Here is a 72089-nt window from a genome sequence, read left to right on the forward strand (position 1 = left end):
ACAAGACAAATTAGAAAGTATGGACAATAAATATATGCTTGCACTTGATAATACTAGCTATCATGATTAGAAATAAGAGATGAAGTTGATGTTTCTTAGAGCTAATGTTTGGCATTCAGTTTGTAATGGTTATACTAATACTCCTCCATCAGAACAAGATATCTAGAAGAATAGATAGGAATTAAATGCAATCTTTAGTATGATATTTGACTTAGTATTAGAGAAAGTTATGCCTTATGAACCTGTAAAGGACGTATGGGATAATCTGCATACCATTCATGAAGAAAAGGAAAGCTAGTGGAAAAGGAAGTTTATTAATCAGATAAACTGGCAGGTAATCTTGTTTCTAAAGGTGTGTCAAAAGATGAGAGTGATTATGAAACAACCGTTGTTATATCAAATGGACTTACTAATTTAAAAGAATACAAGTTAGAAGAAGTACTTAATCTTAGAAGAAAACTTGCTTCTGCTTTGAAAAAGATTAATATTCTGGAGAATAAGTTGCAATAATAGAAGAATAGGGATCATGATAAATCAATAAATATTACAGCCGAATCTAAACAACTTAACGAAAGAGAAAAATATTGTGAAGGACTTGAACTTGAGATAGTTTCTCTAAGATCAGATCTTGAAAAGTCAAAAAAAAAAAATGAGATACTTCAAGTATTTGAAGAGCAAGAGAATGGACTTAAAGAAGAAATTATCAAGTTAAGAACACAACTAGAATAAGGAAGAAATATTGAAGAAGGAATGAGGAAGCAATATATGGAAAAGGAAGAACAATGTCAAAGACTAAGCATTCTAAAAGGTAAATTACAAGAAAAATATAAGCATTTGAGGTTTCAAGATAGCACTAAGATATTAGATAACATTCTTAGCAACCAAAGATCTCCCTCCATCAAACTAGGCCTTGGATTTCATGAAATATTAAGGGAGAATCTAGCTCACAAGCTTGTTCAAGCAATTTTAATGTTAACAAAGCAAACATCGAAAAACCAGGTATAAAATTAAGAAGTCAACCAACCCAACAAACCGAGGAAAATGAACTTTCAAAAAGGATAATTTGCTCCCAATAATAGAAACAATAATCGATTCTCACCTTTGAACAATGATATTGAATGTTTTATCTACCATAACTATGGACACATTGCAGCCAATTGCAGAAGCAGATTGTTCAGAATAATTATCTGCAGAAAGATCATCAACTCCCAGGTATTCAAGACTCTTTCAAGGATATTGTTTCACATGCAATGTTTTCGGTGACACAGTTATAGAGTGCAATAAGAGATATATGAAGCAAAAATATTATGATTCTCTTGCTCGCTTCTTTGGTCGTGTGAGATGTGATACTTGTAACAAGTTTGGGCATGTAATAAAAGAATGCAGGAACAAGAAAATGGATTCAAACAGAAAACAAGTAGATTCTTTCCAAAGCAAGCAACTAGACAAGGAATTTGTTATCAAAATCCATGAAAAAGATGGATCCACCAACACTCCTCATATTAAGAAGAAGGAAAAAGAACAAGTAAGGTGTGGTCTTTCTCTATGCTCATTTGAAGAAGAAGATGAATGGTACATAGACAGTGGATACTCTCATCACATGTCTAGATTTAAGAACAAATTTACCTCTCTCAAGAAAAATAAGGATGTTAAATTTATTCTTGGAAATAGTGCACTGAAAAAGGTTCTCGGAAAAGGTAATGCTAATATTAATAAGAATACAGGCACAAATGATGTATTATTAGTTCAAGGTCTAAAGCAGAATATTCTAAGTGTAGGCCAAATAGCTGATAAATGACACACAATTGTGTTTACATCAACTAAATGAAAATTTATAGAAGAAGACATTGGAAAGGTGATAGCAAAAGAATTCAGAAATGCAGACAAATTATATGTGCTATAGAATAATCCAGACAGAAATAACAGGTCTACCTCTTCTTCTTCAAATTCATATTAAAGGAAGACAATCCCCACTGTAGTCTATTGTACTTAACACATACTTCTAACAGGGACTATCAGGTCCATGGGATTAATGGTTTATCATCTCGGGGGGAGCTATGCATGTGTATCTTGATGATGATTCCCTATGTTGTTATGATATTATTTTGGTGATGTTTATATTATTGATGTTTCATCTAATGAAGTGACTGTGATCAGGAACAAACGTGACATGTTCACGGGGAGTTTATGCTAGGAGAAATCAACATTCATATTATGTACGTGTTTTCTCATATGCTTCCATCAGTACATTATTGACATTTCTAGTTTTGACATTGGTTTGCTACAGTCTATTGGTAGTACCCTTATGCAAATTTTAGAATGTATGAAAGAGTATTGGTTCATGATGTGTGATGAATTGTTGCAAAGTCTTATTATTGTTGTTGATAGATTGCTTTGTTATTCAAGTGAAGAATATAATGTGATCGAAATTGATGATGAAGAGTTGGTATAGGTTCAGGGGGAGCATCTTCTATGCTTCTAATGGTTCATTTTTGGCATTATGGTTTCTTGAGCACTTCTTGTTGCATGATGATGTCTATGATGACTTCATGGTTATTAATGTTGTCATCAGTCTTATTTCATTGCTCACTACTAAAAATATATGTGTTGTTGTCACTATGTCATGGGTTATCAATGATGCTTGGGTTGCATATGGTGAGGTTATGGATGGTGCCTTATTAATGCTGCTAAATCTTAATGCACTTGATGAGGAGGATGTGCATGTTATATTCATTATTGATGACATCGAAGAGATTGATGCTACATTGTATTATCTATATTTCTTCTTGATGATAAGGATGTTCATGTCGTTTTCATTAGGCCATTTATGTTGTTGACATGATGATTGGGTTGTAGATTCCTATATGGAGCATGGTGGTTATTGATGATTATCATGGTTTTGCTAGAGAGACTTATTGGATGAGATGTTGCATAGAGCATAGATTGTTGCTCATGGATGCCATATCATTGTATTGGGATGGCAATAAGGATATCACACTTATGTAAAATTCACGCATCATTGTTGTTCTATTTTGCTGATGTAATGGTCATGAACATACCCATGTTGTAATCATTGTAAAATTCAGTCATGTATGGGTTATTGGGATCAAGTCATGTTATGTATGTAATCCCATTATTTTGGGTGATTGATGTAAAATTTAGGTCAAATGTGTAACCCCATTATGTTGGGTGACTGATCATAGAGTCATTGATTATAAAGTCTTGTACTTTTATTTCATATGTTTAGAGGCTCCAGAATATGCTCAGGGAGAGCATGGTCAATATGCAGATTTCATGATCCATATCAACTGATCAGACTTATAGTAATGAACTCTACAAAGGGAAGTTATTCATTCAACCTAGTTCATCCCTTTTCCATTGATATCAAAGGGGGAGAGAAGTCTTGGTGTTTCCAGGTGGTTTCCAAACACCAAAGTGGTTGCCATCAAGTCTAAAGGGGGAGATTGTTGGAATTATGGAGAATGTGTTGTCCTTGATGGCAACCTGCTTATCAAATATGTCCTTGATGTCAACTCAATATAATATGATGATTATATATTTGTTACATATGGCATTATTGATGGTGTAGATGCTATAGAGGATATGGAAGATAATTGACAACCCATCACAGGATGCATGAAACATGTGATGTTTTGAAAAATATACGCAACCCCTATGAAGAAGAGTCACATACATATGCAGGTTATGTGAACAAAGGTTGCATACATAATATAAACCATGGAAAATAGGAAACCATGAGCTATTACCATGGTAATTTCCCATAGTATTGTGTCAGCAACGTCTATTTGATCCTGTCAAACGAATACCAACAACATTACCAAGGGTAACGAATTTTCTTGTGGTATTGGCAAGGAAAATAGTTATATAAGGAAAGGGAGATCAAGGAGTTAAGTGTGCAATGTAATGTGTGATTTGATTTGAAACAGGTGTGCACCAGGGAATAAGGAGAAGATTCAGATCTGAAAGTGCATTGAGAACTAATAGATATACTTGATTGATATATTTATGGATGTGACACATGAATCAATTGTTTCAAGAAAATCTCAACAATCGGCCCCTGCATGTGCTATCTCCTTTACAGTCCAACCTTGTCTACTCTGATCGGATTTCCTTGGTAAAAGCTCGAACACTAGTATTTCCCCTTTTTAATAGAACTACTCACGATTCTCCTTAGATTGCAACATAAATGATCAATGGTCCAGATTAAATCACATAATCGCAATCGCTATAGTTTCAGGGCCCTTTTCCTTTGGCAATGAAGTGTTGCGATGTGATGGATTGCAATCACATATCGCAGTGTTACCACAGCTGGGGTTCCGATAATACACAAGCCTTCTTGCGATGCGAGATTTCGCGATCGCACTTTGCAACTCCTTGAGATTGCGATTCGACCACACCCCACTATCTATTTGTAATGCAATATTACCTTGATCGCATATCGCAATTCTTCGAGGCTTGAGGTCCGCCCCTTGTGAACAAATATTTGCGATGCGATATAAGTGATCCAACGGTTGGTGAGGTTTCACACCGTTGGTTCAAACTTGGATCAATGGTTGAGATCTTAAGCACTCAAAACTGTTAATAATACAAAAGGCTGTGATTTCCATTAACTCTGTGTTTTATATCATAGAACATGAAAACAGAGAAATATTCAACTCCATCCCACACAAAACCAATTTATTAATACAACAAAACTTACAGAGTCTCGGCCCTCTGGCTTGATTACAACAATTTTAAAAGACCTCTGTTCAATATAGAAGTCCTCACTCTCTCTCGACTCTCACTTCACTCAATCCTCTCTGTCTCTGCCCATCCTTCTACATTACATTTTTCTTCTTTTTATCAATCCAATCCTGCCTAACAACTCAATCTCTATTTTTAACCATTCTAACATTCAATCTCTATTTTCAAGCTCTATCACACACCTATGCTAATAACTTGTCTTTGAATCTAAAATAAGACAATTTATACTTATTACAATAATTCAATACAACTCATTTCTTGAGAGATCCAACCCTCTCGGTAAAAACTGACTTTTGACCACTTAGGTCAGTGAAATTCAACTTGTTTAGCCACAACATGTGAACAGAATTTCACATTGCTGGCTAAGTCTAGATGCTCATGCATCAGACTCCTAGGGAAGAAAAGAATCATCCTTCAGACTTTCAGGGCTTACTCCATACTTCTGCAACTTGATTGTTGTTAACCAGCTAGCATCCTCCACTGGTTGTCCTTTCTATTTGACTAGATATTGAAAATAAATCTGTCCTCTGGTTCTTTTGGATAATTTTTCTCCAAAACAGCTTCAACTTCTTTCTTAACGGTCTTTGGCATTTTTTCTTCCCAGTTCAAGGTTTGAACTTCATCTTCTATAGTTTCCTCCTGTAGCTCTGTCTTTGTCCCTTTGTATGGATACAAATCTGCAATATTGAAAATAGGCAATATTCCAATCCATTTCGGCAATTCAATTTCATATGCATTAGCTAAAAAGTTTCTTATAATTCTACATGGTCCTATCTTTTTCATATTTAGTTTATTGTAAGTCTTAGCAGGAAATATTTCTTTTCTTAAATATACCATCACTAAATCTCCCACTTGAAATTATTTCTCTCTTCTTTTCATATCCACTCTCTGTTTGTATTTACCACTGCTTTTCTGCAATCTGCCTTTGACATCTTCTTGAAGTCTTTGCATCTGTTCTGCAAACTCTTCAGCTTTTGCACTTCTTGTCTCTTGTTTACCCAAATTTCTGAGCTCATACACACCTCTCGGATTCATTCCAAAATCAATCTAAAATGGACTCATTCCAGTACTTCAGTTTGGAGTGTCATTATAAGAAAATTCATCATGAGCTAGTGCTAAATCCCACTGTTTAGGATTTTGATACACTAAACTTCTCAATATGTTCCCCAAGCTCCTATTTACTACTTCGGTCTATCCATCTGTTTGAGGGTGGTATGCTGAACTGAAATTGAGGTTAGCTCCTAGTTTCTTCCAAAGAGTTCTCCAAAAATACCCTACCAACTTTTTATCCCTATCAGATACAATACTTATAGGCAATCCATGTAATCTTACAATTTCTGAAAAAAATAGATTAGCTATATGTGTTGCATCACTAGTCTTCTTACAAGCAATGAAATGTGCCATCTTGGAAAATCTATCTACCACAACATAAATGGAATCATTCCCTCTTTGAGTTTTAGGTAATCCCAAAACAAAATCCATGCTAACTGCATCCCACGGTTAGTCTGGTATTGGCAATGGCTGATACAATCCTGTATTCTGACTTCTCCCCTTAGCATGCTGACATATCCTACACTTCTCAACAAATCTCTTAACATCAGTTTGCATTTTTGGCCAATAATAAAAAGAATTCACCTGAGCAAAGGTTTTATCTTGTCCAAAGTGACTAGATAATCCTCCACTATGTTTCTCCTTTATTATGTTTTCCCTCATAGAACATTTGGGAATACACAACTTGTTGCCTTTAAACAATAAGCCTCCTTGGATGAGATAATCTAACCATTGAATTTTATTATGAACTATTGGATTTTGAACTGCTGTATAGATATCTTTGAAATCTGCATCATCTTTGTACATTTCAATCATTTCTTCAAATCCTACAACACCAAATTTGAATTCTTGCACAATAAAACTTACCCTGCTCAATGCATCAACGAATTTATTCAACTTACCACTTGTGTGCTTTATCACAAAAGTAAAGCTTTGCAAAAATTCTACCCACTTGGCATGTTTCTGGTTCAATTTCGGCTGGTTATTTATGAACTGTAATGCATGATTGTTCGAATACAATATGAATTCCTTTGGCAACAAATAATGTCTCCATTTTTTCAAGGCTTGCACAATAGCGTAAAACTCTTTATCGTAAGAAGAATACTTCTTCTTTGCTTCATTCAATTTCTCATTGAAGTACGTTATCGGTCTTTGTTCCTGACTCAGAACTGTGCCAACTGCAACTCTGCTAGCATTTGTTTCAACTTGAAATACTTTTTCAAAATCAGGCAAAGCTAAAATCGGTTCCTCTGTGATTTTTCTCTTCAACAATTTAAAATTCCTGTCTGCTGCTTCTGTCCACTTGAACGACTGATTGGTCTCCTTAATTGTTTCAAGAATTGGTGCACAAATCTGAATAAAACCTCTGATAAACTTTCTGTAAAAACTTGGAAGACCATGGAAGCTTCTTATCTCAAATATATTTAAGGGAATAGGTCAGTTCCAAATTGCGTGGACTTTCTCTAGAGCCATTTTCAACCCTTCTTTAGAAACTACAAATCCCAAGTAAATTAATTCTTCCTTCATAAAACTACATTTCTTCAGATTTATCAGTTGTTTCTCTTTCTGCAGAGTTTTTAAAACCAATTTAAGATGATCGAGATGTTCTTCCTTACTTTTAATAAAAACTAGAATATCATCAAGATAAACAATCACAAACTTGCCTGCATATTCCTTCAAGACTTCATTAATCAATCTCACGAACATTCTAGGTGCATTAGTGAGTCCAAAAGGCATCAATAACCACTCATACAACCCACTGTTCATTTTAAATGCAATCTTCCATTTATCTCCTTCTCTAAGTCTTATTTGATGATATCCACTCTTCAGATCTATTTTAGTAAAATACTTTGATCCACTCAAACAATCCATTAAATCATCCATGCGTGGCAAAGGAAATCTATACCTGATTGTGATCTTGTTTATGGCTCTAGAATTTGTGCACATATGCCATTCATCTCCTTTCTTTGGACTGAGTACTGTTGGTACATCACATGGACTAAGACTTTCTATGATTAGTCCCTTATCCATCAATTCTTGCACTTGTCTTCCAACTTCTGCATTCTCCTGAGGAGTTAATCTGTACGCTTCTTTATTTGGTAAACTCGCTCCTGGTATTAGATCAATATGATGACTAATACTCCTGATTGGTGGAATTGCATTTGGAAACTCATCCACAATAATATCAATGAAATCATTTAACAGAGTTTTGATTTCTTCAGGTAAATCATCTAAGTTTGTGGAAGTTAAAATTACCTTCGGTCTCCCTATGACAACAAAGTGCATTTCTTCACCTTTCCCAATCTCTTGCAATAACTCCTTTTTGCTCATCAGCATAACACTACTTCCAAGCGCTGCTTTGTCAGCGTCATCCTTCAATGGCAGCAATGTATGTTTAGTTCCATCCTTCTCCAGGGTATAAGTGTTTCTCCTCCCATCATGAATAGCTTTCCGATTCACTACCACGGTCTTTCCAAAAATACATGGCATACATCCATTGGCATTACACCACATAATATTACATCCTTATATGTACCAATCTATATTTCAACCTTTCATTCTTCTGTCACAATAATCTGATGTCCTTTCTGCAACCACGACACTTTGTAAGGAGTAGGGTGCACTGCCTTTGCTAATCCAAGCTTGTCCACCATCTCTGTAGAAACAAGGTTATCAGTGCTTCCACTGTCAATTATTACTTTACAACACTTACCTTTTGATTTACATGTAGTTCTGAATAAATTCTTCCTCTGCGCTGGTTCTTCAATCTCTTTCTCTGTCTTAAGCAATGTCCTTCTCAACAATAAGGATTCTCCTACTTAAGGAGATTCTTCCTTTTCCATAAGTCGAGGTGTTTCTGGCTTTGCCTCAGCTACATTCGCATTCCTCTGACTTGCTGGTTTATTATGAGGACAGTCCCATGAAACATGTCCCCATTCTGCACATGTGTAGCATCGAATATCTCTTCCTTAGCCTCTTCCTTTGGGCGCAAATATTCCTCTATTAAAATCCCCTCTCTATGATGGTCCACTACTTGAATTGCCTGCTTCATGCTGATGTTGTTGTCCCCTTGGTTTGGTAGTTCCTCTACTTTTTACTGTGCTTCTTCCTCTATTCCTCTGATTCTGTTTTCTCAACATCTTCTCCTCTGCCTTCAAACTTGCTTGATAGGCATCCTCAATAGTCTTCAGACTTAACAAGCTGATCTCGTCTTGTATGTCATATCATAAGCCATTGATATATTTGGCTACCTTCTCCATGTCATCCTCTGCATGTCCTGCTCTAATACTTAATAAATAAAATTCTTCTATGTACTCTTTAACAAACATTCCTTTTTGCCTTAAATTCTGCAACTGTTTAAAAAGATTTAACTGATAATCTTTAGGCATAAATTTGGCTTTCATCTTACTTACCATTTTGTCCCATTGCTTGATCTTGGACTTTCCTTTCCTCGTTCTGGATGTCTGTAGCTCATCCCACCAAATAGTTGCATGACTGTTCAATCTGGTAAATGCAAATTTCACTTTATTCTTGTCATCAACTTCCTCTTCATAGTCAAAATATTTGTCTAATGACCTGATCCAATCCATTAGCTCTTCTGCATTGAGACTCCCTTCATACGTAGGAATTTCCACCTTTGGTTTTCCTCCTACTTTCACCAACATCTTAACAACTCTGATAGTTTCATTTTCCTCTTCTTCTTCCTTAGAAGATTCTTCTTTAGCATTGTCATCCCCTTCATCAGGTATTCTTCTTTGAGCAGTCTCAATTGTTTCCATCCTCGTACACAAACTTCAGATCTCCTCCAACAGAATTGCATTTGCTTTCGGCCTTCCTTGACCAATGCTAGCTCCTCTCCTTGGCGGCATGTTTACTGCAATCAACTTTAATCTCTCTGTGCTCTGATACCACAAATGACGCAGGAATCAATTGTTTCAAGAAAATCTCAATAATCAGCCCCCGTGTTTGCTATCTCCTTTATAGTCCAACCTTGTCTGCTCTGATCGGATTTCCTTGGTAAAATACCAAACACTAGTATTTCCCATTTTTAATAGAACCACTCATGATTCTCCTTAGATCACAACATAAATGATCAACGGTCCAGATTAAATCGCATAATCGCAATCGCTATAGTTTCAGGCCCTTTTCCTTTGGCAGTGAAGTGTTGCGATGTGATGGATCGCAATCACATATCGCAGTGTTACCACAACTGGGGTTCCGATAATACACAAGCCTTCTTGCGATGCGAGATTTCACGATCGCACTTCGCAACTCCTTGAGATCGCGATTCGACCACACCCCACTGTCTATTTGTGATGTGATATTACGTTGATCGCATATCGCAATTCTTCGAGGCTTGAGGTCCGCCCCTTGTGAACAAATCTTTGTGATGCAATATAAGTGATCCAACGTCTGGTGAGGTTTCGCACCGTTGGTTCGAACTTGGATCAACAGTTGAGATCTTAAGCACTCAACACTGTTAATAATACAAAAGGCTGTGATTTCTATTAACTCTGTGTTTTATATCGTAGAACATGAAAACAGAGAAATATTCAACTCCGTCCCGAATACAAATAAACAGAAGTAAAACGAAAGTCCACACAATTATTTATATATCTATCTATATATATATATATATATATATATATCTATATATAGTCCCACACAACTTCAATTTATCAATACAACAACACTTACAGAGACTCGACCCTCTGGCACAATTACAACTATTTTAAAAGACCTCTGTTCAATATGGAAGTCCTCGCTCTTCTCTCGACTCTTACTTCACTCAATCCTCTTTCTCTCTGCCCATCCATCTACATTACATTTTTCCTCTTTTTATCAATCCAATCTTGCCTAACAGCTCAATCTCTATTTTAAACCATTCTAACAGTCAATCTCTATTTTCATGCTCTATCACACACCTATGCTAACAACTTATCTTTGAATCTAAAATAAGACAATTTCTACTTATTACAATAATGAAATACAACTCATTTCTTGAGAGATCCAACCCTCTCAGTAAAAACTGACTTTTGACCACTTAGGTCAGTGAAATTCAACTTGTTTTGCCACAACATGTGAACAGACTTTCACATTGCTAGTTAAGTCCAGATGCTCTTACATGAGACTGATTATTTAATGATGTAAGGTCTGTGGTGTCTATGATGTGTTTGCAAAGATCTATCATTTTGATAGATGCAGGGATTTATGTTTGACCTAAATTATGTGCTTAGAGAAGGGTTTGATGTGTTGAAATTTGTACAAGGATTGTCCTCCTTAGTGTCATGTACATACCCGTATCTGCTTCCGTATAGTTGCGTATAATTCTGAGATCATTTGCCTTTATATTTTTGCTTGATTTTGGTTGTTTAACAGTTGTTTTGATTTCGATTAATGCATGTGTTGAGGTTTTCCTTGAATAAACAAAATGATTTTCTATTATGTACATTGAAATTTGCATGCGAGTTTTATTCACAGGAAGCAAATATATATTTGGATCCCCTTAATAATTGTCACATATATATTCTGAGTTGAATTTGATCAGGGTTTGTAACGCTACTTGGTGATGACAATTGATGAATTCAATATTATTCATTGTCTTTTAATGATATCTTAATCAATATGGTTTGTATCTGTTTTGGATTGGTATATCTTTGCTTGTGCATTAATTTGAACTGGTTGCAGTAATTTAGTATTGGTATTCAATGACTTAGTATTGGTATTCAGTGGTTGGTTCAATATTCAATGATTCAATAGTTTAGAATTCAGTGTTTTATTTCAGAATGGTTAATTGGTATTGATCATATTGTTGGGTGTGGGTCTAGTTTGAAAATATGATGAAAGGTGGCCTATATGTTTTAATGGTATAAAAACCTCCAGGGTAAATGTGCATATAAAAAAAACATAATAGGAACAGAAATACAATAAACATATCAACCATCAAAATCCATATATACATCAGTACATTTGCACATGAAAATCAAGGGAATGAACTTTTTCATTAATAAATGCAATGAACCAACCGAAGATGGGACTACCACGTTCCACCCGACCATAGATTGGCTGAGCCAAGTCTCTCTTCAGCCAATCACCCCCGTGCCATATTCCAAGCATGAATGTGGGATATCATAGAATACATCAATCAAAACTCATCCAGGGCTTCCAGAGGCCACCCACCTCAACCCATCAAACAATGATTCCACCTCATGGTCGAACATCACCAAAAACCATCATCAGATTGGTCTCCATCCAAGCCTTCCAGGGCTTCCAAAGTATTTTTCCAACCAAGGCTTCCATAACTAGTAACTCAACCCATAGCTTATACAGGGCTTCCAGAGAATTTTTCCAACCAAGGCTTCCAGGACTAGAAACTCAACCCGCTAAGGGCTTCCAGAGAATTTTTCCAACCAGGGCTTCTAGGACTAGTAACTCAACCCAAGCTGTTATAGGGCTTCCAGAGCATTTTTTCAGCCATGGCTTCCAAGACTAGTAACTCAACCCAAGCTAAGGAAACATGAAAACCAACCAAAACAAAACAATGAAAGTAAACCCACAATCACCATGGCTATCCAGGAAATGGCAAGGCAAGGCAATCCACTATCGATCCAAGCAATCCTCCATGCCAATGATAGATCACAACCAAGAAACCACATGCATGTGCCATGCATGCTAAAACTAGTGAATAAATCATACATGCAACTCGATACCTACAAGAAAATTTGATGTAGTTGTTGATGCCGATGCCTTCTTGTGCTTTCTTGTTCTTCCTTTGCCTTCTTGGTCCAAGAATATAAGTATGCCACATCCTCCAAGAGTGTTCCAAGAAAACTCTAAGTCTCCAAGAGTATGAGAGAGAGAGAGAGAGAGAATAATGAGAGAGCTCCAAAGCTAAACTTACCAAGTCTTGCCCACTGATCCTCATAAGCCTTTTTATCAATGAGGCCCCTATTTTCTTCATTTTACATTATTTTCGTTCAATTTCCTCCTCACATGGAAAATGTGACCTTTCACCTTCATTTTCTCCTAATTTCCATTATTTTCATAAATAAATGTGCCAAAATACCTTTTTGCCTCTTTAATTCCTTAGCCATTGCCTTTGCCAATTTCCTTAGCCATAAACAACCAAATGAACACCCCCCAGGATGTCTTGCCCACCATTTAGCTTTGAATATGTGTCCCATAATCCGTGGTATTTATATATTTTTACATGGAATTTTCACTAGGGTTGTTACAGAACCCTCCCCGTTGGGGGAACACCGTCCTCAGTGTTCAATGACACCTATAACCAACAAAACTTCTGAAAACAAAACATACTTCCCATGGAGCTTTATAACATAGCTCGTTGCAGTATTTACAATGAAATATTTGCTCAAAATCAAAACATCATGGAAACATGACAACATACCACATAGTGGAGCTTTATAAAACAACTCATTGCGGTATTTACAATGATCATCCTTCTCAAGAAAACTCATATGACATCATAACATCATGATCATACAACCACATGATAGCATAATAACATAACACCCATACCGCATAGTGGAGCTTTATAACATAGCTCATTACGGTATTTACATCTATACACGGGGGTACATATAACAACATCATCAAAATATATATACCAAAACATATGCCAAATCATATACCAAACATATATCAATCATACACTAATCATCATATAACATTATCAAAACATCATAAGGCATATATCAAAACAGCATATAGCATGTATCAACCAACATAAAATCACATATCAAATCATCATAAAGCATATATCAATCACCATAAAGCATATACTAAACCAACATAAATAAAATACTAAACCATCATAAAGCAACTACCAAACCGCCATAAGAAAGCACAAAACCACCATATCAAGTTGCTAACTTTGTAGTTGATTTCAACTACCCAACCGAGCATGTTCATGATTCCTGTACCACACACATAACTTCCATCAGTTTTAAAATAAATTAAAATAAATTCACGTCATACCTCATTGGTAGCTCGTCAATACGGTACATTTGCAATCATGTTCACTCCCTGTCACAACAACTCAAACTAGCATATTTTACCAAGTCAATATGTATAAAAATATCACATCAGGTTAGCTCAAACATAACCATCAAAATCATAAATGACATGTAACCATCATAAATCAAAATCATAGATCACATGTAATCATCATGGGCCATAATCGTAAATCACATGCATACTAAAACTGAAATACAATACCGATACTTATCCTTCATCGATCCTCACTTCTACCTTGGTTCCTTCTGTAACACATTAGATTGGTTGCCACACACAAAAAATATCCAGTGCCTTCTCCTCAACCATGTGCACATATGCATAGTGTGCATCACACACATACAACCACATACTCCATGCAACACATGCATCTACACCTGACATACAACACATACACCTACACCCAGTGTACAACATAGTGCATCATCTATAACCGATGTGAAATACCACCCAATACATGTAACTACATAGAGCACAACACAATGAGTACGCACGCCATAATACCATGACTACATGATGCACATACATAATATCGCATGCCCATAACACAACATCGATGACATGCACACAATACCACATGTACACCAGTACCATACGTACAACATGTACACAGTACCACCGGTACACTGCACCACCTGCACAACGTGTGCACAACATCACATGTACATGGCACCACTTGCTCAACGTGTACATAATGCCACATGTACACTACACTACTATACAATGCGTACACAATACCACATGTACACAGTGCCATATGCACGACATGTACATAACACCACATGCACACAATGCCACTTGTACAATGTGTACACAACACCACACACACACAAAACCACTTGTACAATCATGTACACCGCACCATATTTACATAGTACCAATGTACCACATGCATGCAACACCACTTGTACATAGCACTGCATATCCAACACATACATAGCATCATCTGCACACAACACTACATATCCAACATGTGCATAGTACCATATGCACAAAACACTAGATATTCATCATGCACATAATGCAATATGTACACAATACCACATATCCAACATGTACATAGCACCATATGCACACACACCGCATATACGTAATGAAGATAGTACAATGTGTATACAACACCCGATATGCAATATTCGCACAACCCTATTTGTACCATCATGCACATAACATTGCATAAATAACATGTAGACATGCTATGTATACACAAGGCCACAAATTCACACATCATAGATGCAACATGTACAATATATACAACATATGCATAATAGTAGTACCACACATCCAAAACCATATTGTCCTTACCAAGAAACCTTGCTTCTGGTATCTCATCCATGCTTATCCTAGCATGCCGCAAACCACACTGCTTTCACTTTGTTGATGTATCCTTCAACATTACCTATTATAACATAGACATAGGCATAATACAGGTATAGAATATCAAATCATATCCACATGATATTGACCTCGTATATTTGTCATGACTATTCTTCCCAATTGATTCCTTGTAAGATCATGAACCTCTTCATGTTTTTCTCCTGCATAAGCAATCATTCCTCCACAAGAATGATCCCTAACAACCCTATTAGATAGTAACATAGATACATGGATACATACATACATATATAAACGTTAGCATAAAACAATCATGATCATGTCTGACAACAACATACATACATACATGTATACATATATATAAACTTCAACATAATCATGATCATAAAATAATTACAAGATAACATAAGGTCTAGGTTAAGAGAACTTCCTTATTTATGCACAAGCATTGAGAGAAAAAGTTCCCAACATATCTAAAGCATATGACACCATTGATCCATTTACTTTACCTTTTCTCGTTACATTTCTTTTGTATGCGCTACTACTATCCATTTAGCACAATGGATCCAACCAGTCCAACCAGTTGTCATAGTCTTACCTTCCGCTCCACTTACTCATGCACATAGCTTCATCTGGGTCTTATATGATCGGTTGGGTACCGCAAATCTCTCCCAATTTCCATCAACTTTCCTCTTTCCCAACCAATTCCCAAGACTCAAAACATAAAAAAGGCAAGACAAGAAACAAACAAGAAGAAGACCATAAAAACCAATAACAAGATGACTCGGCAAACAAAATGGTATGCCCAGACACTAGACATAGACAAAGACACAAATCAAGCTCAACAATTCATAAAAGACCAAAAGCACAAGACTAAAAACAAACACCACGACTCAATCCCCATGGTTCCCAGGGAAACTCAACCAGAGCCTTCTTCAAGATTTCATGGCAATCTCTCTTTCCATGCAACTCCTTGCATCATGCTCACACATGCCAACCACATGTGCTAAATATCAAGACAATCATATTTAACAATTTGAAATCAACTTTTACAAACAATCATGTCATAATCCATAGCCATTAGACATAATGCTACAACTGTCAACTACATTCAAGTACATATCAACTATCTTAATACATACATGTTAGTACAATCATCTTAAAACAAAATCATTTGAACAGATACTCATATTAATCAATTCATCAATCATTCAACCACTTGCAAACATACCATGTTAACCAAATTATCGAAATGATCTAATCAAACAGTCAAGCACCACATATTTGACATAAGCAAATGATACCTTAATGTATCTCAGGGGAGGTGATCTTAATTACACAATCAATCTAGTTAGCATGATATAAATTTACAACACATCAACTCAAGAACTCATAAGATCATGATATCCATAACAATATCTAACTAAAATGTTCACATCATAAACACATACACAATTATCATTCACACATATGCAAAGTCAATCTAGATTAGTATGACACCATTTCACAAATATGTCAGTTCATACCTGAATATCGTAACCATAACCATCTGTATAAGTCAAACCAGGTTAACAAAATACATGTAACATCAATATCTTCAAGGCAATGAACATAACCATCACACATATGACCAATCCAAATTACGACATCAAAATTTAAATGAAATAACTCTAATCATCATGTTAATAACATATAACAACAATAAGCTCAATATCATGCTCATCAAAAACATAAAACCGAATCGTCAAGTTAATTGTCATACAATAATCAACAAGTTAACGTATAACATACTCCTTAACAACATATAGCATAATCATCGGGTTATCTAATATAAAACAACAATAGCAATGCATACAACTACAGGTTACTATCATTCTTGACTATTCGACACATGTGCATATAGCTACACTGATCAACTAACATCCATCATGAAAGTCACCATAACATCAAATACATGTTGATAAACCTAATGTATATAACCCTAATGCATATAATAAACCTGAACTTACATACCTACATGCCAAACATACATTACCTGTGTGACGATCTTCTCTTATCCCAAAGTCTAATGCTGCAACCTCATTATGATGATTTGCATCCCTTGCTCTATCTCAACTAGCTCATTAGCATCATAACAACCAATAACATCATGATGAACTAAATTTCATATAATGAATTCACAAGGCATGTTTGACCTACTATACATGCATAATCATAGCCACTACCATACATGCATAACAACTACATATACACACATAACAAATGAGTACAAAACCATATACACATCATTCTAGCTAGAGTCTAGTCATCAATGCATGACCATATCAAGTACACAAACCATGACCTCATGCATGACAACAACCATTATTCGATTGTACGCATTGCCACATGCAACCAATAGTATGCATAAGCAATGCCAAATCAACTACACCTACGCATAAACACATGTAGTCGAACATAAGCGATCAATTCTTGTAATCAACCTACAAGACTGATACATGTAATCAAAATATTAAAAAATGTAACCTAACATACAAGGATGTAAGTAGGTATCATGAAATCAACATGTAAGCGACATATAATTCATACACATTCAGTCACATGTTCCAAAAATCAAGACATCGTGTCTATTAATTTGAAATCAGCTTTCACCAATACTGACAACCTATAAGCATACCCCCTTACTATCCATGGTCCACACTAAGGTAGAAGGAGGAACCTACTATAATGGCCCGATCTCCAATGTCCAATTATGGAAATGGGATCTCCAAAGCTCTACTAAATTTAACCACACTAGAAAAGAATTGATTTTTATTTCTCATACATTTTGTACAAGATTAAGTCAAAAAAATTGCACTTATTCCAATTGTAACATAATAACTAAAAACATGCCACTTTTCCATTTCCTTACATGCAACTTTTCATATTCCTTCCATGCAAACTTTCGAATTCCCTACATGCAACTCTTCAAATTCTTTGCATGCAAATAGGAATATATCAGCTACATCCATATTATCATACTACAATACTATCCCATAATAAAAAAAATAACATTTTCTTCAAACAATTACCATACTTTTACATTTTCCAAAAACAACTACTATACTATTACATTTGTATGTAAGAATTTATTCAAACACTTTACATGCAAACTAATATAGAAAACTATTTGCATACAAGTAAGAATATATCAACTACAGAAATACTATTACACATCAATACTATCCCCAACCACAAACAACATACTCATTTGGTCATTTTATCAAACAATTTGTATGCAATTAATCATTGAACCATTTAAGCATTTCATCAAACACTTTGCATGCAAACTAATATAGCGAATGATTCAATGCATATATCTTGAACTGTAGTAGTACAAGTTATGGAAACTGAACTATATGATCAAAGGTTTTTTCTCTCACTATGGTTCAAGTTTCAACTTCTGAGATTTCATAGATGAAAAGCTATAACAAAATACCAACACAATCCTATTTGGTGCACAATTCTAGGAGTATCTAGAAAGCTCGATTTACATTGGTCATATCTCCTAAAATATAGCGAATAAATGTTTGAAATTTTTATCACAATATCAGTGGGATTTCCTCTCATTGTGGAAAAAATTTCATCTCTTGAGAGTGCCCATAATAAAAGTTATAACAAAAATGTCAGTGTGACCTGTTTGAGACCTGATTTTAGGAGCATTTAGAAGGCTTGACTCCCTCTGCTCATATCTCCTAAAATATTGCGACCCAATATATGAAATTTCTACCACATAATCATTGGCATTTCCCCTCAATGTGGACGATTTTTCAGCTTCTGAAAGCCTACAGAAGAAAAGTTATTGCAGAAATTCCAAAAAGTATTGTGAACCAATATCTGAAATTTTTACCACATTATCAGTGCGATTTACCTTTAGTATGGAAAAAAATTTGACTTCTAATATTCTACAGAAGAAAATTTATAACAGATATGACAGAAATGTCTAAAATTTAACCTTTGTTCTTCATTTTACCTATGATAGAGACCATTGAGTCCAAGTGTTTCAACCGTGCTCTGATACCACTCTGTAACAACCTCCGGGGTAAATGTGCATATAAAAAAAACATAATAGGAACATAAATACAATAAACATATCAACCATCAAAATCCATATATACATCAGTACATTTGCACATGAAAATCAAGGGAATGAATTTTTTCATTGATAAATGCAATGAACCAACTGAAGATGGGACTACCACATTCCACCTGACCATAGATTGGCTGAGCCAAGTCTCTCTTCAGCCAATCACCCCCGTGCCATATTCCAAGCATGAATGTGGGATCTCATAGAACACATCAATCAAAACTCATGCAGGGCATCTAGAGGCCACCCACCTCAACCCATCAAATAGTGATTCCACCTCACGGTCGGACATCACCAAAAACCATCATCAGATTTGTCTCCATCCAATCCTTCCAGGGATTCTAGAGCGTTTTTACAACCAAGGCTTCCAAAACTAGTAACCCAACCCACAGCTTATACACGGCTTCCAGAGTGTTTGTCCAACCAAGGCTTCTAGGACTAGTAACTCAACCCACCAAGGGCTTCCAATGTGTTTGTCCAACCAGGGCTTCTAGGACTAGTAACTCAACCCAAGCTGTTACAAGGCTTCCTGAGCATTTGTTCAACCAGGGCTTCCAGGACTAGTAACCCAACCCAAGCTAAGGAAACATGAGAACCAACCAAAACAAAATAATGAAAGTAAACCCACAATGACCATGGCTATCCAAGAAATGGCAAGGCTAGGGAATCCACTATCAATCCAGGCAATCCTCCATGCCAATGATAGATCACAACCAAGAAACCAAATGCATGTGCCATGCATTCCAAAACTAGTGAATAAATCATACATGCAACTCGATACCTGCAAGCAAATCTGATGTAGTTTTTGATGTCGATGCCTTCTTGTGCTTTCTTGTTCTTCCTTTGCCTTCTTTCTCCAAGAATCCAAGTATGCCACACCCTCCAAGAGTGTTCCAAGAAAACTCTAAGTCTCCAAGAGTATGTGAGAGAGAGAGAATAATGAGAGAGCTCCAAAGCTAAATTGACCAAGTCTTGTCCACTGATCCTCATAAGCCTTTTTATTAATGAGGCCTCTGTTTTCTTCATTTTCCATTATTTTCCTTCAATTTCCTCCTCACATGCAAAATGTGACCTTTCACCTTCCTTTTCTCCTAATTTACATTATTTTCATAAATAAATGTGCCAAAATACTTTTTTGCCTCTTTAATGCCTTAGCCATTGCCTTTGCCAATTTCCTTAGCCATAAACAACCAAATGAACACCCCCTAGGATGTCCTGCTCACCATTCAGCTTGGAATACGTGTCTCATCATCCATGGTAATTATATATTTTTACATGGAATTTTCACTAGGGCTGCTACAAATGGTTTGAGACAGGTGGATATAGCATGGAATATTATGAAACGAGGTCAATGAGGTGTTGAGGGTTGTAGCCTTCAATGAGGCAGTAGGAGCTGGTAAACGAGATTAGGGTTTTGTAGCTCCATTCCAATGGGTGTTGGATAACAAGTGGAGGTTGTAGGCTCTCGCAAGTAGGAGCCTACGTGCTGGTAAGATTTTACGCCAGTACAAAATTATAAGAATAATTTTATTTATAATAAGAGAAGAAGACTATTAGAGAACTTTTGAGGTTTAAAATGGGCCTCCTAAGAAAAATGTACAACCAAAATAAACTTTATAAGAACCAATAGGATTCAAGTTGATGATGTCAACCATATGGGATGATTCACCATTTTTGGGGTAAAAAAGTAATAAGATTAAAAAATAATAAAATAAGAAAACTACTTTTTAACTTACATCCTTTTTTAATAAAATAATAAAACTACTTTTTAACTTATATCCCTAAGGTTTATCTCAAATTTCGAGCGGGAGTACTTGTTGGATGCAAAATTTAATTCCTCATCGAAGGAGTACCCATGTTTCATACTTTCGATGGACCCTGCTACACTAAAAATGAGAAATACATGAAAAAACATGATTGCAATCACATTTTTAATGTATTTCTCATTTTCCGTGTAGAAATATCCATCAAAAGTATGCAACATCGGTACTCCTTGGATGAGGAATCAATTTTTTCATCCAACAAGTGTTCCTGCTCGAAATTTGAGTAAACCCATAAGGAGATAAGTTGAAAATACAAGTTGAAAAAGTAGTTTTTTGTTTTTTCCCGCTAAAATTTGATGATGTAATCGAATCTTATTTTATTATTTCCACTATTATTTTATAATTTCCTTAGGAGGCCCATTTTAGACCTCAAATTTCCCCAACCAGAGATGACAACAACAATGGTTTTCTCCCACATTGGGTTTCCACCTAAAATCCTAGTGTCATTATGTGTTGATTATGATTATTTTTCTCTTACTGCTCATGATTGATAAATAAAGAATGACTAATAAAATAATGGTGCATTGATTAAAGTTAAACATTTGATGGAAATTATAAAAAAATGGTAATCTGGATATATGTGGATCTCATTAATTAAAAGCACGTACACATGCAAGTTGTTTGAATAATAGTAACATACAAAATTATGAATTTGAAGTTGAAGACAAAGTGAAATAAAAATACTCATTCACCCCCCACCCCCTCTAAGTATTTTCCCTAACATAATGTTCATATTATTTGATTTTAATCTACCTTCCTCCATTGTATTTCATATGTGGAAGATTAGTAGATCAACCATTCAAGATGGCATGTGCTAGAAAATAATAGAGGTGTAGAGGGATTGAAGTTCCACCACATAGACAACAACTCCAATAATGCAATCACATCCCATTTAATAGTGGTAATAGTACTTAAACAACTATAATTTGATTTGAGACACATACACTAAGTGATTAGACACAAGAAATCCATTGATCCAAGTTAGCTCATGGAATAAGTGAATATGTGCCTGCTTTCTACTCCAACAATGACTATCTATGACCTTTTTTTTAGGTGACAAATGAGATAAGAAAGAGGAATTCTTTGTGGGCTTCGATAGTAGCAACAAGAGAAGGGTTTCTATAGGAATTCTAGGGTTCCACAAAAGGAGGAAGTATGTACGAGTAACTAGGGTATATGCATGATGAATCTAATTATGATGGTGTCAAAAAAGGGTGGCATGGACTATAAAATAGGTTTCGAGGAGGAATCCATGGATGATCTGAAAATCACCCTTGAGTGACCTTGGTTAAAGATTTATTAAATGAAGGTATTATAGACTCATGTGCTGGTGTTTGTCTATGTTATTTTAGGCAACGGATCGATCAGATTTCAAAATACACAGACATTGGAAATATGGAAAACAACAGAGAAACACAGTAAGCAAATACAAGAACACAAAAAATTAATAAGGAGTTCATCCTATCCTCTAGGGCTACGTCTCTAGTCCAACTTTCATTGGTGGCCTTCTTTTATTGTGTCTTTAAAGCAAAGAATTACAATGAGGAGCTCAATCTGAGTCTCCTGAAAAAGAATTGCTTGGCAGGGTGGTTCTTGGATTCCCCAAGCCACTAGAGTACACAGACTCTTTTCCTTACCAGCTCTTAACTTTTTTGGTCTTTAATGGAAGGAGCCCAATGTGGTGCTCAGTTCCCTAACAAATCCTCTCAGGGATGGCTCAATGCTTCCTTATGCTGTAGGTCAGCTCGACTCTCTGTCTTTCTGCTCTTTGCTTCACTGTCTCTCGTTCTCTGTCTTCATCTTCTTCTCTCTGTTCTCTCCTCTCTGGTGTTCTGTTTTCTGTGTGTTCATGGCTTAAAGTCAATCTGGCTCATGACTGCTCGATTTCTCTTCCGTCCCCTGTCAGGTCGCCTGTTGCTGCTCGCTTGGAGTTCCCTGTCTCTGCGTCTTCATCAACGACTCACAGGAAGTGACCACTTGTACTCCTACGAACTACGCCAGCTTTGCCTCGTCAGTTCGGTTCTTCAATTACGTCAGGAAATGACTCGTCCGCCACCTCAGTGGTCAAATCAGACCTCAAATCCTTATTCATCGCGGTTCAATCCCCTGTCAAATCTGGTTCTTTCATTGGGTGTGATCTCAGCCGTTAGATCTAGAGCCCCCAGATCCAATGCCATTCGCTCATTTCGCGTGGTTGACTTGCTCGACCATTAGCGCGCGATGAGCAGCTATTTTCTCTCTCCTCCACCTGCCACCTGTCGAGCGCTGAATGGAGTTGCTAGGTTTTAGCCAATTCCGCTTACCTCCCAAGGGTGCCCCTGATGGATACCACCAGTTTTGGAGCGTGGGTCCCACCTTTAGCCTTTAGCGCTTTTCCCCACGGTTTTCCCAGATTCCATTCGACTGAGTGCTCAGGGCCTCTCCTTCTCGAGGGGTTTTTCCTAGCAATGCACGCATTAGAAACTACCTCCTTTTCCTGATCCAGGCTTCCCAGGTGCTAGTTTCGCCTCCTGCGTGGCCTCCATGGGCCTCGATTAGCACGCTTTGATCGAGGTCCTTGTCGTTCCTTGCTTGCTGCCAACTGCCACTGTTCAGAGGTTTTCCTGATCGCTCTGTGCTCATAATTCTTTGAAGTCTGTTCGGTTTTGGTACAGCCATGGTACTTTGATTATTCTTCATGGATCCAATTCGGATCACGACCTTCCCACTGAAAAAGCTTTTGGACCACCAAAAGTTGGTTTTCAAGCATCGACTAAGTGAGGGTACAATTGTCTCACCTGTCCAATCTCAATCCACTTTGCACTGCTCAGCTTTGAACCTTTGAGCCCAATTCTGAGGTACCCAACATCTCCTTTGCGTGTTGTCCTCACCTTCATGTCTAAAACTATGTCTTCCTGCAATTCATTAAGATATTTAGGTAGCAGGTCATTAATAGAAGGCAATTGACTCTACTCTTCGAGATCCACAATCAGTGAAGGTTCAAACAATCTCAATCAATCTGCATTTACGACTAAGTAGATGTGCATGTAAGCCGGTAGATCAAGGTGAAAAGCATTCTCACCAATCTTCTCAAGTATCCTGAAAGGTCCATACCTGATTGGCTTTAGCTTTTTACCTTCACCTTGCATCCTGTCGTTGCAGATGTACAGCCAGACTTGGTCACCAACTTGGAAACTATGCTCCATCCGATGCTTGTCATGCCTTGCCTTGTATTTGGCTTGGCTCTTTTCCAACTATTCCTGTACTGCTTGGTGGATCTCCTGGATTTGTTCAATGAACCTAGTTGCCTTGTCCACATCACTGTGTCCATCAACTATTATGTCTTTACCAAAGACAAAATCCAAAGGAGACCTTTGTGTGAAACCAAAACAGGTCTCAAAAGGAGATCTCTATGTAGAAGAGTGTTTTTCCCTGTTGTAAGCATGCTGCACATAACACAAGTGTTCATCCCAAAGCTTAGGATGCTTGCTGCAATATCCTCTGAGTAACTGGATCACTGTCCCGTTAACTACTTCTGTCTGGCCATCAGTTTGTGGATGAAAAGTTGTGCTCTTCCTCAGTTTGGTGTCCATCAGTTCCCACAGATTTGACCAAAACTTCCCCACAAATCGGGTGTCTCGATCAGATACAATGGAAGTGGGTAATCCAAAATGAACCCATACATGTTCAAAGAACAATTTTGCAGTTTGTTCAGTTGTACTCTGTTTATTACAAGGTATCAAAATACACATTTTGTTGAACCTATCCACAATAACATATAGATAATCATGACCTTTCCTAGATTTAGGCAGTCCTCCAACAAAATCCATGGAAACACTTTCCCAAGGGTGAGAAGGAACTGGTAATGGAGTGTACAAGCCTAGTTTTCTATTGCTGGGCTTGCTTTTAGCACACATAGTACACCCTATTACATATCTAGAAACTGTCTCATTCATTTTTGGCCAATAACAAAATCTTTGCGGCTGTGCAACTGTTTTACTTACCCCAAAGTGACCTGATATCAGAGAAGTGTGTGCTTCTCTAATTATCTTTACTGTCTCAATTTGTGGAATGTAGAGTTTCCCACAATGGTACAAGAGTTGGTCCTTTACATGATAATCCAATTCTTCTACTTTTTTGCCTTGACTTAAAGTTGCATATACATCTTTAAAGTCTATATCTTGAGCATATTGTTCAATGTAGCTTTCATGTAGCACAGAATTATGCTCAAGTATAGTATATGCATTTATAATGGGTCTAGATAACATGTCTGCAACTTTATTATGTATGCCCTTTTTATATCTGATGACTAAATGAAACTGTTGTAGAAAACCCATCCATTTGTAGTGTCTTGATTGCTGCAACTTAGTTTGGGAGTGTAGATATTGAAGTGGTTGATGATCAGTATGCATTACAGTCTCTTTGCCCATTAAGTAATGTTTCCAATTTTTCACACTCTGAACTAATGCATGCAATTCTTTATCATATGTAGGATATTTAACTACTACAGGATTAAAAGTCTCAGAATGATAACATATGGGTTTACCGTGTTGTGTCAACACTGCTCCCATGGCATAGTCATTGGCATCTGTTTGGATCTCAAATGGTATTTGCAAATCAGGTAGTGCTAGTACAGGTGCTGTACTAATCTTTTCTTTCAAGGTGTCGAAGGCTTTTTGATGTTTGCCTCCCCAGTGAAACACCTTGTTCAATCCTGTTAAAGCATGTAAGGGAGCTACAACTGAGGAAAAGTTAGAAATGAACTTCCTCCAATATTGTGCTGCCCCTAAGAAGCTTCTCACTTCTGTAGCAAGCTTGGGTTTAGGCTAGTTTACAATGACTGCCACTTTAGAGGGATCTATTTTCAATTCACCACCCCCTACTATATGACCCAAATAATTTAGAGATGTTTTGCCAAATTCACACTTTGAGAGTTTAACATGAATTTTTTCTTTTTTCAAAAAATCTAATGTCTGCTTAACATGATTTACGTGTTCTTCCCATGTTTTGCTAAAAATCAGAATGTCATCCAGATACACAATAACAAAATCATCAAGAAAATGTTTGAGTACATTATTCATTAATCTCATGAAAGTAGCAGGAGCATTAGTTAAGCCAAAAGGCATAACTAGCCACTCATACAATCCCTGCTTTGTTTTGAAAGCAGTCTTCCATGCATCTTGTTCTGCAACCCTGACCTAATGGTATCCACTGTGCAAGTCTAGCTTGGAAAAATAAACAACTTCCTTCAATTGATATAAAAGATCATCCATGCGAGGAAGGGGATAACAATTTTTGATTGTTATCTTATTCAGTGCTTGATAGTCAATGCACATTCTCCACGAGTCATCTTTCTTTTTCACCAAAATGATTGGTGACCCACATGGTGATGTGCTAGGTCTGATGAACCCTTTCTCGAGCAACTCCTACACCTTCTTCTTGATTTCAACATTCTCTAAAGTAGACAACCTGTACATTCCAATGTTAGGCAATGGAGCTTCTTGCTGCAAAATAATATCATGTACTATTTCCTTTTTGGATGGTAGACCTTTAGGTTCTTGAAACAAGATATCATATTCTGAAACAACCTTTTCTAAATCAGCTTCCTGTTCAGCATTACAACCCTCAAATATATAGGTTTTATCAGGTTTCTTTTCCTTTACAACCATCAGTAAGAATTGTTTGCATGAATTTATCATTCTTTTCATCTACCCTGAGTTTATGAGAGTACAATTATTCTTTAGCTTATGAGCTCTTACAAAGTATTCGATTCCATCTTTGACAAGTAGATACTTGTTCTCAGCTCTATAGAAAATGGCTTTTCTATCATACAAGTAAGGACTTCCTAAAACAATTCCACATATATCCAAAGGAATTATGTCTAACTCAACCTCATCTACAAATGCTAACCCAAAATAAAACTTGAGTTTGCACTGTCGAATCACTTGTAGTTGTGCTTTATCATTCAACCATCCTAATGGGTATGGTTTCTTGTGAGGTGTAGTTGTTAATCCCAATTTCTTTACAATTGCTTCAGAAATTAAATTTACTTGTGAGCCACTATCAAACAAAGTATCAATCTTTAGATGTTTGGAAATAACTCGAATATGGAAAAGCTCATGTCTTTTTCTCTCATTTTCTTCATGAATAATAGATTGAGCAGAATTACTAGTAGATGCTTTAGAATTCTTATCTTGTATACCTGTAGCTGCAATAGTTGTTTCATCTCCCGGTTCTGACCCCAAATCCTTCTAAATAGCTGTAGCAGTCTTCTTCTTCTTGCCCTCGAACTTCTTAGGTCTCAGCTTTGGATGCAGAATCCAACAGTGCTCATCTGTGTCTGGTGTGAATGGGGATGGCTCTGAAAAATAACACCCCAGCTATGTTTCTAGAAAGTAATTGCAAAATCATCATGCCCATCCTTTTTACAGTGATTGCATGAAGCTTTGCTCTTCTGTGCAGTATTATCCTTCCTTGCTTTCCACTTCTGCTTTATTTTCTCCTTGCTCTTGCTTGCAGTGGGTTGGGATGGTCCCCCAAATTCTGGATTTCCATTCTTTCCTCTAGCCTCTAGATGAGTAGCTTGTACAGATACCTCAACTATACTAGTGGGATTAAACATGAGGATGGTATGCCTCATGTAGCTGTGTAGACCACCAATGTACTTCAACAGTGTCTCTGGTGAGTCTAATGAGATCCCTAGAATCAATGCTCTCTTTCTAAATTCTTGAGTGTACCCTTGCACACTTTTCCCTTTCAACTGCCGAAGAGTCTGCTAACTCATCATGGCTTGTTGCATGTAGGCCAATGGATAGAACTGCTTTTTGATTGCAGAAACAAATTCACTCCAGACAGAGATAGTCTTACCATGTCTCTTCAGGTTAGCTTGGGTCCTGCCTTCCCACCAAACCAAGGCAGTGCCTCCTAGGCATAGGCTTGCCAGCTGAATCTATACTTTGCACTCTGCAATAAACATCAATTTTTCTAATCCAATTGTCCAACTTTTCTGCATTCAACTCCCCATCATATATAAGCAAACCAAATTTAACATCTAGCTTGATCAAATATGCTTTCTTTTTGTGTTCAGGGCTGTTAGGAGGTGTGAGAAAGCTTTCCTCTTTCCCTTTTCCTTTTGAGTGGTCATGGAAGTGAGACTCATCTTCTCCTTTGTCTTGCTTGAAGCCTGATGAATCTTCCTCCTTATGCTTTCTAAAGTCCCTATACATTTCTTCTACCATGGACTTTACGTCTAGGAAACTATCTATGAATTGAGGGTCTAGTCCTGCAGAACCTTCTTCTGACATTGTCTTCTGAGGATAGACTCTCCCAATCTTAGGGTTAGTTTCAACCAAATCTCCTTCTCCTAACTTGAGCTTTGATCTAGTTAGCATTCAACAACTAAACCAACACAAGCTTGTCTAACCTTAACAACCTAGAGCTCTGATACCACTTGATTTGAAAATCACCCTTGAGTGACCTCAGTTAAAGATTTATTAAATGAAGGTATTACAAACTCATGTGCTGGTGTGTGATTGCAAAATACACAAACACTGGAAATATGGAAAACAACGGAGAAACACAGTAAGCAAATACATGAACACAACAAATTAATATGGAGTTCACCCTATCCTCCAGGGCTACGTCTCCAACCCAGCTTTCAGTGGTGGCCTTCTTTTATTGTGTCTTTAAAGCAGAGAATTACAATGAGGAGCTCAATCTGAGTCTCCTGAAACAAAATTGCTTGGCAGGGTGGTTCTTGGATTCCCCAAGCCACTAGAGTGCACAGTCTCTTTTACTTACCAGCTCTTGACCTTTTTGGTCTTTAATGGAAGGAGCCCAATATGGTGCTCAGTTTCCTGACAGATCCTCTTAGGGATGGCTCGATGCTGCCTTATGCTGCAGGTCAGCTCGACTCTCTGTCTTTCTGCTCTTTGCTTCACTGTCTCTCGTTCTCTGTCTTCGTCTCTTCTCTCTGTTCTCTCCTCTCTAGTGTTCTGTTTTCTGTGTGTTCATGGCTTAAAGCCACTCTGGCTCATGACTGCTCGATTCTTCTTCCGTCCCCTGTCGGGTCGCCTGCTGCTGCTTGCTTGGAGTTCCATGTCTTTGCAACTTCATCAACGGCTCATAGGAAGTGGCCACTTGTCCTCCTACGAACTGTGCCAGCTTTGCCTCGTCGGTTCGATTCTTTGGTTACATCGGGAAATGACTCGTCCGCCACCTCAGCGGTCAAATCGAACCTCAAATCCTTATTCATCGCGGCTCAATCTCCTGTCAAATCTGGTTCTTTCATTGGGCGCGATCTCAACCGTTAGATCTGGAGCCACCAGATCCAACACCATTCGCTCATTTCGTGTGGTTGACTTGCTCGACCGTTAGTGCGTGATGAGCGGTGGTTTTCTCTCTCCTCTGCTTGCCACGCGTCAAGCGCTGAATGGAATCGATAGGTTTTAGCCAATGCCGCTTACCGCCCAAGGGTGCCCCCGATAGATACCGCCGTGGAGCGCGTGTCCCGCCTTTAGCCTTTAGCGCTTTTTCCCACAGTTTTCCCAGCTTCCATGCGACTGAGCGCTTGGGGCCTCTCCTTCTCGAGGGGTTTTTCCCAACGATGCGCAATTAGCGCTAAGCGCTAATCGCGCATCAGAAACTACCTCCTTTTCCCGATCCGGGCTTCCCAGGTGCTAGTTTCGCCTCCTACGCAGTCTCCATGGGCCTCGGTCAGCGCGCTTTGACTAAGATCCTCGTCGTTCCTCGCAGGCTGCCAACTACCACTGTTCAGAGGTTTTCCTGATCACTCTGTGCTCATAATTCTTTGAATTCTATCCGGTTTTGGTACAACAATGGTTCTTTGATTATTCTTCATGGATCGAAATCAGATTAATGGACTATTTTAAATATTCATTGTAAAGGTAGCCGATTTGATCCAACCCTAATTTTGAACAATTAGATGATACATGGGTCTTTAATAAGGTATACTGACTAGGGTCTAGGTTATTGGAGGAGGTTAGTGTGGCTATCTTAGGTGAGTTAACATAGGAATTGATTGAGCAAGGGTCTAAGGCCTAAGCTAGATGGAATATTGGGCGATAAGTCTCTTCGACGATCATTCCAAGTCCCATTGTTACTTGAGAGGCATGCCTCATGCAAGGAGGTATGAACCTAATCCTACAAATCTTCTAACCTTTAATTCCTAGCTAGAGAAGGATGGAGGTTTAATTCACACAAGCTATGGCATTGTAAACATATTTAATGAGGTTTTTGATGAGTTTGATTTCCTATGCAATTGTGCAATCAAATGGAAAAATAGGTCCTTTTGTTCTAATTTTGTTGGAAAAAGGTTGGATTAGAATCTCATGAGCAAAGCCCCATCCATTGATTCAAAGGTCGCAAAGTTATAGTCTGTAGAGGCAAAAGAAAACCTAACAATCATAAGTGTATAAAAAAGGTTCAACAAGCTATCAGTATGAACTTGGGCACTAAAACCAAACATAATGACATAATGGAGGTGGGGGGTTGAGCATTAGTACGGTATTTTCCTAGAAAATGAATTAGTAGTGAGGAGTTGAAGAATTGGACAAAACTAAACTTTGAGCTAGTGGTTGAGGCCTCTCCACATTCCCTGATTCTAATAAAAACTTGGATGGTGTCGATGTTTAGTTTCACTAAAAAAATTGGAGAAAATATTGCACCGACTTGGGAATGGGGATCTTGATCCTTATTATTAAAGAAAGCATAATTAATTTCGATGGTTGGTCATTTTGTGTGGAATTTATCCTATTATTGACTTGAATTATGGGTTTTGCATTGGTTTTGTGGTTCAAATAGGGTTTCAAAAAATTGGTAATGAATTAAGTATCTCTTTTGAAGCCAAATTGTCCTTCTTAGAAACTAGATACCATCGAATGGCTCATATCCTAGTAGGAATGGAGGTGATTAAAGGCTTATCAATGATGATGGATATCAGAAGAGGAGTTGGTGTTTTTTGTCTTAACCTAACTATGAAAGGATACCTTGTAAATGTGTGCACCACTTGGCTATATATTGAAATTACTTGAGTATGTGGAAGAATTTGTGTCCTAGAAAACATCCAAGCAGTTTGGAGATGATGGAACTAGGAACAATACAAATTCTAAGTAGAAGATAGGAGATAGGGGATTAAACTACCTCGAAAGGCCTTTGATATAAGTACCTAGTAGCGGAATTCTAGAAACAAACATAAGTCAACTCAAGGAATATAATCAATATATAGTCAGTGAAAATAAGGAGGGTGAGGCTAATTTGGGCAAGCTGCATCCGTCTCATTCTTTGGATAAAAGTGTTTTTTAGAAAATTCTATTTTTGGGAACTTAAGTTGGAGCCAAAGGACCAAAATCCGAGAGTGTTTTTTTACCAAGTTTGTCAAGTATAAAAAACCTAATCCCACCTCCTCTCATACCTATTCCTCAAAATGTATAGGCTTTGGATGTTGATTAAGCTCTAGAAGCATCCTTTTCAAACCTTATTCTAGATTGCATCCTTGATGGAAAGGATCCCTATGATTCCAATCCTATAAAACTGGTGACATATAATTTAAGACCTAAAAGAAAAGGTACTCTCAATTTTCCAATAAAGGTGGTGGTGGATTTAGGATCCTTGAATAGAATGTTCCCAAAACCAATCAATGGGTAATAAAATCATTCATGCCCATGGCCCAAGCATCTTTAGAAATCATATGTGAAAACAATTATTATTGATATAGGGTCTTAGATCAAACACCCCTTTTGAGGATTGAAAGTGAAATTTTTAACACTCTATTGTAGAGGAGTGGCTAACCCATAAATAGGTTGTCCTTAAATATATTAATTGACAATATCAAACCTTTTATTCTTCTACTACAAAAAATAATGACAAATGAGGAGAAGATCACTTAGGAACTTTCTAAATTGTTTAATAATTAGGATTTCAATTTTATAAATACCATTGGGAGATTGAGAGGTAATTCCACTGAAGAATATTTTTGTTTTCCTCCCTCACTAATTATTGGCCTTTTCTACAAGGTTAGGGACCTTATTTTTCTTTATGGACCTAGAAAAATATATCACAATATTGAATGTTAATGGTCTTTAAATGGACTAGCTAAACTATTGGGATAGATTTTTCAAAATCGTTTGTTTTCAAAATGTATCAGTTGTGATAGGGGGAGACTTGAGCTTCACCTCAAAAGCATCATATGCATAGGGCTTGACTATGCAATAAGACTCTCCCTAAAGCTATTCTATTATAAAATAGGAAGAAATTGCCCTTTTGGACAATGAACCATAAAAAACTCTCTTATCTAGAGAAACAAGTGGGAGAAGCGAGATTTACGAAGAGGTTATATCCATTTTTAATATTTGAAGCCTTTCTTAATTAATTAATATTAAACAATGGGTCTCATATGGGGGGAGAGGGGCGGGGGATGTGGGGTGGGGTGGGGGGGTGGGGTTGGGGGTTATGATATCTATCCTATGATTTTAGAAGTGGCACCTATAATAGAGAAACTCATGAGTTTCTTTAAACAGAATCTTGAACAATTGAAGGTTGAGGAGCTTATGGTGAAAATTAAAGCTATTTTCAAACCGTATAATGGAAATTTAAGAGAATTCACTCCCATTCAATTTCATCAAGATTTTAAAATAATCTAAAAATATAGCTTCTTATTTGGTAAGGGATAAAAATACAAGAGACAATAAGGTTCTTAGAGAAGTAGAGGTACCATTGGAGGTACTTTACAATGATGAAGGTTTTAGGTGTATGAGCGAGGATCAGTGGTATGAAGTAAAGCTACTAGAAGAAAGAGGAGGCGTATTCTTCTAGGAAAAAAAACAAAATGAAGGCTTAAGAGTAGGGATTTATGGTTACAAACTGGTGCTAAGGACACAAAAGTTTTTGATATGTATGAATAATATAGAAAGAATATATACTATTTGGAAAATTAATAAGGGAGATGGTGTTTGGACAAAAAACTTCAAGGACATGACATCTGAAGTATTTAAGCATTTATTTCCCCTCTTCAAGAAGACACTCACGCTATAATAGTAGAGGTGATTAGGTTTTCAAACTCCTTACCTGACTTCATTAATGAGGAAGGAAACCAAACATTCATAAAGGAAGTTGGGAAAGATGAATTGTATTAAATATTGCAAAGTTTTCAAAAGGAAAACAATCATAGAATTGATGGTCTACTTATGTAATTTTAATGAGGATTTTATGATTTTATTGAGAAATATTTAAGAATAGTTGTGTAAACTACAAGAACTCGAGGAAAAATGAAAAGAGATTTTAGTACAACATTGCTATCTCTCCCTAAAGAAAATAATCCTACATCCTTTGAGACATTTAGACCCATGTGTTTATGCAACTGCATATACAAAATTATGTCATGAATAATAGAATATTGAAAAGAGTTCTATCAAATCAAACCTCTAGAGAACAATTTGGGTTCTTATAAGGAAGGTAAATTTGTGGAGCAACTAGTATAGCCCAATATTTCATTCATTCAATAAAGGTAAAAAACCAAAGATTAATGGTGATGAAAGGGGATCTATTTAAATCTTATGATAAGGTAAGTTCACTTTACATCAAACTAATTCTGATTTTTTTTTGGGAGGAAAGAAATCAAGCTCCCTCTCAACCAAGGCTAGAGTGAGGTCGTTGCTACCAATCTAGCCCACAGGTATACTCATTTACAAGATCACAAGGCTCAAAGCCAATACAACATTTTTCATAGGCACAAAACCATTAAACAATTTTCATCAAGGCATTATAGCTCATTATGTCACTAGCAGGAATTTGAACTTGGGTGGGGAAGATAATAGCCATTCCACCCAACCACCCGATATAACCTCAATTAGAGAGACTAATTCTAATCTACTTGGGATTGTGTCATCAATTCATTGTCTAGATAATGAATTTCATTTTATCAATAATTTTTCCATGTTGGTTTTACATTAGACTAATTCTAATTCATTTGGGTTTTTGTCATCAATGCATTGTCTAGATAATCAATTGCATCTCATCAACATCTTTGTCATGTTAATAGTTGGATTAACATCCCATTTTCTTATATTAGGGAGAGGCCTTAGACAAGGATGTCCTTTATCCCCCTTATATATTTCTTCTAATCATTAAAGGGTTAAGTAGAGTACTGAGAGAAGCATAAGCAAATTGTAGTATTAAAGGGATACAAATAGCAGTATCATTTAATATTGCACATCTATTATTTGTAGATGATATGTTAATTATTTACGAAGGCTATAAAAGATTCATTAAAAGGTTTAAGGGTATCTTGGATTTACTCTATAAAGCATCTGAAGCGATAATTAATATGGAAAAATACATGATGACTTTATGGGGGATATTTGAGGAAGAAAAGAACCACATTGCCTTGTATTTCATTTTAAGATGACTAGCTTGGAATACATTATGAGTGCAATAGGTGGTTTTCTAAGGGTGAGGTTGTTTGGTATTGATAAAAGAAGTTTTAGAAGCGATTCTAGTATACTAGATATTGCTTACCCAAGTCCCAAAGGGACATTTAGAAGCCACTATGAAACTATATTATAAATTTGTCTAGTATAGAGATTGAAAAAAAAGGATTGGTGATGCCTCTTGGAAATGCTCATATTACCAAAGTCTATTAGAGGATGGCGCTTAAAAAAATCCTTTCTCTTCTTAAAGGTTCTTACTACAAAAAATGTGTGTAGGATAATTCAAAGAACAAGTTTGTGGTTTTGGGTACTGAGAGATAATTATATGACCTTGAACACTATGGAGGATTGGGTTAGAAATTGCCTTAAATAATGTCTCAATGATCTAGAAGGTTGTTACTAATCTATTCCATCTATTTGGAAAATGGTTGATTTGGAAAATTGGGAAAGGTGATAAAGTGCAAAGTAGTATTAAGACTTGGGTAGGAAGAAAATGTATGCATATACATCACCTATAGTTGATCCAAGAGATAAAGAGTAAAGGTTATTGTACTCTTTAATGAGTTGCAAATTGGAAAAGGACTTAACTTGGCACAAATGCTGGCTATAATGAGAAGAGCTTAGTTTAGGGGTAGAATATGTAGAGGAATTAAAGATACATAGACATCCTAAAATAATACAATGTTAGACCCAAATAAGAAGAGGACCCCAAGGATAGTCAAATTGGGGTACTTACTTTATTCAGGAGCTGATAAAAGAGTTAAACGTAATCAAATTAGTATATAATATGATGGGCATAGTCAATCAACAATTTCAACTCTGTCCAATCACTTTGGTTTCACAAACTAGTAGACATGTTTAGAGGATGAGGATGGAGTTATACTTGTGCAATGGGATGAAAAATATGGATTTAAAAGAGTGACCATTTTCGGCTCTCATTTTAGAACCTTAAGAGCCATTATCCAAATAATAACAAGGGATAACATAATGTGAAGGCCATAGAGAAATAAATATTTTTCAATATAAGATAGCCAAAGGTTGAGGATAAGAGATATATTAAGGCATGATTTTGGAAATAAAATATATTGTACCAAAGGATGAAGATATTTGACCATAAGTAACCAAGAGGAAACTCAGGGAAGACAATGAGTGAGGCTAGTAAAAAAGACTACCAATGTTCAAGATTAAGATGATTATCATGCAAGCAGAGGGTATAAAAATATGGAAGAAGATACAAATAAGGAATGTAGCATTGATATGTACAAGTATGAGGAAGATCACGGACGTGGAGAAGTAGTGGGTAATGGTGTTCATGAATAAGACTAGCATGAGAAGGAAAAACTATAAGATAATGTTGTAGAAGTCTAGATGAAAGATCTTGATGCAAGGAAAAGATAGGTTGAATATCAGATGCCACAAGCATATATAAATGAAAAGTTACCAAATATGAAATAACAACATCAAAGGATATGTTGAGGATAATCAAGTTTGTTAAGGTGTGTTGTTTATGACATTTCTTTTTGTAGGGACATTTTTTGTCATGGAAATTTCCATGGTAGCAAGGATGGTGTGTGGAGAAAAAGTGGTTAGATATATGTTATAGGGGTTTTTACCCCTTGATTATAGTTAACATTTTCAAGTAATGGAAACACATTGCAATTTTACCTATTAGGTGATGCCCTTATCATGGGTGATCAAAGTTGACTATGCATGGGGTTAGTTGAGGACATGGGTATGTATATACCTTTTGTAAAGAGAAAGGATTGTTCACTTGATGGTTAATTATTTTATGGTTCAATTATCATGGAAATAAGATCATGAAGTATTATTTTCATTTCTATTGTGTTGTCCATGGGTACTGTTACCCAATAATATGCATGGGCAACCCTAGAAAAAAAATTCTCCTACTATGCAACTTGCTAGCCGGTAGCCTTTAATATGATCCATATATAAGCAACCTCATATGTATCACACCTATTCTTCGGTCAATACATTCATTGATATATCCTATTAATCAGATGAAGTTAGGTCATTTATAATAAGGTATATTAATATGTTTTGAATTAAAGTGCTTTCATTTAATGTTTAAGCAATTCTAGTATGGATCATAGGTTGAAATTGGATTATAGACTACTATTGATTGTGTTATTTTTTCCATACTTCACCTTGGTGGTTATTATTTCACCTAGTCCAACGTGACCTTATTTAGGGTCCTTCTTCCATTTTCTAGGATGGGTACAAATAGGAGGTTCTAGTGATGGTATTTCTCCTTGTTATTAATACTCAACTCTTGTCATCATTCCCCTAATTTTTTTATCCCATCTTTTGATTAGTTGTTGTTAGTCACTCATATTGGTTCCCTGTTGTCCTTGTCCTATGAGAAGAAGATGTTGGAAATACTAGAGGTTGATATAGTTGTAAGAAAAGAAAAAACATGAGCCAAATATTAAATCCAAAATAATAGAAATGGGTGTAAAGCAATCAAAAGCCAATTATAGCTTAAACACTAACCCTTATTATATAACCACTCATCCTTGAGAGTACCCTTGCATATCAAACCTATTAAAGTAAAAGTAACTCTCAATTAACATCATGACCTCATTGAAGTGATAAAATTACCCATCATTAAATGGGGATTATATCATCATTATTACTTAATAAATCAATGAATATTTCTAAATAAACCATATCAAATGAAGGAAAAGGCAAATCTGGGGGCCTATAAAAACAAAGGGAATGGAAGGTAACTCAAGCAATTATGCACACCCTTTACAATGGAAATCATGGACAACAATTTTATAACTGAGTATAAAACTATGACACCTTTCATGAAGTAACCACAAGCTATAACACCTAACACTTGTACCTATCATTTTAAAGGGTCAACCTATGAATAGTTTCTCACCTTAGGGTTGGAAGCACCTAAGAGGGTCATTTGATAACCCTCCCATACCTAAGTATGGTAACCTATGCACAATCATAAGCAAGCGAGAGATTTGTGTTGAGGGTTTACATTACACCAAAACCTACATGCATTAATAAACTTCCAAACCCTTACCACTATCTTAAGTGGGAGGTTAGTCCCATGTTCCAAGGGTGGTAATTAGTCCATGTGATTGATCCGATGGTGCGGTGGTTATTCAAACACCCCCTCCTTGATATAACTTGAGGGAATTGAACTTGGGCCAAGGTTCTGATACCATGTCTAGGTTTTCCATTACACCAAAACTCATAGGCAATAGTAAACTTCCAAATCCTTACCATTAACTTGAGTGGGAAGTTAGTCCCATGTTCCTAAGGTGGCAATTAGTCCACGCGATTGATTCCTAGAGGTGTGGAAATTAGTCCAACAATTGAAGATGGTACTTCTATGAAGTACTTTAATGGCTTTGACATTGAATATATCCCACCTCAATGCATTTATCATTCTTGTACCCATGATGTTGATTTCACTTGATTCCTTTCAATAAATGTTATATGATTCATCCAGGTGTGCTCAAATATTCGTTGGGGGGTGATATGATGCTTCTCCAACTCTTCATATATGATTTCCAACCACTTTGATGATGATGCAAAGCACTTTGACCAAGGACGTTTGGCACATTTTGAGGGATTTTGACCTTGAAGGTGACTTGGCACAATTGATGAGGTCCTCCCTCAACATTGGGACTTTGGATGTTTTTTTACAAGATAGTATGTTGCTTGGAGATTAGGTGTACCTAGGAGATGAAAAGACACCCCTAGGATTACATTGTACTTTCTTGATGGAAATTATTGTTGTCACAGTGAAGATTAAGGATGATGATGACTTGGTATCCCTCTAGAGGGGATTTCACAACTTCTACCCTAATGACATCATACCCTAGCATGATGAGATAACCATTAAATTGATGCACTTGATAATGTTTTGGAGGATTTTCTTTAGTGAAAAGGCACCATTTTGATGAGGAGACAATACTTTTGGGATGAGACAAAGCCCTTGAGTTATTCATTGTGCCTTTTCATAGAGGGACATTCATTTCAAAAGATGACATCACCCTTAGAGGCTTTTATACTCACACATGTGGGTTAATGGAGGATTGTTTTCATGTTATTTAATTACTTTGGCTATCTTACTAGTTCCACTTGGTGACATATCCACCTTATATCATGGATTTGTTATTTTTTAGCACTTTTAAACTATTTTGAAGATAATCAACCTAGTTTATCTCATATAAATAGAGGGTTTATTTACCTAATTGATTCATTGTCACACTTGAATTAAAACCTCTCTTCATTATTGATTTCTCCCTATAATGTGAAATGGAGGCTTAGTTGAGTGACTTTCTTGGAAGGATTTTGTGATGTGACGTGATCCCTTTTCATGGACACTTATTATGGATATTGGATATTGGATATTGGATATTGCATGGTGAATTAAGTTATTTTATTTGCTTTATCTTGGTATTGTTTTCCATGGGATTACTGTTCTTATGCTAAGATAGTTTATAGTTTATTTGGCATTTGCTTCATTAAACCTTATTGAACTAAAGACTTCCTCCAAGTATTTGATTAGTAAATATATGGTTTATTTCCCTTAATCAACTAGAAAATCGAGAACTTAAATATCAATTCCTATGGTAAGTTAGCTTATTTTCCCTGATATGTTTGGATCTAGAATCACTCCAAAGAAATGCTAGAATAGTTAGCATCCTACCCATATACCATGGATTGAGAAGGCACTAGTTTGTCTCATTTATGACACTCTTTTTAAATATGAAAGACAATTTCTTTTTATTATATGGTAAATTAGGGTTAAATTGTAAGCAAAATCTTGTATTTTCAGTATTTAATGTCTTGTTGATGTATGCTTCAAGGTTAGATATGATTTAAAAGTGCATTAGAGAAGCTAAATTGAAGTTTTTCATGTATTTTCACCTATTTTCTAGGGATGATATAAAGTTTTATTTGTTTTTATATGCATTATTAACTGTCATTTGTTGTAACGTTTTCCTTAATTTGCATCCTAATCTAGCCTTCATTTCTTATAGTTTAATCAATATTTATGGCTAAATTTTCTATTGTTATAAATTATTATTTTGTTGTAATCTGTTGGTTCAAAATCCCAATTTATAGCAACCTTGAGTATTTTCTTAATGTGGCATGTTTGGGAAACCTATTTGAGACTCCTTAGGCTAACCCTAGCCTTTAGATTGAGAGATATAACCCATGAATTTACTCATTCATCCACCTCAAACCCTAATTTGTCATTCCTTTATCTGGTGGATCTATATTGTAAGATCTTTAGAAGGAATTTAGCTCAAGGTCCTTGGGTTCCCTGATCCCTAAGCCCTATAAGGGAAGCCACCCTAGTGTTGGATTGTGTCCTTCATTCAATAGAGGGGAGTAGTTGCTAAGGTGATTGTGGTAATACACTCGTGTGTCAAACATTGTCTAGGTCACCAAGTGAGGCTTTGTAATAGTTGCTAGCTTTTGTTGTAACATTTACGTTATGTCTTGTGGGATGGTATTGGTTTTTAGATGAGACAAAGTCTATAATTTGTGATACTATGTACATGAAGGAAATATTTACTCTTGGAATGATGAATTTCCTCTTGTAAATTTTGTTCCCACTTATATCAATGAATTTATTGTGGAAATTATGAATAGTTGTCTTCTTATTATTTGTATGGTTGTTGTGCTTAAAATGAACATCATTAAATAAGAGAAATAATTATTTTTGTATTACCTCTATAAGTAAATTTGATATCTTTTATTATGAATGGAACCTTGTATTGTTGGAATTTACCATTTTCATTGTGTTTAAGGATAATTCCCGCTGGGACATGGCATGGTTCAAAACAATTACAATGGTTGACATACCAAGTTTAGGGTACCTGAACACCTACTCCACTTCTTCCAAAACATATCCACTTTAATTTACATGGCTTACAACTTCATCATGAATAGAGCTAAATGTGGAAGAAGGAAATAGCATCCTTCATCATGTGATACGCATGCTAGTGATAACCACCATGTGATTAGGGGGGGGGGGGGCATGGGATGATTTATTTGTGATACTCACAAGGATCCTTAGTTAAATTATTAAAAAGGTACAAACCCAAGTAATCCATGAAGTATGCAATCTTATATGCTGAATATGAAAGGAATGGTTGCAATACACGAAATTTTTGGGCTTATATAGCCCTAAAGTGTGTCAACGGAAATTGTATCTAGATTTGGTCTTCATAAATGTAATTTTGATATTTGTATTTATTCAAGAAAAGATAAATTATTATTATAGTATTTTTCAATGAGTTTCTTGCTCATTGAAAATAGGTCAAGCACATTTTAAAGTGCTTCTAGAAAGTCAAAGTCAAAATGTAAATATGATGAGACCCTTTGAGGGCATGTTACAACATGTATGTCAATGTACAAGGTCATGGGAACACCTCCAAGAAAATTCAAATCTTCTCCTAGCATCAATGAAGTCTCCAAGCAGCAAAATAATGAATAAAATATGAATTATAGTGTGACTGTCAAGTCAACCTAATGGACAGTCAAGTTAGCCTAAAGAGGAGGGACAAACCTCTATTTATAGATGTTTTCCACTCCTCATGTGAGATCACTTCACTTTGAAATATGCAAGCAAGAAAGAGGATGAATAATGACAAATAAAAGCCAAGGAAAAGGGTTTCAAGGGCATCATGATAAGGAGACAGAACAATGAGGGTAAGAAGACAATTCTAGAGCATCTACAGGCACATGTGCAAGGTTAAGGAAGGTCTTTTTGCAGCCATAGAAGTAGAGAAGTAAAGGTCATCCTATCTCATTGTTTTGGATGCAAACAAGATCTACAAGGCCTCTCTCTACAAGCAAAGGAGAATCCCTCATAAGCAAAGGAAGAAGGACCAAGATCAAAGTTGAAGGGACTATTTTCTAAGGTAGAAAATAGGAACACGTGCGAGAATTGGATCTCTTTATACAGTCATAAAAACCATACATCCAAGTTAGTTGATTGGTGGAAAGAATAAAGGAACCATCATAAAGAAGAAATGTCTCATAAATAATGTCTTCTCTAGAGCAAGTGCAACAAGGTGACTAACAAGTTGAAAGAAGAACGAAGTGTTGGAAGAAGGAGGACAAAGTGTTGAGGTCCATGTGCCATAAGTTATAGTGAATAAAGAGGAAGGGTTTGACTTATTCTTGGAGGATATCCTGGTCAAGGTTCTAGGGTTTGGAAGTTATTCAAATAAGAATCTTCAATAAGAGAAAAATTACAAAGGGTTTTCCTCTCAAGAGTGGAGAGGTTTTGTCCATGGCAGAGAGCCAAAATTTGTGTTCTTGTTATTTTTTTTTGGTAGCAGTTTGATGAAGTACACACATATGGAGTAATAAGAAGAATTAGAAGCATAATCTAACAAGAAAAGTAAAAATACTCCACAGATTGTTATCAAGTAACGAATAATCACACTACACTACTTTGCCCAAGATTCTTCAACATGGTATGAGAGTATAGGTGACACATCAAGGAAAGGGAAACTCAAGCACACTCATAAAGAAGAAGCATATACAAAGTTGAAGCATCAAGCATAGAAGTCTCAATCACTTCAAGGAAAAGAAGGGTATACAATCCATCAATCATCAAGGAGGTCTACAAAGCTAGAAGAAGAGCCTTACATAAAGGCACCTACAAAGAAGAGAAAATTGAAGCAAGACTTACATCAAGCTCCAAGACTTCAAGAAAATCCCATCATCAAGCAAGTCCACTTGAAGAAGGAAACTCGAAGAACATCAATATCCAAGGAATACAAGCCATCAAGCCTTCAAGGAGGAAGCAAATCCATTACATCTCAAAATCTATCAAGTGAGTAGATGTCCCCTTCTGAATATACATCAATGTCCTTTTGCCAGGAAAGCAATAAATTGGTAGGCACCAATAACTTTCTTGCATGGAAGAAGAGGACTGATCTACTACTAAAAAAGAATGAACTCCTAAAGCATGTCAAAGGGAACATCACTATCCCTGCTAAGGAAGAGACTCAAGCCTTAGCCAAGTACAATAAGGATGAGACAAGAGCTCAAAGGATTATGATAGAATCAATCAAAGACTCTCTCATTCCTTATGTCTCCAAGTTTGAGACATCAAAATAAATTTATGATAAGATAGTAGAGCTATTCTCGGTATCCAAAACCGGAGAAGTAATATATCTAAGGAATGAATTATAGAAGATGAAGATAAAAAAGGAATGAATAGCTCCCTACTTCATGAAAATATCTGAAATGAGAGATCAACTTCAAGAACTTGGGGAAGTCATGTCTGACAGAGAAATGACAACTATTGTACTTAATGCTCTAGGAGTGGGGAAACTTCACATCAAGCATATATTCTAAGAAGGAAGCAACCACTCTCAGTGAAATGTGGTCTCTATGCAGGACAAAGGAAACCAAACTTAAGGCAAAAGAAGATGTGGGATCAATGGAGCAAGAATTTGCTACCATGGCCAAAAGAAAGGGTAAATTTGGCAAGTTTGGTCCACGAAGAACAAAAAACAAAGACATGTCCAGGATCCAATGTTTTGGGTGCCAAAAATATGGACATTACAAAAGGAATTTCCCTAAGCTTAAGAAGGACAACAACAACAATAGAAAGAGGGAAGAATCTCACTTGACTCAAGAGATGAAAGAAGAAGGAAAGAAGCAAAATAAGGAAGATCCTTTGGATCTATACTATGAATAGGTCAAACTCTTTACTTCTAGAATTCTTTCAAAGTTTTGAGTGGGATAGGAGCATGTAGGAATAAATTAAAATTGCATGGCTAGAAGCATCCTTTAGAATCTAGCAACATGATATACATAAAGTTCTAGATACTCATGTAGATGTAGCATTTATAAGTATAAATATCTTCTAGAATATAGGAGCATGATAGATATAGCTCAAGATATTCATGTAGAAGAATCATACCTAGTACAAACCTCATACATGATGAAAGAAAATTGATCATGATAAGAATCTTAGAAGACCTACATCATCAAAATAAAGGAAACATTTGCAAGGCAAGGATCTTTAAGATCCTATGTTGGAATCTTCAAAAGAAGGTTCATGGACCAAAGCATATGTCTCATTGGGAATCCCATTGCAGGCAAGTTAAGATGAAGCAAGAAGGGCCACACTCAGGGATGATCAAAGAAGAATCAAGATGAGGTATGTATGCATCAAAGTTTAAGTCATTTTATCATTTGTATATTATTGATTCATGGCTATAGTTCTATAACAGGATCAAGCATGAAAGGATCTCTTTCACCAAGAAGAAGCAAGAAGAAATGCTGACAAGTCCAGAGAGCAAGCAATGAAGGATTTCTCTCACAAGAAGCATTAGATGGTTGACCTATCTATCTGAGAAGAAGAAAATGAAGAAAGATATCAAGCATGTGAAGAACACCATGATCACCGAGAATCACTATCTGACAAAATGCCTTGAAGATATCTCCTGAAAGAAGGCAGGACAACTCTGATAAAGGAAGAAAGGACCCTTGACACCTATGAAGGCCTTGGAGATACAAAAGGTGCAGATAACTGATTCTACTCTATAGAGATGTCGTGATGAAGAAGCCATCCAACAAAATAACAAGCAATGTTTAAGCAATATCAGGATAAAGTCATGATGGGCTACTAGGTCAAAGCATGTAACCTAGAAAGTACATCGAAGCATCCATGAGAATAATATTCTGAAGCATGGACAAGATGGCAAAAGAGTAGCCAAGATGACAAGGAAACCTGATGAATGACAAGAAAGCCACTTTCCACAAAGGAAGAAAGACATGAAAATTTAGGAAGGAAAGTGATCGGTGGACGATGCGCTACATAGAATAAGTTCAAAAAAGGATTTCATGACATCAAGAAAGGAAGGAGATCAAGCAGCTAGAGGACCCATGATGAAGAAGTTGTTGATGAAGGAGAGAGTCCCCAGTTAAGAGGGAGCTATGACAGGTCCTTGATCAAGAGGTAGTTTTGGATCACCCCTGACTACAAAGGAGTGACAATTTTGTTTTCTATTTCATGGGTCATGCACTAGACCAGGATCAATAGTCATAAGTATAGATGAAGGCCATGAATGGAAATGTAGAACAAAAGATAGACACAACATTCTTGTCTTCACTTGGAAGAAAGAATGGGAGGATTAGGTAATCATCTAGCATCCAATACTCTTTGAGGATGTGTAGGGTATCCAAGACAAAAGTAGGTAAGAGGATCGATATTGTTTGAGGGTTGGGAACCCAAGATAAGAATAGTCCTAGAAGGTCATACTTGGAGAACACTCGGGTGGGTATGTACCTTAAGAGACAATGATGAATGTGTTTATAAATCGTTGGTCTTGCAAGCATTGTAGCTCATGGTCTCATAAAGAGATGGAGTTGTTAGTTAAGGCCTTGCACTATGACAATGATGATGGATATGACGCTATAACAAATGGATTGCTAATATAGTTTCTCTTATGTGAATTCTTCAAGATTGAAAATTTCCAAACACCTTGTAATGTTGTATGAATACCTCCCTAGTTAAGAGGGAGTGTTGAAGGAAATGTAACTAGGTTTGGTCCATGTGTCATAAGTTATAGTGCAGAAGGAGGAAGGATTTGACTTATGCTTGGAGGATATCCTAGTCAAGGGTCTAGGGTTTGGCAGTTGTTCAAACAAGAAGCTTCAATAAGAGAAAACTTACAAAGGGTTTTATTCTCAAGAGTGGTGAGGTTTTGTCCCTAGCAGAGAGCGAAACTTTGTGTTCTTGTTATTTTGTTTTGGTAGTAGTTTGATGAAGAACACACATATGCACTAATAAGAAGAATAAGAAGCATAAGCTAACAAGAAAAGTAAAAAGACTACACAAATTGTTATCAAGTAACGAAGAATCACACTACACTACTTTTCCCTAGATTCTTCAACAATGTGCAGTGGTCACAATGAAGAGTCCTACCCCTAACATATTAGTTTAATCACAAACAATAATATTAATTAATTGATTTAACATGGTAATACAATGGAATAGGTGTATTGAAATATGTCTACTTATTCCCATGTATCCTAAGGTGGTTAGATTAGGTATGTTGGGAAATAATCTCCACCCCTTTCCAGGGTCTAAGACACCATGCCCATATTAGGTGATTACCACTAGCATTATCGTGATCTAATCTAATACATTCCCACCACTAGACTCATGCATAGTACACAACCTATAAATTACATCATCTCATAGCATTTGCCTAACATCACAACTTTCATCACCTTAGAGGGCCGATTCTACATAAATATCATAAACATGCATATATGAATTAGTAATTAGATCAATTAACATCAACATTGTGAAGTAACTAGCATGAATAAAATTAAGAGCTAATAATGAGTACATATCACCTAGTCATACATTCAAAAAAACCACACATGCATAGGCATAAGGCACTCCTCATACTAATTGGTTTAATAAACCCCTAGTCAATGGGTGCTTGGTTCAAAACAAAATAAATAAATGAGTTATTTATTACTTAGTCAAGGGCCAAAAAGTGGGGTATCACATATACCCACCCTTTAGGAAACTTAATTCTAAAGTTACAATCATGTAAAAAAAGAAAAAGAGTTTTTATGCATTATCCCTATGTCATCCCAAATAGGAAATCCTAAGTTGTGATTATCCTATTAGACATTTACTTAGTCTACTATGTGGCATTAGAGTTTTCAAGCCCATTGATCCAAGGTGAAAAAAGGTTCATCCTGAAAGGTACCCTTGTCTAAGACCTATAATTCAAAGTGATTTAGGATATGAGAGCCACCAACCATAGACTGCCTTAATTTTAAAACAGAAAATAAATTTTAAGTCTTGTCTAACTGGGATAGAAATGGGATATGATAAATAATGAATATGACTCTTTACATGATGTTAAAAGGCCCTATGAACCAGGGAAAAAAGTACATCCCTTTGCATGCAAAGAATTAAAACAAAAAATATATTATTATTTTTCATAACATGATTTTCACAATGGCCAGTGTCAATATTATATACTCTAGTTCACATTTGGACATAATCCTTCATGCAAATATGTCTACCCAAGAGATAACAATAATTATTTTATAATTATGTTTGGTTTATTATAAGTAACCCTTGCTTGGAATGCTTTGAGCTTGAGGCATGGGAAAAGATGAATGCCTTGAGGTAAAGTATTCATTTTCCCAAGTGGTTTCATCTTCTAGTAGATTCTTCCACTTGATAGGGCCTATGATCTATAAGCTACTATGGATATTCCACTAGGTAATTTGTCACAACATATCTAATAAATATTTCCTAAAATCCAATAACTTATATTATGAGCGTTATTTTTTCTTATACTTTTTTGGATTTATTACATTATTATTTCTACGTATGCATGTAATATATAAAATGTGGAAAATAGAGAACAAATAGAACAATCACTCACAAAACCACATTAAACAAGATATGACCTGGGAAACCGTTTTAGGAGAAAACCCAACTGGAAGGTGAGGCTGCTATGTATCTTTCTCTGAGTGGAAATCATGCAAATACAAAGGACAGATACCTATGGCATGTGGGCCACTACAGAACACAAACCTTCTCTACTCTTCCCTCTCTATCCACTCTTAGATACTCTTCTCAACTATGGAATTAAATGCACCATAATATAATCGAACCCTTTTTCCTCCAAGTGGCACAGTTATAACATAACCCAATAGCCAACTAGGGGTTAAATTTGATCCATTCAACCCTCATGAATTACAACATGACTCTTCTAGATTCTTCTTCATCATGGTCACATGGCTAGCCCTTTTTCCATGAGTAGTGGGGTTTACATGGCATCCTCATGAATAATGGTGGACAAAACATGAAGGTCAACTTCCAAGTGGCATAATTTTTGCATACCGACTATGTTTGAGGTTCTTCTTGTGTTGTTGGAAAGGTAGGTTAGTGTATAATAGAACCAAGGGGTCTTGTGCATATCTACGACCTACTTTTTTAGCCTTGCAAAACTCTCCTCTACTAGATCTTGAAGAGTTATTAATATATTCGCCAGCCATGGTTGAGGTTTTATGAATTTATTCTTAAAATGATATAGATTTCTTACAACTCCCCCTAGTATACCCAAAGAAACCTACTATGATCCCTAAACTATTGTGGATATTCCACTAGACAATTCATCACAATACATTTGATATTGTACATGCTTTTAGGTTTAAACTTCAAGTTTGTCATGTGGTTATATTTTTGTAGATAAACCCACATTCTTATTAAAGAAATATAAATGCATAATATTGATGGTAATTATCCTTCTCATGTTCCAAGAATCCTTAGTTAACAAAACATTAATTCACTTTTTTATTGCTTCAATTTCTAGCCTAGAAATCTTTTGGAATTGTTCATCACAATTGCTCATTAGTTGTTGTTTAGGTAAAAAAAAATGGCTTTCTGGATGTGAATAATTGCAACTTATATTATGTAGTGTCTTTATTCATTAACAACTTTAGTGAATTCCTTCTTCTCATCCACTTACGGAAATGGAATCTTAATCTTTGTCAATTTGTGTGTAACAAATGATCGAATTCAAAATTTTCATTTGTAATTATTATTTTATTCACTAGCTTTTTTAATAGAATATTGTACTTTCCACATGCAATTGATTCTAATAGATTAGTAACATCTTCATCTTTGAAATTAAATTGAGATATGATCTCTTGATAACTCAACTTCCCATAATTACTGAATAACAATAGCACAAATCCCTAATAAATTGTAAGTGTCATATCTATTGTTTTCACCTCAATTTCACCATTAATATCACAAAATATGCCTAACAACTCCCATAGTGTTCTTCCTACGACTTGCTTTAAAGCATATTTAAAGATATCATTTTGAAATACATTCTCAAGATATTCAATGTAGTTGTCATGTAGTTCAATAACCCTCATCCTAAATGGATGTGCATGCATGGCCCATGTTTCTAAGAGCTTGAAGGTGAAAAAAAATTGGGTTTTTAAAAGATAAGTGAGGGGATTTTAACCATTGGACCAGTCAAATGGTGTATTAGGTATTGAATTTGGCATCATAGTACTTATAGAAATATAAATTTGATGATTTGGTAGTTTTTGTAGGTTTAAACCCCGTACATAAATAACCTACATATGAATTCTAAAAACAGAAAATAAACAATGGTGAGACCAAAAACATAAAACACATATACACAGAGATTTTCCCTGGATCTCAAAAACGGGACTACCAGATTGATTTTTCATTTTTTTCTCTGCAAATACTAAATTCTATTAATTGTAAGGCAAAATCTTTTTACATAGAGTCGAGGCCTCAGGAAACATAGTTTGAGGGCACTCAACAGAATAGAACTGCCCCCTTACAAATAGAAGCTGGGGAGACCAGTTACAAAGAGCAAGAAACCAGATGAAAGACACAGAGAGTGACATGTTTAGTTGAGAAGGAGAACTGAGCCACAGAAACACTAAATTAGTGCAAACCAGCATAAAGTGTATCACCAATTCCCCAGTTGGAAGCCAAAAACAACAGGTCATGAGTGTTGAAACCTTACTGTGAGCCTGAAACAGTAGCCGAAACAAAAAAGAAAGAGGCAGTCCAAGGTGGCGCTACCCATCCTTTTCCTTGCCATGATTCTTCTCCTCAACCAGACCTGCACCGCCGGTCCTCAAACTCTCATTGCCACCCAAATCGCTGACAGGGATTGCCATGGAATGGCTTGCTTCACCTTGAATCCCTTCCTCAACAGCAGGTCCTGTATCTTCAAGGGGAGGAATATTTTTGAGAAATTCCTCCTGACCAGACTTCTCACTTTTCCAATTCTCCAGGCTATCTTTGTCCATGGAATGCTCACTGCTTTGGGAAGGATCAGGGGCAATGCAAACCAGAGGGGAGACCTGATTTTCCTCTTCCGAAAGAATAAGGTGATGTGAGCAGTAATAAGAGGCCTGTTCAAATTACTCTGAAATTTAAAGTGCGTGGTTTCGAAGGCACTGTTCGGAATTGGCTTGCGCCCAGAGCTCAAAGGTGGCACAGCCTCATGGATGGGGGGGGGATTGATGGGCGCCGGCGCAGTTTCCACAGCATGACCGGCCGAGGAATGCAAGCCACTATCACGACGCCCCCCTGAACGATGTCTCTTGCCCGAATGAACCATAGTGACAGACAGGTGGTAGGGCGCAGAGAGATTATAGACAACTGAGATGACAGAACAGAGTCGGTTGAGGCGATAGGGATGCCTAACAGACCGATCCTGCCTTAATACCTTCCTCCCGCTCGCACAAGGTGAAGTCTCGGGAAGCCACGCTGCTCTGCAGCTGGCAGTACTGGACTTTAATTTTCTGCATGATATGCATTAAGGGTGATGGTGCCACCCGCATCCGGGGACCAGATTGATTTTTCATTATTTTCCTTTCAATGTTACAATATATATATACATATCGAAGCATCCATAAACCCTAATCCATTAACCCTGGATTAGAACATAACTGTAGTTCCCTTGACCGGATCTTCAAAATGCCATGGATTGAAAACCATCATGCCCAAAACCATGTGCAAAATCCATTCAAAAAACCATAGGTAGGTATGCCCACCTAATAAAGGTCCGTGCGGCCAGCAACGCCCCATGCAACGTACAGGGGGGCACCACCCCCCCACGCGTGGGATAGTCATGGAAAGAATATAACACAACCCAACAATCTTATACTTTGGGAACTTGTGACAATTGGAACCTATAATGGTGATGTCCTTGGATGCAACTATCATCATATATAAACTCAATAGAAATATCCACTCTTACATTCCCTTTGTCCATGAACTTGATAGCATTACCTATAATGTTGGGGAAAATGGGAAGAATATGCATCTCATCTCCTACAACAATCCTATCTAGGTTTTGCTGTGCAAAAAAGGTCTGAAGGCTCTTAGAAGTGGCAATGACCTCAAGAAAAAATTTAGCTACACAAACGAGCTTTCGAAGGAGAATCCTAACAAAGATCACATGAAAGTTATCATGTTCTAGCCTTGAAAGGTCTAGTATTTAATCAATAAGCTTAAATATAACTTTTCCATTTCTTTTAATTATACCCATTATGTATTTATGGACATTGATGAGATTGAACTCCACATGTAACAAATTAACAACCTTAGTTACCTGAAGTGGCATTCTCATCTTATGTTTTATGATTATAATTATATATTTTGGGAATTCATTATTGGTTTTGATTGGTCCTTGGCAAATTCAAGGGAAATATTTTGTTGTTTCAATTCTTCTCTAGTTTTTGGAAACTCCTCCATAATAGTTGCATGAAAGAGTGTAATAATCGCTTGGTGCACTGCAAATTTTACTATTTTAGTTTCACATTTGAATCACTTACACCACTCCTTAGGGTCAATTAAATGGAGAATAGGTTGATTATCCTCAATCCTTTCTCCAAACCCCACCATTTCTTTTTTCTCCCTTACAATGTCATCTTGATTCACGTTCAAATTTTGAAGTGGTTTTCATGGAGAAAGTGTGAAGTTGTTTTCATGGAGAAAGTGGGAAGTTGTTTTCATGGAGAAAGTCCGAAGTCATTTTCATGGATAAAGTCATAGAGAACCACATTACATTGACCTTTGATTTGGCCCACTAACTAGTTGAAAAGATAACCACACACTAAACAAAATCCTAGATAATCACTTACAAAAGGGCATCTACTGAAGTTGTCAATATACATGTTAAGGAATCTTGAAACAGAGATAATCCCACAATGGACATTTTTAAATTGGCGTTTCAGGTTTCATGCTTTCTCCAAATCTAGGCAGTTCATGTACATATGAGTTGATTAATCCTACATTAACTTAACTTCCATTTCCTGTCATACTTATATTGTAGATGGAATATTCTTGCAAAGCTTCCTTGTTGGAGTGGATTGTCGATTCCTTGTTTTTGATGATGATTAGTTTCATAAACTACTTGATATTGTGGTTTCGAAAATGTTTCATGTCAGCATCCAATATGAAGATGTGTTTGTCTATGATGTAAATGTATGATATGCATGTTGGAACTTTGACCTCCTCGTTGAAGATATGACACCCCGTTAGATGAACAATAGAGCTCATTTGATCCCTTGTTGTAGCTTAATGCTAAACTTTTTAGATGGTATGAAGACAAGCACCTCTAGTAGTTGTGGGCTACATTTTTCATCTTCTTGTTCATTTTCCATTGGAATGTTATTATGTGCATATTTAATGATGCTACGGAAATATTTTATTATGGATATTGGTTAATATTATGTTGGACCCCATTCTTCCCAAAACACCAAAACAATTCTCGGTGATCATCTATGGGATACTTTTCCTTTTTTTTCCATTTTCAAATTCCTTAAAATGTGGAAATCTCATCCGTGGGTAGAAAACACAATGGATGCCACTCTTGAGGTGAAACACTGTCATGCATTTTGGCATTGTCCTTCATTAGCTATACAATCTTCCTACCCATGCACTTTGTTGCTACCTTCTTGAAAATGGGTGCTTTGTCTCCACTCCTCAGTGATTCTTCCTCATTAACTACTTTGCTACTCATGGTTGTATCTTTTTTTACTGACTTGGTACTTTTTTTTTACTATTCTAGTTTACAAAAAATGAGTTGGTTAAAAAATTACTAAGCAAGTAATGGTTTTTTTTTACACAAATAGAAATACCGTGGGCTGAGAGTGGCTCTGATACCACTTGCAAACAAACAATCAAAACATATATATATATATATATATATATATATATATATATATATATATATATATATATATATATATATATATATATATATATATATATATATATATATATATATATATATAGATATATATACATATATATTATTGTTTTCCCTAACATGATCTTTTCAATGGTCAATGGCAATATTATATACTCCCTTAACATTGACACATAAAAATTCATGCGGGTGTGTCTACTGGACAGATTACAATAATTATATAATTGTATTTGGTTTATTACACCCTTTCCAAATCTCTCACTTCCTTTGAATATTTTCTTATATGGGCTTCTATACACTATTTCATTTTGGGACCTACAATTACATGGCATTTCAATTGGCCCTATATCAATAGATTTAAGTAGGGCTTGTCATATAAAAACTCACAAGGTGACATTTAATTGATAATTTTCCCCATTATTATTAGGAAAGCGCCAAGCAATATGTATTCATAGCATTAGTTTGGAAGGTCCATGACATACATACAGAACATGTCTTCCATGACCTAGTTCACACTTTCCATTTTACCATATGAATTTAGATGGCGAGTGGTATTGAAGTACATCTAAGTGCCTAAATTTTGCTTAAGGTTCATCTAAAACATGAGTATGAATCAAGAATATCTATTAGACATGATCTCTTGGGGTATTCCATGCAAGTGACAATATCGTCAATGAAGATTTTTGTAACACCTATCACATCATAGAAGTACCTTGCTAGGATTAAATGGTCACTTGTGGTTAACTAATAACACCATTATGCATTTTATATAGCAAGGGTAAATCTTTTACAAAATACATAGATATTTCCTCCCACTTTGAATTGGGAATGTCATCGGGATACTAGAATCTAACCAAGAATCTATGCTCAACCTTCACTTCTAAAATTGTAAATATTTTGCATTCTACTAAACCACATCATTGTTAATAGATTTTGAAAATAAAACATTTTTTATACCAACATACATCTCCTTTATTCCCCCTCCCCCGAGGGTAGCTCGCTTAGAAATATCGGTTTATGTAAATTTTTATGAGTGATGAAAGATCCATGTTCAATCTCATGGACTGACTAGCTCACGTGTTGTTTATAAGGGTAGGGCGCTTACACCTAGAGGTATAATGGTAGCAGTTGGAATCGATTATGTCACGTAAGTATGATCCTGACCAAGTTGTAGAGTATTATACACCTAATGGATGGATTAGAGTACTGTACTTTAGATGTATCCCTCCTTCATAACATACATCCTTTAATTCCAACTATGTTCCTATTTATGTTCCATTTTGGAGCATTGTTTTGACCTTAATATTCTAGTTGTCATACCCATGGGGCTTTGAATAGATGGTGATTGGGTGTACTATTAATGAACTCCTTGATGTTAAGTAATTAGTTAAAAATCCATGGGTATTCCCACCTACCTAACCAAAAAAAACCTTTAGCCCCCCAGGGACATCTCAATTGCCAATGGCCATGAAAATGAAGTATTATGTTCCAAGTGATTCTAGGTTTAAATCCCCAAAGTTTACCCATAGGCCGCTTGTTGGGGCTGACGTGGTTCACCTAGGGATTATAATGATAACGGTTGGAATCAACGCCATGTCACGTGAGTACGAGACCAACCCAGTTGTCGATTTCGCCAGCAAAAAAAATACTCTAGTTGTCACTAAGAAATTGCCTTATCACCTACTCTCATGGGTTAACCACTAAAGGACTTAGGGAGAAAATTCTTGGCCTTGGATTTGGTACATTTATGAATTTGTTCCCCTTTCCCTTGATATATGTTATTGCAAAGTCTTATTAACTTACAAAATCATTTCAATGCACATTGTCTAATGTTCGAATGCCTTTGGGTGAAAATGTACTGTTAGTGCCTAAATCTACCTCAGGCTGAAGGAAGGTAGGTCTAGGGTAACATCAAACCACGTTTAACCTGGTAGCTAGCCCTACCAGGCCGGGAGAGGGATCTCTCCTTGTCAATCTCAACAAGAATATGGCAACTAAGGCTTGAGATGACTGAAAGTAAATGCTGATTTTAGGCTAGGTATATTTGCTCAGAGGATTTTGATTGATTTTAATGATTGGTTGCTGGATCAGATGAGGAAGGCAGCTTTGGGTTCGGGAAATCAACTCAGATTTGCAGAGGTTTCTGTGGGGCAAGGTAGGAAACTTTTTAGCACTTTGAAATGAATGTGATGGTGAGTCTAAAGACTAGTGAGGAGTTGGAGAGGGCATGCAAGGCTCATGATTCCTCTTCAAACAATGGAAAACATTAAAAACTAAATGTATCCTCTAGGCAAAGCACTGAATATCAATGGATTCTACCTAATTCTCTTGATTCATTTAGTTATGAAGAAAGAAATAGATGATGGAACATGAACAAATAAGAGAAACTAAATCACAGAGGAAAAAACAATGCCAAGACACATTACCACAAGAATCCCACAAAATGCTGCAAAACCCTGGTTCATTTCCTTGCCAAACTGTAAAAGTGATTTACAATAGTGCTCAATGCATCCAAAAGAGTCCAACCTTTACAATTGACTAAGAAATTACAATATATAGGAATCAAACCACCTATGCTAGCCATTAGGGGTCGAATCCATGAGTCAAGGAGTTGTTTCAACAACATCTAAACTAGGAACTACAAAATAGGTAGTGGAACAACTTGCCTCTAAAATTATGGAAACTTATTCATTCATCCTCCAACCAATTCTAATTATTGTATCTACCCCCTCAAGTCATTTTTCATCATATTTACACAATAGTACATCACATCACATCATCAATTTACCAAAGAGAGAAGAAAAAGTCAATTGGTAGCTAAACTGGGCGAAATTATGGAAAATCAAGCAAAAATGCCAAATTTCCTCCTATGCGTAGCGCCACTGATCCTATGCGTAGCGATTTTTCCAGACCATTTTTGGAAGGCTTTCCGAAGTCCAAATCAGGTGCAGGATATCTCATTGGAAAGCTTTGTGAGTCTAATTTCAGGAACAACTTGAATTTTTGGATTTGGAGTTCATTTTCCCCTCCAAAAATGGAATCTCCGAAGACTGCTTCCTGTGTGGCAAAAAAGTGGCAGAGAGGGCACTTTTTGAGTGTTTTTTGCCCTTTTGGAGACCCAGAACTTGTCCAAAAATCTCAGCCATTCTTGAGAATGCATATTTTTTCATGCTGATTCCAAATATGTAAGCCATTTTGCAATAAGATGCCTCCATCAAAAGCATAGCACCAGTGGCGCTATGCACCTATTGGAAAAACTTGCTTTTTACATTAAAAATTTCAAACATGACAAAAATTGCTCCAAATTTCTTGAAATTTGGCATGAATGATCCTTGTTAGGTGCTTTGTTGGGACAATGATGCTTCAGCGAATATCTTGAGTTTATCATGCTCTTTCTTTGCTCCTTAAGGCCTTCCATGGAACTGTCATTAAGGGTTTCTTCCTCCATTTCATACTCACTGTCCATCTCCATTGTTTTCCCTTGGTTTTGAAAAATGTGGTTATATATGGATGTTTTATGGATAATAGTGTGGAAATAAGGTGAAGGAATGAAATGGGCAGAGTGTGTGTGAAAATGTATGCTGAACAGAGTTTAGGGATGAGTAGGGTTTTAGGGAGAGTGGGTAGAGTTTGATGATGTGAGTAGGGCTTGTAGGGTTTGGGAAGTAGTGTAGGGTTTGGGAGAGTGGGTAGGGTTTTAGTGATGTGAATAGGGTTTTTAATGAAGTGGGGGTAGTGAAAATGTAGAATGTGGGAATTAGGGTTTGGGAATAGGGTATATTGTCTAGGGAATTATGGATAGGAGGATAGGATTTAGGGAAACAGTAAAACTGATATGAGACAGCAACAATGAGTGTACTTTTACAATATATGAGATGCTTTAATGACACTTAGGGTTTTATGTTTTGAGAGACAACACAACCCAAAAACTTATGCAACAATTCTTGTCTGCAAGAAAAGTGATGTTATTTACTTGCAATGGAGAAATTTGGGAGTTTTGAGGCGATTTGATGAAATTTGCAACAATTTGTAGCCCAACTGCTAGGTGCATAGCACACTCACCCAAGTGCATAGTATTGGTTTGGTGTGTAGCGCCCGTTCATATTTACACTACAGAAATTACCCAGGTGCGTAGCGCTAATTCTGTGCGTAGCGCCAGCTGACAAGTGAGTAGGGCTTTTTGCAGGGCACTTTTGGAGGCCTTCCCAGTGTCCAAATTGGGAACGTAATAGCTCGTTGGAAAGATTATCGAGTCTACTTTTCCGAAAATCTTTAATTTTCCAATTTGGAGGTCATTTTCCCTATCAAAAGTCCAATATCCCAAGACTGGTCAAAATGTGCAAAATGAGGCTGCCTAAATGCAGAGTGTTGTTGCAGTCAACTTTTGAAGGTCTTCCTCAACTCCAAATTGAGATCATGATAGCTCATTGGAAATATATTTGTGTTTAGTTATCATTTGACTCATCAAGCAAGTAATTTAGCCAACCAAGCTAGGTGAAATCTTGATTTTCCCAAGGTTGCTTCAGAGGTGCATCAATTCTCCTGAGGCAACTGTATTTTTGACATTTCTCTAAAACCATGACACCTGTGTAAAAAGTGAAAGAGGTTTTATTATTTGACCTATTATGGACAATAACATCTCTCAATTTCTCCAAATTCATTTTTCATGCTCAGAAATATCATTTGAGTAAAACCTATCCCGATGTGTGGAACAAGGGATTTGTCGAAATGAAGTGAAATGAAAGGGATAAGGGGCTTCTAAATTCTTGAGAATATTTTTGGAAGTAGGGAGGGATGTTAGGAAATAGGGGAAAGTGGAATTTCAAATATTGAGTGAGGGGAAGGGGTCCAAAAGGGAAAAACACAAGCTTACCTTAGAAAATTGTCAAATTGTAGCAACAAACTAGGGTTTGTGGGAAAATGAGGAATTTGAGGGATATCAGTGATGGGAAGTGTTTAATAAGGTACATTAAGAATAAGGGAAGGTGTATGAACATTAGGACACAATTTTTGTTGATGATTTGACCATCCAAGAGAAATTACCTTCAAAACCCTAGGAGAGGGAAATGAACCTTACGCAAGTACAACTGAAGCACGAACAAGGTGTAAAATGACCCGTGGGAACCTGAAATGATGATGAAAAATCTTTGAATGATGGTACACTCAACTGAATGGTGACATGGATTGACACTTGGAAAACTTTGGAAGGAGTGAAAATAAATCCTAGACCTAATACCTAGTGACCAAATTTTATATGAAGACTCACTGAAATGACAAATTTTGACTTTGACACCTAAAACCATTTTGTAAGAGCATATTTGATCACTGGTGGAAGGCTTTAAATACTGACACTAACATTGGCTCCAATGGGGATGGTAGCTCCTTGGAGGTGCCAAGAACCGCAGATCTTTGGGAAAGCAGACCAGTGCCTTATCCATCAGGCAATGGAGTCAATAACTTAAAAACACCCAAAAACCAATTACTATGAAACTTTGACTCAAGAATCATAGTTGAACTAACTAATTCAAAACTGAAATAAGACTCTCAAAAGCTGAAACTGGATACTCAGCTGAAACTATCTTGAAATTGACTGAAACAAAAAAGGACTCAAGACTAAAACACAACTGACAAAGTGGAAAATATGCTCAAAATGGAGCTTATTCAATACAACCTACTCTAGCTGTTTCATTCATCACCTGATCAAGTGAAATGAAACAACCAATGCAACCAAGTAAGCATTATGGCTGTTGTTTGCATTCTCCACAAGTGCTTGCTTATGAACAACAAGAAAGAACTACTGAAAGGCAACTCCCATGAAAACTTGTAAACAGATCCGTTGAATAATATGGATACTCTATCCACCTCCAAAATATGGTCTTGAAATTCATACACACTGGGAATTATCTCATCCAATGGATTACTTTTCTTCTCCTCGTACCATGAATACAAACTTTCATCTGAGCTTTGTGACGAGACTCCTGCTGTAAATGACAAAGAAACTGGCTACCGGATCAAGTTTGTATTAGTACACATTTCAAGCTCACAGGTAGCTAATGGAGAAGGACTTTGATTGCAGACATCATCCAACACATCAGCTATTGGATCGTGAAAAACTTGGAAAGACTGTTGCAACCCATTTTCTATTGGTTCCGATGAGATTACATGATTTCCTACAGGGTGCTCATTTGAAGATATACTATGAAAATTTTCCTTCAAAAACTAAAATGATTCAAAACAAAATGGTATAGAATCATCTTGCATGATTTGATCATATGGTCCAGCTTCCAAGTATTCATTTGCAACTTGACAATCAATGGCATTCAGAGGCTGCAACTCTGGATATGAAAAGTGTTTTCATTTCCCTCAAAATGGTTCAGATCAAAACTAATCAACGGTTGATTTCTGATTGCATGAAAGTTATCTTTGATTAATTGAAACGAAGCAAAACAAAAAGGCAAAGATCCTTCACTTTCTTCAAAATTTTCTGCACTTTCCTCCTCACTTTCATAGCTGATAAGTAACGGCTGATCACTGTACTCAAACTACTGAAAATGAACTTCCTCCTTCCACAAACCAACTGTTGATTTGTCTGCAAGACTAGCTTCGGTTTGGAGAACATAATCATCATCATACTGATCAAACTGAGGCAAATCGCTAGTATAAAACAAATCATCAAGCATACATGTCATATAAACATATCTCTCTTCTCCAAGATGATCTATAAAACAATCATTATCAGATCTATGACAACTGGGATAAGAAAGAAAATGTTTTGAAGCAACCATTTGTTTTTCTTCAATTAGCGAGCCATGGTCTTGAAAATAATACTCATTCCTTGTAGTGATCTTTTGCATCATCTCTTCCACCGCACTTACCAAAATGTTGAGCTTTACCTGTAAAGATGTCGATTCCTCTGGATCTATGTTTTTCATCTCTTCTTCCTTCAACTTTTCCCTTTTGATCAACAAATTAGCCTCTATACCTACTGCATTGTTCTGCATCTCTTCAAGTGTTGCAAGATTCCTTTCCCTCAACTAAAATTCCATTTCCGGATCAAAGGCTTCCGGGTAGTGTAAGAGAGCGGATCCAGGAGGAGGTCTTATATTGACAGGCATCGAATAATAAACTTGGTTAAATCTGGCAGAAAATTGTTGTACTGTCTCCCATGGCAATCTTTTCAGCTGGTTATACTCTTCTATAATCAAGAAAGGGTTCTGTCTGACCACCCACCTGTCGAGGAAAACTTTGACGAACTGCTGGAAATCTAAGATGCTCGCATCAGGCAGGGTTTTGAACCAACTCTTGACTTTGCCTTGCAAAGAAAGAGCAAAAAGCCTAATACTGACATCTTCTTCATCAACTTCAAAAAGGTCAAGAAAGGACTCAAAATTCAATACATGTCTCTCAGCAGTGATGTTGTCGCGTTCACCATCAAATCTTGGTAGATATAGGTCATGATTTTTAGGGAAAGCATGGGATATAGGAGGTAAAATCAGAGGCTTGTATTGATCTGGAATTTTACAAGGTATAGGGGTATGTACAGAAGGTGTAGAATTAGTCTTGGTCTCTTGAGGCTCATCAGTTTGAAGACGATCATCACAAGCTTCAGAAAAAGGGTCTTGATCAAGCTCAAAGGCATGCAAATCTTTGGTATTCACAATCTTCAAAGGGAAGGGATCAAATGTAGGCCGAGGATCTCTTCTCAAATACAATATACTTTGCAAAGCCTTCTTGACATTCTCGGGAAAAGAGAAGAAATAATTTATAACAAAGAACAAAATGTCTTGGATGAAATTCCAACTTGAATACCTGAACTTTCCATATTTTCCTTTCATGTTTTTGCTGGTCAAGTTCATCCTCCAGTGGAGTCCTTGGATCTGATCTTGAAACTGATGTAGAGTCACCAGGTGAATGATTTCAGCCTTGATGTGTCTGGTCGTTGTTCACCATCAACCATCAGATCTGAACTTGATTACATTTTGCTGAGGAACATAAAACTATGTTCCCCAGTATGGTCGCCACTATGTTAGTGCCTAAATCTACCTCAGGTTAAAGGAAGGCAGGTCTAAGGTAACATCAAACCACGCTTAACCTGGTAGCTAGCCCTACCAGGTTGGGAGAGGTCTCTCTCCTTGTCAATCTCAACAAGAATATGGCAACTAAGGCTTGATATGACTGAAAGTAAATGCTGATTTTAGGCTAGGTATATTTGCTCAGAGGATTTTGATTGATTTTAATGATTTGGTTGCTAGATCGGATGAGGAAGGCAGCTTTGGGTCCAGGAAATCAACTTAGATTTGCAGAGGTTTCTGTGGGGCGAGGTAGGAAAGTGTTCTATCACTTTGAAATGAATGTGATGGTGAGTTTAAAGACTGGTGAGGAGTTGGAGAGGGCATGCAAGGCTCATGAGTTCTCTTCAAACAGTGGAAAACATTAAAAACTAAATGTATCCTTTAGGCAGAGCACTGAATATCAATGGATTCTACCTAATTCTCTTGATTCATTTAGTTATGAAGAAAGAAATAGATGATGGAACATAAACACATAAGAGAAACTAAATCATAGAGGAAAAAACAATGCCAAGACACATTACCACAAGAATCCCACAAAATGCTGCAAAACCCTGGTTCATTTCCTTGCTAAACTGCAGAAGTGATTTACAATAGTGCTCAATGCATCCACAAGAGTCCAACCTTTACAAATGACTAAGAAAGTACAATATATAGGCATAAAACCACCTATTCTAGCCATCAGGGGTCGAATCCATGAGTCAAGGAGCTGTTTCAACAACATCTAAACTAGGAACTACAAAATAGGCAGTGGAAAAACTTGCCTCTAAAATTATGGAAACTGATTCATTCATCCTCCAACCAATTCTAACTGATTTATCTACCCCCTCAAGTCATTTTCATCATGTTTAGATCATAGTACATCATATCACATCATTAATTTACCAAAGAGAGAAGAAAAAGTCAACTGACAGCTAAACTGGGCAAAATTCTGGAAAATCAGGCAAAACTGACAAATTTCCTCCTATGCGTAGCGCCACTGATCCTATGCGTAGCGATTTTTCCAGACCACTTTTGGAAGGCTTCCCAAAGTCGAAATCAGGTGTTGGATAGCTCGTTGGAAATCTTGGTGAGTCTACTTTCTGGAACAACTTGAATTTTTGGATTTGGAGTCCATTTGCCCCTCCAAAAATAGAATCTCCCAAGGCTTCTTCCTGTGTGGAAAAAAAGTGGCATAGAGGGCACTTTTTGAGTGTTTTTTTCTCTTTTGGAGACCTAGTACTTCTCCAAAAATCTCAGCCATTCCTGAGCATGCATACTTTTTCATGCTGATTCCAAATATGTAAGCCATTTTGCAAGAAGATGCCTCCATCAAAAGTGTAGTGCTAGTGGCGCTACGCACCTATTGGAAAAACCTGCTTTTTACATTAAAAATTTCAAACATGAAAAAAATTGCTCCAAATCTCTTGAAATTTGGCATGAGTGATCCTTGTTAGGTGCTTTGCTGGGCCAATGATGCTTCATCCAAGATCTTGAGCTTATCATGCTCTTTCTTTGCTCCTTAAGGCCTTCCATGGAACTGTCACTAAGGGTTTCTTCCTCCATTTCATACTAATTGTCCATCTCCATTGTTTTCCCTTGGTTTTGAAAGATGTGGTTGTATATGGATGTTTTATGGATAATAGTGTGGAAATAAGGTGAAGGAATGAAATGGGCAGAGTGTGTGTGAAAATGTATGCTGAACAGAGTTTAGGGATGAGTAGGGTTTTAGGGAGAGTGGGTAGAGTTTGATGATGTGAGTAGGGATTGTAGGGTTTGGGAAGTAGTGTAGGTTTGGGAGAGTGGGTAGGGTTTTAGCGATGTGAATAGGGTTTTTAATGAAGTGGGGGTAGTGAAAATGTAGAATGTGAGAATTAGGGTTTGGGAATAGGGTATGTTGTCTAGGGAATTATGGATAGGAGGATAGGATTTAGGGAAACAGTAAAACTGATATGGGACAGCAACAATGAGTGTATTTTTACAATATATGAGATGCTTTAGTGACACTTAGGGTTTGATGTTTTGAGAGACAACACAACCCAAAAACTTATGCAACAATTCTTGTTTGCAAGAAAAGTGATGTTATTTACTTGCAATGGAGAAATTTGGGAGTTTTGAGGCGATTTGATGAAATTTGCAACAATTTGTAGCCCAAATTCCAGGTGCGTAGCGCACTCACACAGATGCATAGTGCCGATTTGGTGCGTAGCACCGGTTTGGTGCCTAGCGCCTATTCATTTTTACACTGCATAAATTACCCAGGTGCATAGCACCAATTCTATGTGTAGCGCTTTGTTCAGGACACTTTTCGAGGCCTTCCTGGTGTCCAAATTGGGCATGTGATAGCGCATCCTCTTATCGAGTCTACTTTCCAGAAAATCTTGAATTTTCCAATTTGGAGGTCATTTTCCCTGTCAAAAGTCCAATCTCCCAAGACTGGTCAAAATGTACAAAATGAGGCTTCCTAAATGCAGAGTGTTGTTGCAGTCAACTTTTGGAGGTCTTCCTCAACTCCAAATTGAGCTCATGATAGCTCATTGGAAAGCTCTTTGTGTCTAGTTATAATTTAACTCACCAAGAAAGTCATTTGGCCAACCAAGTTAGGAGAAATATTGATTTTCCCAAGGTCACTTCAGAGGTGCATCAATTCTCTAAGGCAACTGTATTTTTGACATTTCTCTAAAACCATGACACCTGTGTAAAAATTGAAAGAGGTTTTTCTTCTTTGGCCTATTATGGACAATAAAATCTCTCACTTTCTCTAAATTCATTTGTTCATGCTCAGAAGCATCATTTGAGTAAAACCTATCCCAATGTGTGGAACAGGGGATTTGTTGAAATGAAGTGAAATGAAGAGGATAAGGGGCTTCTAAATTCTTGAGAAAATTTTTGGAAGTAGGGAGGGATGTTAGGAAATAGGGGAAAGTGTAATTTCAAAGATTTAGTGAGGGGAAGGGGTCCAAAAGGGAAAAACACAGGCTTAGCCTAGAAAATTGTCAAATTGTAGCAAGAAACTAGGGTTTGTGGGAAAATGAGGAATTTGAGGGATATCAGTGATGGGAAGTGTTTAATAAGGTACATTAAGGATAGGGGAAGGTGTATGAACATCAGGACACAAGTTTTGTTGATGATTTGACCATCCAAGAGAAATTACCTTCAAAACCCTAGGAGAGGGAAATGAACCTTACCCAAGTACAACTGAAGCACGAACAAGGTGTAAAATGACCCGTGGGAACCTGAAATGATGATGAAAACTCTTTGAATGATGGTACACTCAGCTGAATGGTGACATGGACTGACACTTGGAAAAATTTGGAAGGAGTGAAAACAAATCCTAGACCTAATACCTAGTGACCAAATTTTATTTAAAGACTCACTGAAATGACAAAATTTGACTTTGACACCTAAAACCATTTTGTAAGAGCATATTTGGTCACTAGTGGAAGGCTTCAAAGACTGACACTAACATGTACTACATGATTTTATCGTCGGTTTTAAGTTTCAATATTTGTCCATAAATGTAGTGCCTATAGACCTTGCAATATTAGCATAATTATTCCCATTTGGATATCGTTCATTACATAATTCATTTCGTGGTCCTTTATCTTTTAGGACACATACACTTCCCCCCCATCATGTATTATAATCACACCTAACCCATCCAAAGAGAAATAGGTGCATGCCAAAAATCCTTTTCCATATCAACCACTCTTATGATTAGTGCCTTGATAAATGTCATTTTAACTGTGCAAATGCTTCTTCACACCTCCATTCAAATTCCATTCAATTTAACCATAGTGAGGTAATAAGTTTCATAATATTACAAGACCCCTCCACAATATTCCTATAATATTTAGCTAACACTGAAATATTCACTCCTCAAGGGAATTCCTTAATTCCAACTAGCCCATGATGAACTTTATTTTTGCAACATCCACTACGATTCATTTCAAATAACTTACAGAATCAATATGGTGAATCTTCCTTAGAAAAAAGAACATTTTGATTACTTTCCATATATTTTATGTTATCTTAGGCATTGCAATACTGGTAACAAATGCTCTGTGTTCTCTTTCCTCTCATTAATAGAGGGGGATTTCATTTAAGAAAAACTATGAAAAGTGGTTTATGTAATTTTTGTGGATAATAAACATGTTGGTGTATTGGTTATTCCAAATGGCACCATGATAAACTCATAATGTTTGAAACACAATCAAAAGGTAGCCTTGTAAATGTCCCCTTCCTTTATCCTCAATTGATAATACTTAGATTGCATATCAATGTTTGAATATATGGTATCTCCCTTCATCTAGTTGAAAAGGTCACTACATTTGGGTATCTAATACCTAATACTAATGTTTTTTTTGTTTGACTAGGGTAGTCAATGCAAAGGTATGAGGACTTGTTGTGCCTGTACAACAATCCCCCTATTATTTTACAATTTCTTCATAAAATCCCTATAAATTTTTATTTGTTTTCTTAATTTATCAATTTATTATCATTTGATTTTGAGTTTATACTATTACTTTTTATTTTGGTGATGTTTGATGAGTTTTTAAGCTCATTGGAAGTTTTTAGTTAGCTTGTTTTCAAAGATTCCCCTTAGAAATAATTTTTTCTATCATTTAAATTGATTGGATTTGTTATTGTTTGCATAATTTTGAAAAACACATAGAAAGAGTCTTATTCACGAGTTTCGGGTCAAAGAGATTTAATTGCTTTTATATTCTAATTATTCTTCATAGATATTTGGTATCCATGTGCAAATATATAGGTTTTGATCAAACATGAGAAGTGACATAATCCAAGTATTTGGATACCTGTATTATGATATCCTTATATTTAGATGTGGATGCAATCAACCAAGCTTATTTATTTTTGATTCGATCCCAAACTTAACTCATCTAAATCCACGAAGTCCATTTGATCATTTTTTGCAATCACTAAATGTTTGGATCTCAAATACCCAAATTTTGAGTTATTTTATCAACTCTTTTGTGGTTTTGAATTAGCATTTAGTGGCCTGTAAAATGAGGTTTTAAGGGTTTGATTTATGTGTATGTTGACATGGAATATGATATGTCATATTACATTGTCATCCCACGTGGCAATTTGTTTTTCTTATTTTATTGATTATGTTGACTTGGTGTCCAATGTGATAGGTGACATGACATGTTGACTTAGGAATTTTGTGTACAAGTTGCTAGTTTTCAGATGTCTTAACTTAATTCCACATATATCCAGTGAAAAGTTAGTTGTATAATCGTTAGAATCCTCCAGATCCCAAATTTTAGATTTCATTGATTTTCATGTATCTCAAGATTTGGACACCTTCACTATATTTATCTTAGGATCTAGGCCTTCATATATTGATTCATTTAGAGTTATATAATTTTTAGAATCCTCCATATCCCAAATTCCATATTTCATTCATTTTCATTTATCTTAGGATCTAGGTTGCCTTCAATATATTTATCTCATGATCTAGGCCTTCATATATTGATTCATTTAGACATCTTGGATGCTCAACTTGTTGAGAAATTGAGAGGCTTACAACTAAATTAGATTTCTCTTTCTTTTATAATTGCTTGTGAGGTTTGTTGGCCTTTTATTAATATTTATTGTGTTCTTTCATCAAATAATTACCAAAAACATAACATGAAGATCACAATAAAACATTGAACACAAGATATAGGCTCCAAGTCAGGGCAAAAACCCTCCAAGGGGAAAACCCATAAAAATGATCTTCTTATAGAATCAGATCAAAGTGAGATATCCAAGACCCATGAACAACCTTATAGATTCCAAGTCAAACTCTCCTTTTGCATAAAAAGTCCATTTACAACAAGAGGCCAACAATAAATCTTCAACAAGAGATATGATGATGCAGAAACTTCCACAAACCCTTCTTTAATTTAATACTTCGGACCTCATTCTTCTGCGAAATTTCAAAACCAATTTAGTGAAAATTGTTTCCAAATGAGCTTTAAATTCCATCTATTTATACTTGTCCAGAGGGGTTCGAATAGACATGTCTTTTGGGGCAAGGTCAACTTGGCATCTAGAGGTAATTTTGACCCAAAATACATATTTAAAAATCCTTTTTCCTTTTTCTTTACAATAGGTCCAAATAGGACTTTGTCTCTTTGACTCATCAAATCATAGAAGCATGAATAACATGCTTAACTAATGAAATAATAATTTCTTGTGCATGAAACCTGTGCTTGAAATATATATATATATATATATATTTAAATAAAATATACAATGACATAAGTACAAAGATAATTATGAAGATCGAACTTAGTTCCATTTTCTTACACTCCCACTTAACTAGGGAGGTATTCAGAATTCCATAACTAGTACAAGGATACTTCCTAAATTGAAATATTGTCATAAGAAGAGTCGGATTCATAAGTCGTCTTTAAGCATCAACATCATAACTAGCATTGTAAAATTACAACATAGCAAGGCCTTAAATTGACAAGCTCTAACTCTCCACAAGATTAGAGCACAATATTGGGAGTCATATATATGGACACCACAGCCTCTCAAGGCACATACCCCATCTAGATGGTCATCGGGTATGCCATTCGAGGACTATTCTTATCTTGGATTCCCAATCCTCAAAGAATATTAGTGCTCTTCTACCACTCTTATCTTGGATACCCTGTCATATCCTCAAAGAGTGTCCGTCCACGAGACTACTTCCTATCTTGGATTCCAATCCTCAAGGATTATAAATACCAAATGCTTATCCAATCCTCCATTCTCTCTCCCAGTATACACTAGATGTACAATGGTTAGTATTGGCCTAGTGCATGATGACACATATGGAGAATATGGTTTCCACCATCTCTCTTTCTCAACGAGGGAGGAGGTCCGTACTCCTTCTCAAATATGAAGGAAATTTCTTACTCCCTCTCAATTAGGGAGACATCATCACAATCCTTAACTGGTCTCATACTTCATCAATGAATCAACTGCTTTTTATTTCATGGAGATCTTAGTGATATCTACAAGGGATCTTATCTCGCAATACATCATATCTAAGCTTCGACCTTCTTTCATATTTCACCTTCATGACAGGGTTTCTCGGCTCCCAACATCGTCATGTCATATCAAATTTTGAGCTTCCTAGATCTTGTTAATCATTAAACAACATTGTCATCAAATGGTTCATCTGTCATCTTCAAGGAGTTAAGCTTCTTCATAGCTTCTAGCATATGTCTTATAGAGTTATGCCTCATATTCGTCTAAGAATCTTATCAGCTATTCAATATCAATTCTGCTTTTAAGTTTTTCCAAGTCATCAAAAGTTTTGTTCACTCAATCCAAGTGCTTTCATATCAAATCAAGCGGTTGTCGATACAACATTATCAAGCAAGCTCTCCTTCCATCCTCTTCACATGATTTTGCAGTATGTCCAACCAGGGAGGAAAGCCATATCCATGCAGATTATCAATATCAAAGTTTCCAAATTATAATATCCTCTAGTGAGAGTGTCATGTCAAATTTTGCTACTTTCTCCCTCTGAAGTCAACATTTCTTTGCATTTTTTATCTTCATATTGCAACATAATTTTTCTTCGTTCATTCAATCATCAATGTGTTTCTAAAATGAACTCATCAAATAGAAGCTACAATATCATATCTGGCAAGGTCCTTATAACTCCCTCTTTCCATCATGTTCATCATTATCAAGGAGTCATCATTAAAGCATGAGTATTGCTTTTCTTTATTCTTCCATCCTTCTCATCTTGCTTTGATAATTTTGATAACCTTCATTATGTGGCGAAAATTTTCACCAACAAGTACAACCAAACGAAATATACAGAGACAAGAGCATGATGTCAATCCCATCAATATATGGTTTCCATGATTACTAAAAAGTGTACATATAGGGTTCTATATATAAACCTAAGATATTCCTTGATCTAACCCTTATTAGGGGTTTTACTTTTAGCAGAGACACCTAGTCCTAGGGTTTTTTCTTTAAGACCAAGGCTTTATCTTAATCCAATCCTTGCTAGGATTTTAACGCATACCCTAGGGTTTTATTTTTCAAAACAGGGGCTTTAATATCAAAGAACATTTAGCCCTGCAAACCCTAGATACTATTTCCCAAGAGCTAGGGTTTCCTTAGAGGGAACAATTAATTAGGGTAAGTGTTTTCACTCTGAGGGTTAATTAAATCTAATCTAGTGTTCATAAACCCTAAATACCAAGAGTCTTCAAGACTTTACAAATTTTCAAGTCCTACAAACCCTAGCAACCTCATAGTCATCAAGACCTACAACAAAGGAATTGAAAAGCCATGTAAGCATATTGTTAACTGCAAAAACCCTAACCATACTATTGACATACCTCATATGCAAAGACTATGTACCTTTGACTTCCATGATTATTGGGAGTTGCTTCAAAAAGACACTTGAACTTCATTTTAAAACATTTTTTCCTTCACTTCTTGTTATACATTATGCTTTCTTAAAAAAAAAAGTTCTATATTGGTGCACAGATGACAAATGGTCACATTCATCATCATTGTTGATATTATGGGATTTGTCGTTATGTCATCATAATCACTTTTTCACTATTACATGAGTCATAGTTTCACTGCCAATATTTTATGTCAAAAAAGTTACTGATGAGTGTTGTTGTCATAGTCATACATTCTCGAGTTACTGTCATCATCCAAGGTCACTATTTTTCAAATCATTGTCATGCTTTACTCAAGCCTTACGAGCCAAAGCCACAATAATATGTAAGCGATCTTCAAGTAGTTTTATTGCAATGGAAAATTTCTCAGATAGGTTGGCTTTTACACAGTTGTTTTATATGTCCATTACATAAATATTATTTTCAGGTCAAATTTTCTCATTGTCAATGTTAAACAAATATTAGTCTGAAAAAAAAGCCAACACGGAGCATAAATGTGATTCCTTAGAGAGTTGATATAATTCATGGTGAGAAACTTAGAGTGAACCATAGAAAATAACTGTAATGTAGTGACATATGATAGAGTCATAGTGATCAATACAGAAATCGAGCTTTGGGCTATTATTTCATAAAGTGAATTCTAGAGAATAACTAGCCATGTAGGGAAATCGTGTCACATATATGAGCTCCAAAATTGTGCGATCCACAATAGATTGTGAGCAATATGAAAGCGATCCATGGAGATGTGATCCACTATAGTTAAGTGTGAGCCATTGAATAATACAAGCCTCAACAATAAAGTGATCCATCAAGAAATGATCAAACCACAAAAGATAGTCACAGAGTGAGCATTGTATTGCAATGCCTCTGAACAATCTATAGAGTAAATCATACAACAAAATGATACACAGGTCACTATATAGTGATGCTACTATATTATACCACTATACCCAGGAATTATTAAACAAACTTTGCCACAGATAAAAAAATAAATAAATAAATAAAATAAAATAAAATTGCAAGCTTGGGAAACAAATATATATTGCATGTGATAGCCATTGAGACGAACCATTGAAAATTTTCAAGTCTTTAAAATATGAGAGAACTATTGTAAGTTCGGAGCTTCTGAGCTTGTCACAGAAACAATACGATCCACAATTATCCACATATTTTATGCGAGCTATAGGTGCAGTGTGAATCAAGCCGTACTATATGTGAACTTTTAATTACATTGGTCAACCATTTTTACGCATAGTATATGTCCTCTGAGAGCCACGTGACTATAGGAGAGCACGATCAAGCCAACAATGCGAGAGCCACATATAGAGAATAAGATCACTTTAATATTAATGTGATAATTAAAAGCATGTGAGCCCGCCCTCGTACAAATATGAGCTGCCATATATGGACCATAGAAAGAAGAGTGAGCCATAAACAACAAGAAATCATATCACGGGAATAGCAGGCCATACTTTTAATGCAAGAGTATGGGATTCAGTATAGCTACAAAAGGCCTAAGAGCTATGTAATGTGATCTATCCACACAAGTTATTGATGACAAGTCAACAAAAATGCGAGCCACATGAGAACCATGGTTTAAAATGTGGATCGTCACCATCATAAGTAAACATAAACTCTAATGTGAGAGACTCGAATTTCAAAAGATTCATATATTCTGCTGCAGGACCAATGCAAACCTTTTGTATCAAATCTCTTTATATAGTATGAATCACAAAGATGGATTTCTTTACCAGGGTTACCACATAATCATCATATTATAATTCTCATTGTACATATCTCCGCATTTCTTCGAATCATTGATAATTGTCTCCTTCAAATGCCAGTAGAAAATGATATTCGAACCACCATCCTTCAACCGTAACTCTAATTCCATGTAGATCATGAGGCTTATGATAAAATTATATTTCTCTTTCTTTGATATTTGTTTGTGAAGTTTGTTAGCCTTTTATTAATATTTATTATGTTCTTTCATCAAATAATTACCAAAAACATAAACATGAAGATCACAAGAAAACCCTTAGAGGTTTTTTTCTTTCATTTGGAGCCTATATGTTGTGTTCAATGTGAGATATCCAAGACCCATGACCAACTTTCTATATGCCAAGTCAAACCCTCCTTTTTCACATCAAATCCATCAACAACAAGAGACCAACAACAAATTTTCAACAAGAGATATGATGTTGCAGAAACTTACACAAACCCTTCTTTAATTTTAGACTTTGACCCTCCTTCTTCTGCAAAATATCAGAACCAATTGAGTGAAATTTGTGTGTCCAAATGAGCTCCAACTTCCCTCTATTTATACTTGCCCAAAGGGGTTTGAACAAACATGTCCTGTGGGGCAAGGACGACTTTACAGGCAGGGGAAGAGTTGGCATCTAAAGGTAATTTTGACCCAAAATACGTATTTAAAAATTATTTTTCATTTTCCATTAAAATAGGTCCAAATAGGACTTTGACTCTTTGGCTAATCAAATCCTGGAAGAATGAAGAACGTGCTTAACTAATGAAATAATAATTTCCTGAGCATGAATCCCATGCTTGAAATTTTTCTTTTTCTTTTTCTTCTTTTTGTTTTTTACATAAAATATACAATAACAAAAGTACAAAGATAATTATGAAGATTGAACCTAGTTACATTTTCTAACAGAGTCTTGTTAAGATTCTTAAGTCTCTATCTAATCTTTTCGAATATCTAGATTTTGGATTCATATGGATTCCAAATTTATTGGAAGTTTTATGAATCAGTGTTTTATACAAATCATTTAAAGATATTTACTATCTTGTCGAAATTTAAATTTGATGGTGAAGGGATAAATATCTGCATTTGAACTCCAAATTTAGTGGAAGTTTTATGAATGAGTATTTTATACCAATCATCTAAAGATATTTAATATCTTGTCAAAATTTAATTTTGATGGTGAAGGGAGAAATATCTGCATCTGAACACACTTTCCAATTTATTCAAAATTGTTTTAGGTTGTTATTTTTGAGGGCCTTGCCAACCACCTGTATTCACACATGATGGGATCATTTCATGGGAAATTCTTCCAATTTATTCAAAATTGTTTTAGGTTGTTATTTTTGAGGGCCTTGCCAACCACCTGTATTCACACATGATGGGGGAAATTCTTCCAATTTATTCAAAATTGTTTTAGGTTGTTATTTTTGAGGGCCTTGCCAACCACCTGTATTCACACATGATGGGATCATTTCATGGGAAATTCTTGTATGTTTTTTAGAGTT

This window comes from Pinus tabuliformis, chromosome 5_2 (assembly GCF_031772625.1).
Source record: "Pinus tabuliformis cultivar Carrire ecotype Pingquan chromosome 5_2, CPIR1, whole genome shotgun sequence".
Taxonomy (NCBI): Eukaryota; Viridiplantae; Streptophyta; class Pinopsida; order Pinales; family Pinaceae; genus Pinus; species Pinus tabuliformis.